At 36.3% G+C, this 60,948-nt stretch overlaps 7 protein-coding genes and 2 pseudogenes across 17 annotated transcripts; 6 read left to right on the top strand and 3 right to left on the bottom strand.

The window, feature by feature from the left end:
* Nucleotides 1-8,587: 8,587 nt before the first annotated feature.
* LOC147486289 (uncharacterized) lies at nucleotides 8,588-10,246 on the bottom strand. Its single transcript, XM_086572723.1, has 3 exons — nucleotides 10,117-10,246; nucleotides 9,754-10,038; nucleotides 8,588-9,669 (listed from the first exon to the last, which is right to left on the bottom strand). The coding sequence occupies exons 1-3, from the start codon at nucleotides 10,197-10,199 to the stop codon at nucleotides 8,964-8,966; spliced, it is 1,074 nt and encodes a 357-aa protein (XP_086428849.1). The 5' UTR covers nucleotides 10,200-10,246; the 3' UTR covers nucleotides 8,588-8,963.
* A 7,352-nt stretch (nucleotides 10,247-17,598) lies between these two features.
* On the top strand, nucleotides 17,599-19,067 carry LOC147486290 (prohibitin-2, mitochondrial pseudogene; annotated as a pseudogene).
* A 5,443-nt stretch (nucleotides 19,068-24,510) lies between these two features.
* Nucleotides 24,511-28,469, top strand: LOC147486291 (protein NRT1/ PTR FAMILY 8.1-like). 3 transcript variants are annotated; one of them, XM_086573298.1, is made up of 4 exons: nucleotides 24,511-24,740; nucleotides 25,850-26,223; nucleotides 26,411-26,955; nucleotides 27,085-28,184. In XM_086573298.1, exons 2-4 carry the CDS (start codon nucleotides 25,900-25,902, stop codon nucleotides 27,914-27,916), a joined length of 1,701 nt encoding a protein of 566 aa, XP_086429424.1. In that variant the 5' UTR covers nucleotides 24,511-24,740; nucleotides 25,850-25,899; the 3' UTR covers nucleotides 27,917-28,184. The 3 variants fall into 3 exon arrangements, 2 of the variants coding, with proteins under 2 accessions (XP_086429424.1, XP_086429423.1); XR_015202539.1 differs by lacking the exon at nucleotides 24,511-24,740 and adding an exon at nucleotides 28,348-28,469 and having other exon boundaries at nucleotides 25,692-26,223; nucleotides 27,085-27,994; XM_086573297.1 differs by lacking the exon at nucleotides 24,511-24,740 and having other exon boundaries at nucleotides 25,692-26,223.
* Nucleotides 28,470-29,516: 1,047 nt separating this feature from the next.
* Nucleotides 29,517-29,945, top strand: LOC147486292 (uncharacterized). The gene has a single exon (XM_086573702.1). It carries the CDS (start codon nucleotides 29,517-29,519, stop codon nucleotides 29,943-29,945), a length of 429 nt encoding a protein of 142 aa, XP_086429828.1.
* Nucleotides 29,946-31,472: 1,527 nt separating this feature from the next.
* LOC147486293 (small nucleolar RNA U3) lies at nucleotides 31,473-31,665 on the top strand (annotated as a pseudogene).
* Nucleotides 31,666-34,368: 2,703 nt separating this feature from the next.
* On the bottom strand, nucleotides 34,369-40,026 carry LOC147486294 (uncharacterized). The gene is made up of 4 exons (XM_086571009.1): nucleotides 37,818-40,026; nucleotides 37,678-37,729; nucleotides 35,183-35,532; nucleotides 34,369-34,865 (listed from the first exon to the last, which is right to left on the bottom strand). Exons 3-4 carry the CDS (start codon nucleotides 35,303-35,305, stop codon nucleotides 34,419-34,421), a joined length of 570 nt encoding a protein of 189 aa, XP_086427135.1. The 5' UTR covers nucleotides 35,306-35,532; nucleotides 37,678-37,729; nucleotides 37,818-40,026; the 3' UTR covers nucleotides 34,369-34,418.
* A 315-nt stretch (nucleotides 40,027-40,341) lies between these two features.
* On the bottom strand, nucleotides 40,342-44,735 carry LOC147486295 (Pentatricopeptide repeat (PPR) superfamily protein). Of its 3 annotated transcripts, XM_086571006.1 has the most exons (5): nucleotides 42,579-44,735; nucleotides 42,246-42,472; nucleotides 41,986-42,030; nucleotides 41,056-41,171; nucleotides 40,477-40,963 (listed from the first exon to the last, which is right to left on the bottom strand). In XM_086571006.1, exon 1 carries the CDS (start codon nucleotides 44,674-44,676, stop codon nucleotides 42,607-42,609), a length of 2,070 nt encoding a protein of 689 aa, XP_086427132.1. In that variant the 5' UTR covers nucleotides 44,677-44,735; the 3' UTR covers nucleotides 40,477-40,963; nucleotides 41,056-41,171; nucleotides 41,986-42,030; nucleotides 42,246-42,472; nucleotides 42,579-42,606. The 3 variants fall into 3 exon arrangements, with proteins under 3 accessions (XP_086427131.1, XP_086427132.1, XP_086427133.1); XM_086571005.1 differs by having other exon boundaries at nucleotides 40,342-40,963; nucleotides 42,246-44,735; XM_086571007.1 differs by lacking the exon at nucleotides 42,246-42,472.
* On the top strand, nucleotides 40,368-41,540 carry LOC147486296 (8-amino-7-oxononanoate synthase). The gene is made up of 2 exons (XM_086571008.1): nucleotides 40,368-40,691; nucleotides 40,801-41,540. The coding sequence occupies exons 1-2, from the start codon at nucleotides 40,368-40,370 to the stop codon at nucleotides 41,221-41,223; spliced, it is 747 nt and encodes a 248-aa protein (XP_086427134.1). The 3' UTR covers nucleotides 41,224-41,540.
* A 5,196-nt stretch (nucleotides 44,736-49,931) lies between the features above and the next one.
* On the top strand, nucleotides 49,932-60,097 carry LOC147486297 (AT-rich interactive domain-containing protein 2-like). 7 transcript variants are annotated; one of them, XM_086571177.1, is made up of 4 exons: nucleotides 49,932-50,145; nucleotides 53,498-53,616; nucleotides 54,304-54,640; nucleotides 58,635-60,097. In XM_086571177.1, exon 4 carries the CDS (start codon nucleotides 58,774-58,776, stop codon nucleotides 59,788-59,790), a length of 1,017 nt encoding a protein of 338 aa, XP_086427303.1. In that variant the 5' UTR covers nucleotides 49,932-50,145; nucleotides 53,498-53,616; nucleotides 54,304-54,640; nucleotides 58,635-58,773; the 3' UTR covers nucleotides 59,791-60,097. The 7 variants fall into 7 exon arrangements, with proteins under 7 accessions (XP_086427303.1, XP_086427308.1, XP_086427305.1 ...); XM_086571182.1 differs by having other exon boundaries at nucleotides 54,304-54,379; XM_086571179.1 differs by having other exon boundaries at nucleotides 54,321-54,640.
* The last annotated feature ends 851 nt before the right edge of the window (nucleotides 60,098-60,948 follow it).

The following is a 60,948-nucleotide window of genomic DNA, read 5'->3' on the forward strand; positions in this document are numbered from 1 at the left end:
TTTAAAGCTCTTAGTGTGCCCAACAAGCAGAATTTTTTGCTGCCGAAGTATCCTGCAAATTGGCTCACTATGTCTCTCCTGATGTTGCAGTTATTTATGAGACAATAGAAATGGTTTACATGCTTTGTCTGATACAGTGGAGTAAGAAGATGTGGACCGGTCCTGTCAGCCCATCCTTAGAAGCATTAAGCATCTTTTAAATTCTGTTAAGAACTAATAGTTTATTTCCATATCAGTTCGGAACTTCTGATATGAATCAGAGAAAACATATGGCTGACAGTGAAGTGATCTATTATTGTGTGGAGTGATCTATTATTGTGTGGAGAGACTAGTAGAAAGATCCTAATAAAAACCAATCATAAGAGTACTACAATCCTAAGAGGGATGGTCCAGTGCTTTCAGTGTGTAACACTAACTAACCGGTGTAACACTAACTAACCCTTCTCTTAATCTTATGTTCTCAGTTCCTTTCAAGATCTCTACAACTCTTTCTCAGTTTCTCGGTACTAACACACCATCTCGTGAATATTTCTGGTCTGCATAGAGGAGGATAATTTATAGTTAAAGCAACCTATGCTTTCTTTTAACCCTAAAAGATCCCTTATAGATGCAGTCCTCACTTCCTTCGAAAATCTGGTTTTTGTATTTGGAAATCAAACGCTCAAAATGGAGTTAAATTGTTGCTATGGTAACTCATGAATTGCATCCTTCCCAACAAACTTCTTTTATTCTCCGAAAACATTGTAGATAACATCTGTCCCAGACTCCTAGGTATGGCATTGAGATAGAAGGCTGGGAATATGCCATTAGTTCTTATGTCTATGGTTCAGGTTGGCCTCTCAACTATGTTGGAGAGTGGAGACATCTTAATTGGCGCAGACATTTTACCGTAAAAGATGTTGTGTTATACATCTACTCATGATATACCAGGAAAGATGATCTCACTCAGTTCTTGCACAAGCAAAAGATTCATCCCTTCTCGCATGTTTAAAAAAAACCACAACCCAGATTGTACCTTATACTGCAGTAATATTTAGAAGATTTGTACTTGGAAATATTTGATGGCTCCTACTCATTTGACCCCATTACATAATCTAGTGACATTGGATTTAGTTTATCTAAATGGCTCCGCTACCGCATTTTTCAGGAAGTGGATTAATCCCTTGTTCAGGATCAGAGGAAGTAGACATTGAAACTTTGAAAGTAGCGGTAGTTACAGAAACAGATTTGAGTGTTAGAAATCTTGCACTATGCTGCGATTGTCTAGTGGTTACTAACGCAGTCAATGAAGATGATGGTGGAGTGTCTTGGTCGAGTTCTGTGCTTCTATAAGATATTAAGGAGCTGGCTAAATCTTTTGTTTCTGGTAAAGTAGTCTATGTACCTTGTACCTAGGGACTTTTGTAAGTCAACCCATTTATTGGCAAACTCTGATAGATAATCTAATTGCTGATGGCAGTCCCAGTGTCAGTTGAGTGTCTTTTTTTTTCGATAACCGGTTGAGTGTCTGTTTAAAGAAGTCACGAAGTCGATGTGCGAACTATCTGTGGTTTCTTAATGAGCTGTTTAGAGCCTGAATAAACTGTTGGAAATGTGAATGAATTTGTGTCCTCATGGGTTTGAACCCATGACCTTTTGTATCTACTACACTCTAATGTGGGGGGCTTTAGTCCCACATTGGTTACTAAACTTAAGACTCTTAAGTTTATATTGGTTGTGTCCTTATGGAGGGATAGTGTAGAGATATAAGGAGGTGTTTCTTGCCGCCACAAGGCCTCCTTGGTTTGGGGGCTCGGGAGGTGGGAGCTCCAGAGAAAACCTTAGTGCACGTCCGCTGGGCAGGGGGCCACCACCGGGCTTGTTTTTGGTCTTCTTTCCAAACCGATTCTTTCCTTGATTCGTAAAGGCAATAGCCTGAAGTTGCGTTTTTTTCAGATCTATAAAACTAAGGTCTCTCCTGTTTTAGAAAATACGAAAACACAACATTATTTTCCTCTAATTAAAAATGGTCTCGAGTATGCTGAGAGTTCCTGCAGAGCTGGTCATTGGTCGTGACACGCTCATCCATCGTTGTATCCCGAGGAGACGCTTTGATCTTCGGCGGCTACCACCGGGCGGCGTTTTTAGATCTTAAGGAAATTGTGCCGAAAGCACAATCCTCGATGATAAGTTTTACTTCCTTTCTTATTCTTGTTTTTCGATACTAGATTCATACAATCTTAAGGCGAAAAACGATTGTCTAATAACGATCTGTTATTATCTAGTATTGTGCTCGTTGTTGTTAATACTGCTAAGATGGAAAAAACCTAGTGGTAAAGTCCGTCAAACCCGAGATTTTTGATGGCAGAAATTTTAAGTACCGCGGATGAAAATGCGGTTTTATCGACTACTCACGAAATTGGTTGAATGGATTTCGATTGTGAAACCCGTTTACAATGAAAATGAAGATGAACCCGGTCGTTGGTGGTGGAGAGATGGGAAAAGAAAGACTATTTATGTAGAAATTATATACTTGATTGTCTTTCCCTTGATTTGTATGATGTTTATCTTGTGTAATCGCTACTCTTGAATTGTGGAGTTTACTTGATAAGAAGTATGCTATCTTGACGAAGATGCGAGGGTTCTAAGAAGTTTCTTGTAGGAAAGTTTCGGAATTCAAGATGGAAGATGGGAAATCTGTTGTTTCTCCAAGTGGAGGAGCTGCAAATAATTATTCATGAGATTTTGCGGGAAGGTTATAAAATCTGCAAAGGCTTCCGGGTTGCTTCCATCATTGAGAAACTCCCTTCCTCGTGGAAGGAGTACAAAAACAGATCTCAAACATAAGAAGAAAGAGATGACACTAGAAGATCGATCGTCCAACCTTCGGATCGAGGAGGATAACTTGAGGAAGGTTGAACTCAATGTGGAGACTTGAGGAAATGAAGGCTAAGGCTAACACGGTGGAAGAGAAAATGCTTAAAAGATTTAATCAATTATTTGTGTACCGCGAGAACACCATATGATCCTAGTATACATTTGACAAAAATCTTTGGATTAGGTGTATCTCCTTTAGAGTTTTCTAGGGTTATAGGTAGTCTCATGTATCTTATGAACTAGACTAGACCCGACATAGCTACGCCAAGTAAGCAAACTTAGTAGATACACCATAAATCCCGCAATGAGCATTGGGATGCTCTTATCAGGGTATTGAGATATTTGAAATATACTTCAAATTATGGTGTTCATTATGGCGATATCCAAACCGCGGCTTGAGGGTACGATGATGCCAATTGGATTCTTGATTCTCGGGAATCTAAATCCACTAGTGGTTATGTGTTCACTATGGCGGGGGGTGCGGTGTCTTGGAAATCATCTAAGCAAACTTGCATTGCCCGTTCCACTATGGAATCGAGTTTATAGCTTTAGACAAAGCTAGTGAGGAAGCAGAGTGGATCGGGGAATTTTTGATGGATATCCCGCTTTGGCCTAAACCTGTTCCACTGTCTCTATTCATCGTGGATAGCCAAGCCGCTATCTTGAGGGCCAAAAATACTTCCTATAATGGGAAATCTCGACATATTCGTCGAAGACATAAACTTGTCGCAGGCGACTTGGTTGTTAAGAGATGGGATCATAGCTATTGACTTTGTGAGGTGAAAAGAAAATTTAGCTGATCCTTTAACTAAAGGCCTAGCTAGAGAGCTGGTTTTTAGTACATCGATGGGGATGGGGATAAAGTCTATTAAAGACTAATTGCCTATTTAATTAAATCACCGATAACTGACACCCAACCTTGGTGAATGGAGATCCCAGGATCAAGGTTCAATGGGGAAACAAGTTATCTGCGTGATTTGTGGGGGTACTACACCTAGAGTGAAAACTCTGTACCCATCCCTATGATGTAGTAGTACCTTCTGTATCATTTAAAGGATGAGTGAATACTCTTAATGCTTTCTATATTTGGTTTTTCCATTGGGGTGTAAAGATTTCCTCGATAGAGGCACCTATATGAGTGAGGAAGTAAAAAAGCCGCTTCCTATGAGAACTTATAGGCTTGTTCTCTAGAGCACTCATGAAACACAGGAAGCTCATGGCTATCTGAGCACAACCGAGGGAACTCTATGATGATTTTTGAAGTTATGTGTGTTACCTGTTGACTAGGCTTACATATAGGTTGAGCGGTTCAAGACTAAGGTCACCGGGTCAACTAGTAATCCCGACAGACAAAACAAGCGAAGGTTCAAGTCATTATGACACCTTGACCCATTCATAACTTCTTCATACTCGGACATTCTTGTTTTGTTTTTTTCTTTTCTTACGTTTCTTAATAATTCCATTCATGTGGGGGATTGTTGGAAATGTGAATGAATTTGTGTCCTCATGGGTTTGAACCCATGACCTTTTGTATCTACTACACTCTAATATGGGGGGCTTTAGTCCCACATTGGTTACTAAACTTAAGACTCTTAAGTTTATATTGGTTGTGTCCTTATGGAGGGATAGTGTAGAGATATAAGGAGGTGCTCGCTGGCACACAAGGCCTCCTTGGTTTGGGGGCTCGGGAGGTGGGAGCTCGAGAAAACCTTAGTGCTTGGCGTGTGTGCCCACACACGTCGAGGGGTGCAAATCCACCCAATTGGGCTTCAGCGTGGGCAGTCTTGGGCTTGTTTTTGCGCGTTTTTGGTCTTCTTTCCAAAACTGATTCTTTCCTTGATTCGAGTCAAACAATAAAGGCAATAGCCTGAAGTTGCGTTTTTTCAGATCTATAAAACTAAGGTCTCTCCTGTTTTAGAAAATACGAAAACACAACATTATTTTCCTCTAATTAAAAATGGTCTGGAGTATGCTGAGAGTTCCTGCAGAGCTGGTCATTGGCTGGTGACACGCTCATCCATCATTTGTATCACGGGGGAGACGTACGCTTGAGGCTGGCAGCTACCATACCGGCGGCGTTTTTCGTCTTAAGGAAATTGTGCCGAGCACAATCCTCAGTGATAAGTTTTACTTCCTTTCTTATTACTGTTTTTCGATACTAGATTCATACATAAACATCTTGCAGGTCTTCCCCCATCGCAGTTGTTTGAAGTCGGTTAGTTTTAGGATTTTTACCAAGCTACAGAACTACAAGAAAAGAGAAGTGCTATAGACCTTTTATCTAAATTATTACGAGATGCATTTCCAAGCCCGAAAGATTGTCGCTAAGGTCTGCAACTTCATCCTCAAGTATCTTCGCGAGCCTTGTCTGCTTCATCAAGTCTCGCCATGATCGCCTCATAACCTGACTCACTGTTTTCACGCGCTCTCTTCTCTCTTTGAGCAATCTCCTTATAAGGAGATGAAGCATGGTAAACAGTCTTAGTGACACCACTACCTAGACCACGAACACGCCCTCTTCCTTCACGACCAATAACCTACTAAGCAAACAAAAGTTTAGGTAGAGCTTTGAAGAAAACCCACTAGAAAAAATAAAACAAGATGGGAAGAAGCATCACACCAAAGCAACGGGATCATTGTCTAGATCCCTTTCCACTATATCAGGCTCATTGCTAACAAGTCTGTCAATTTCCTCCTACAAAAGATATCAAAGTCACCATTTCTTAAAATGCGTAATACCGGTCATACAAACATAAGCAATTACTAAATAAATGTCTCGTTGTCTCTTACAAGAGATTGCTTCGTTCAAAATTGATGCAACTCCCATCTCTCCTCGTATGGATGGCCACATATCCTTCGTCCTTGAAACCTCACCGGTTGGGCTTTTTTTTTTCGTAACATATTAAACAAATATGTAGATAAAGACTAATAATAGTTGAGTGCATACGATAATTTTATGGCATTAAATAGATGTTTACCCAACCTGCCAATAACTGGAACTGCTCCCATTCTACCAGTTGTATGTGGGTTCTTCATTTGTTCCCTTGCTAACTTTCCATTGAATCGCTTGGTTTTATCTTCTTCTGTTGAGCACATGTCAACGAATACCTCCCATTCTTCCTTTTTCACCTTGCTAGGAACATTTCTTTTTCGCTCTGCATCTGTCGGAAATTTATCATACACCTGACGAAGTTCATATTTTTTCTGCTTCCAAGCTGTATTAAGCTTACGAAGAGTGCATTCTTTTCGGATGAGTGGAAGATCAATTTCAACCTGTAAATTAGACATGTCAAACTCATTAGTAAACAAATTTGGATACAATACAAATTAAAATGTTTACTGAAATAAAATCAGGTGGAGTGACTTGCACTTACCAATACTTTCTTCCACAAAGCATCCTTTGTTAAATCACGGAACCTGCCTTGATCCTTGTACATAGGTGGGTAGTGTGTCCTAGCCACCTGCCCGACTATAGTGGCATACTTTGCTCGATATTTTCCAGTAGCTTGTCCATCATCAGTAAACTCCACTTGGAATCTTGGACCTAAGTGGATTAATTAGCAACCGATTAAGTACAAATAAGACGCAGAAAAGCTTCACTACTAGAAAAATGACAATAGACAAAATCAATTTATTGTGATCTATTTTTCAAATGATCTGTGGATAAAAGATCAAATGACCTAATTAACAAGAATATGAAAAAGAATAAGATCTAATTAACTTGAACTACTGAAAAAATATTAGTACCTATCAACGCGCCTCCCTTAAGACTCTTGCTTAATATATTAACAAGTTTCTAAAATCTGGTGCCATGTTTCACGTATCTAACCTGCACTCCAGTCCATATTTAACCATTGATCACCAAGAACAAAACAGTGAATGAGGCAGCTACAGCTCTCGTGAAAACAACAAAATTTCTAGAAAAGTCCTAAGTCGATTATACTAATCAAAGGAATCTAAAATACTTGAGTAAAAAAATCCTCAGGAACCATCTTAAAACTGAAGTTACATAGACAACACCATATCACTTTTCATTAGCTAGATCTGTTCTTGCTTTGGCTTGGCAAAAAATAGTTCCTAGTTCCCACCGTAAAATATAAATCATGAATATAAGGGTACCCACATTCCCCCAGCCTTCTAGTTAAACCATTTTCTTGTCTCCACAAGTCCTCAAAAGAAAGTAGTCTTCCCATGATATACCAAAAGGTATAAAAGAAAAGGAGAAAAATAAAATTTGACTTTTCTTTTATGCTCAAAGACTCTAAGTTGCGTTCGCAGATCAATAAATACAAAAATCATATACCATTTCATTTCGCACTCACATGACCACAAGCAGATTAGGTACATATAGGTCAAAATTAAACTCTCTAGGTAAGTTATACTTGCATGTTAACAGTCCAAATATCACAGGTATAGGTACCTAAGATAACTCATCCTATTGTATCTTTCTTTAGATATATTAATAAAATTATGCTTTACCGATCCAAAAAAATAAATAGCATAACATCTAAAATAGAACTCTTGTCTAGTAAGGCTGACATCATGATGATGTCAGAAGCTATGCTTCAGCATTACTATCACTGATTAACAATCTTGTAAAATTGTCTTCTCTTTTTAGTTTATACTTCTAAAGTAATAGTGAATGTTGACTCAATAACAAAGGGGCCAGATTGTACAGAAAGAGTTGAATAAAGGATCAGAATCAGCAGCATGGTTTGGTCAAGTGGCAAGCAATTTGAAAATCAATACATAACATATAAGAAAAGAACCGTGTATGAGTTCCATGGAAGTGGGGAAAGCGATTAGCAACAAGCCAATACAAGGAACAAGCACCCCTAATGTCTCTGCTTTCGATCAACAATGCATTTTACTGATTTTTTTTTTAAAAAAAAAAAAAAGGAAAGTACAGACCTAAGACATCCCAAATAGGTTGGCACCCCTCGGTCACTCATTAATTTATTTTTAGGTTAGTATCCTTTACCTTGGGCTTTGCTTATAAAGCATGATGGCACATGATGAGTAATATCCTATACGAGAATGAACCTCAAGACCCAGGACTCCAATATATCCTTCACAGAGCGGGGAACAGCCCAAACCACCCGTGATTGTGGAAGGAAATGACACACCTCCCAAGAGTAAGAACAATGGATGAGGGTATGGCTAACCAACTCACTCATCAAACAAACACAAGGGACAAGTTTACAATGATTTTCTTTCTTTTGATAAGGTTGTCTATGGTTAGGATTTTATTTTGTGTAGCACACCACATAAATAAAGACACTCGGCAAGGAATCTTTGACTTCCAAATCAAAGTGCTAGGGAAATTAGTTAAGAAATTAGCATAGGAAGACAGGAGTAGAGAGTGAAATAGAAAGATTTTGAACTGAATTTTTCATCCTTTCCAATATTCCAAAGTCAGTAATCTCTGCATGGTCTCCCATCTGGGATAGTGTACAAACTGTGTAAAAGGGCTGCAAGACTCACAATATCCCTATATGCCATGGCATTGTGGATACCAAAGTCCCAACCAAGATGACCACTATCAAACCGTATGAAATCACTAAGGGGGTGACTACATGGGTCATTTTTATAGGTTTAACACTTTCCCAGCCAACTTACGTTATTAAATAAAAATTAATAATCAAATAAAAATGTTACTTTACCTTTTGGTTTTGTCGACGCTCTCACTTGCTTCTTGATTCATTTGCTTCAAATCCACTTGCCGGATGCTTCCGACATGACTTATTTTTACCTAAATATAAAGTTCAACAAAATGGTTAAAATCTAAGGCAATGAAATTAAACAAAATATGGAATAGATGTAGCATGTATCATATGTTGCACCATTCGAAGAAAAAACTAAAAACAGAAAAACCCACTAGACAGAGAACACCCAAGATGTTCAAGCCATACTGTTTAACTCACATGTACCATGTTGAGAATTGGAAAAGATGAACAGAAACAAAAGATACCCAATTCAAAAAAGCTTTCCCAGAAATATCAACCATACAAAAAAAAGATTATTCATTGATAAGTTTCCTAAGAATGTCCTTAATTAAGATTATTCATCAACATAAAAAAAAAAAAAAAAAAGATTATTCATTAAGATTAAATCCAGTCTTCTGCAACTTCTAGAACGTCCTCAAATAGAGTTGAAGAATCATTAGCACTTGTTCTGGCCTCGAAGACCAATGGGTCTTCATAAGCATCTATCTCTTGACTCAACCTCTTTGGAGCATCCAAGACAACATGCCAATTATCTCTACTCAAATCCCGGCAATAAAAGACTTGTTTAGCTTCAGAAGCGAGAATAAAGGGCTTGTCAACCTCACTTGTATTCCTCATGAACCTCCCAAGATTTACAAATACCAAGTTCGTATCAGGATCAACTGTGCAACCATTTGTTTTATCCTCAATGCGCACCCAATCACAGTAGAACATAGTTTGTTTAAATTCTACATAATCAAGTTCAAGAATTCTTTTGACAACTCCATAGTAACTGACTTCGTCATCAACAAGGTTCCTATCCTTGGCGCTTGCCCTAAAACTAGTCACAGCTTTCATGGAAACCCCACTATTCTGTGTTGTGGTCGTTGATTCGGAATCCGATGTATAAAAAGCATACCCATTCGCTGTGTATCTATTATATGACACCGCTGTAAAAGATGGACCATCAACAATCCTCTTGAAAGGAGATACTTTTTCATTTTGTAGTTGTAGTCTTAACCAAGGAATGTAGTCCAACTCTTTTGCTTGACTGCCCCTACGATTTTTACCCCTTGATTTCTGACTTTGGAGGTATACTTGGTACTTCCTGTGAAAATAATAAAAATTCAGGGCAGTTGACACACATAACTCAAGTATTGACTACCAAAACAATGGTAAATGCACGACTTACTCTTCCCACTCGGCATTTTCCGAAGAATGCATCAAAACCCACTTGCGAACTTGTTGATACTCTATATTTGGAAGAACATATTGCTTTCCCTTTTTATCCATAGGGTGTGCACTTTCAATATCCTCATTCATGATCACCCTTCTCCCATTCTTATGGCTTCCCAAGTTGCCATCATGAATGTACTCCATACAGTACATAATCGCCTCTTCCACGAGGTATTGCTCTTGGATGCAACCCTCGACAAAATTCTGATTGGTCACATACTTTTTATAAGTTTTCATCATCCTGTGCATGTGCCATTAATTAATACAAAATGACTACATACTAATCACAAGAAAGATATGTAGAAAGAACTTTACTCACCTCTCAAAAGGATACATCCACCTATATCTAACAGGTCCGCAAATTTGTGCCTCTTCCGCTAAGTGCACAACAAGGTGTATCATTGAAACAAAAAATGAAGGCGGGAAGTATTTTTCAAAGACACACAAAGTTTCCACAAACGTTTTTTCTCATGTTCGAAAGGTTATACGACAAATGACTTTGGAGCATAGGACGTTAAAGAATAAAGACAACTGGCGAATAGCTTCACGCAATGGCTTGTGTTTTTTGAATAGATGCATCAATAACACGGGTAATAAATGTTGTAAAAGGATGTGATAGTCATGGGATTTTAGGTTCTTGAGCTGAAAATCCTCCAAGTCCACATTATGTTTTCAATTTCCACTATATCCAACAGGAACCTTCAATTGGTGCAAAGTTCTACAAAGAAAAACTCTCTCTGCACGTGAAAGAGAAAAAGCACCTATTGGATAAGACCACTTGTCATTCTTCATTACCGGCCACAAGTGTTTCTTTATCTTCCTAGCTTTAAGGTCCAGGCGGGTTTCGATTCCATCCTTACTCTTACCTGTACCCATGATTGTTGCAAACAGATTCTCCGCAACATTTTTTTCCACGTGCATGACATCTAGATTGTGGGCAAATAGGCAGATGCTATAGGAATTAAACATATAAGTGAATATATGGATATGTATACATAAAATTACATGATATACTACTACACAAATGTTAAAAATACCTCCCAATATGGCAATGTAAAGAAGATATAATCCTTTGAAAATGCTGAATTTTCTAGTTCTTTAGTCCTTTTTCTCTTCTTCTTCCTTCCTTCTGGTGTATCCGACACCTTGCCAAACTTGTTCTGAATTTGGCTCATTTTAATTTTTACTTGAGAACCCTTTAAACGAATAGGACGCTTACCATGTTCTTCTTTTCCATTAAATTGTGACTTCTGGACTCTAAAGCGATGATTCGGGTCTGCTAGGAACTTTCGATGACCCATATAAGCAAACTTTTTTCCATGCTTCAGCCAAGTAGAATCTGTATCTTCACTACAAATAGGACATGCATACCTTCCCGCCGTTTTACGTCCAGAAAGATGGTGAAACGCAGGAAAATCGTGTATCGCTCACAAGCAAATTGCCTTCATAATGAATGTCTCTTTAGCATGGGAGTCATATGATTCAACTCCTTAGCTCTTCGATTAAAGGCTGCAAGAAGACGTCGATGCTATCCCCTGGGCTACTTGGACCAGGAATTAGAAGTGTCAACATAGTAAACTCTTTCTGCATGCACAATGATGGAGGCAGATTGTATGGAGTAATCATAACAGGCCAACAACTATAAATGCTGTTTTTGTTCCCAAATGGATTAAATCTATTTGTTGCAATCCCTAATCTAACATTACGTGGTTCCGCAGCTGTAACGCCCCAAAATCTTAAATAAATATTACGAAGCGTTAAAAGACCACATTCAATATACTAATTTAAAATCAACGATAAACCATCATATATTTTTTTCTACAAAAAAACCGGCAGAGTTTCCTCTGTATTTTCAACATTTCATATACCTAAAACCTGTCATAACCTGAAAATCAAATAAAACACTTTCATATATCATATTAAAACCTCAACCGTAAACCCAACTACTAAAGATATTGATTCGTGGCACCGGCTACTTAACCATCTCGACAAATGCCAGTTAAATCAAGTAGCTGCAGCGCCCCGAAACCAATCTCATACCCCAGATCGGTCTTTCACATATATGCACAACCCTCCATGACATCATATATAAATTAAAGTCATGCAAAACAAGCTGCAATAATTTATGTACAACGAAAAGGAATCAATATAATATACAGAAATAGGAAGCCACTACTTGTAACAAATATTAAGGTCACTTAACAACCCATATGATTCCAAAACGCTCCTTTTAAGGTTTCGCCTTGATTCTTTAGTATGTATTCAGCTTATAGATCTCGATATGGAGGGACCTGTTCGTCCCTGTCCGTTTACACTCCGACGATCAACATTAGATACGAAGTCAATATATAATAATCAACTTGAAATGAAATTGAATACAAAAGACAAGGTTGACACGTACCTTTAGCTGCTTACTAAAACTTACCGTTTGCTTATAAAATCATCGTAAGTGCCTCGATTAACATAAACTCAAGAAAAGCATTAGCCTTCAAGATAAATCAATCTTTCGATGCATAACACGCACACTTATATATTTTTCATGCCCAAACTAAACAACGGTAAAAGAATATAAAAACATCCGGTTCTTCAAAGGGGTAGGGGTTTTCCTATGAAAGCGGCTGAGCCGGGTGGTTGCCTACGTACCCGCTTAGGGATCAAGCCAATCGTAGTTCTCCACTATATTGAGATGTAAAGATCTATAGGAATGGATTAAGTCATTCCGATAAGGAAAGCGACATGGGTTCTCTACCCTTTGTTCTATTCTTGCCTCTATACTGACATCTATCAACGGTTCTACCGTAACCAAATCACCAATTGAAACCGCTATAACTATTTATGGTTTCTGCATCATAAACTAAAACGAACATGCCAATAACGTTTTCTTATAAAAACGTTACAATAGTACCGAACAGCCGGGTTTAATGCTAACTCAGAATCAACACAGCACGTTATACGTTGTTAATATAAAATTAATTAACACTATCATTATAACAACCCACTGTACATAATGAAAACATTTAATCAATATAATTGTACATAACTAATTAATTGTATATAAATAAATCGCATTAAATCAAGAATAAAAACTGTAATTAAAGGTATACATGCAATTTAATGTATACAATATACAATATTAAAGTTTACTTACCTGACGCCTTTTAAACCACCAAAGCTTCCATCTGAGCTGAGCCTCGAAAACTGTCGCGTGTTCGCATCAAGACCAAAGCCTCCAGATCGGAAGTCACAAACCAAGTCCCGCGTTCACAAACACCACGCGCCACCATCCCTACTCAAAATCCGAAACCGAAACCCCGCGACGCGTCTGTAAATCCTTGGCCTCCATCTCTTTCTTCTCCCTTTCTTATTCTTTTCTCTTCTCTCTCTCTCTCTTTCTTTTTCTCTCCTGGACGTCTCCTTCTCTCCCCCCCTCTTTTTCCTGCCGACCTCTCCAACTCTCTTCTCTGCCGACCTCCTTTTTCTTTTCTATATCAAAGATTGTAAGATCAGCCCACGAAAATAATGGAGGGATCTCCACAGCACTCAGCTAGGAGACAGCAGCAGCACAAAGCTGCAGGGCAACCCTCAAGAAACCCCGGTTGTCTTCTTGGTGGTGGAGCTGCATATTGAGGAGGTACCATCACAGGAGGTCCTTGATAATAACCTTGAGCAGGGTAAGGGTAAGCATACTTGGGGTCGTTCATCTTGGAAGAGAAAACAAGATGAAAGCTCAACAACCAAATTAAACTTTGGAGAAACAGCCACCTGGTGTTGATGGTTCCGGGCTTTATAATGGACCACAAGGTGTTTTAAGGTATGGAGTGAATAATGTAAAGAAGAAGGTTCAAAAACCGACTACAGCATACATCCGAAGGGATCTCCCTCCATGTGATTCCCCTCCCCCTTTTTTTTAGAAGGTTAAACCCCTTTTTCTTTCTCTTTTCGCCGACCTCCTCCTCCTGGACTTTCCCCCCTCTTTTCTTGTGGCCAAGCCCATATACATCAAGCCCAAAAAACACAATACAATAAAAATGGCCCAGAAGACAAAAGCAAGCCCAATAACATAATTTCATAAAGGGCCCAATATAAATAACGGGCCCAAAAGACCAAAACAATAGAAAAGGCCCAATACAGTTGAATAGGCCCACTAACGTAACAGGTGGTACATAAAACGAACAGTAATACAGCCTAAAATATTTGTGTAACTAACCAAATAAATTAAACAAGTAAATACTAATAATTACACCATATAAATTACCTGCCATGGCGATATTACCGAAATGTCCTTGAGAAAGTTCCATATTATTACAGCAGCAAACTCAAGCCATTTAAGATTAATTGAGTTCCACATGGAAGAATCAACAGGATGACGCATATAGCGTTGGTCAGAAACTGCATTTGCATGCCATTTCATATTCTCTGCAATCCATGGTATGCTATACATCTTTTGCAATCTCTCAGCCAAAGGAAAATACCTAAGCTTCTTCCATGATTTAATCTTAGCATTCGGTTTTAACGGGTTCACCGGTTGCCATCTGTTTTCACCACAAGTGGGACAACTAATCAAATCCTTATATTTGTCACCCCAATATATAATACAATCATTTGGGCATGCATCAATAATTTCGCACTTCATGCGAAGAGGTTTGATCAAGTTCTTAGCAGCATAGGTCTTCTCAGGTAGTGTACTCTCTTCTGGTAAAGTTTTTTAAGGAATTGCAACAACTTTGTGAAGCTACTATTAGACCACTTGTGTCTAGCCTTCATGCTCAACAACTCAATCGTCGTCGATAATTTCGAATCTTCACCCCGACATGATGGATATATTGCTTTTAAAGCATCCTCCATCAACTTGTTGTATTGAACATCCTGCGGTATGGCATTGGGTGAATCTCCATCATCATCTCCATCATCAACTTCGTTAAGACATGCATCTAAGTCAACGGGATGACTTAGATCCAAATGTGTCATTGACCATCTCTTCCATCCTTGGCAACATATTTTCAAGACCCCTAGTAGAAGAACTAGTGGGAACTTCAACATAGTTACTACTTCTGGAAGATGACTCTCCATGATGTATATGTCTCGTCTATACCATCACAGATAAGATGCTCAACAATATCTTTTACTGTTGACTTCCCCCCTAAATTACGACACTTAGCACAAGGACAACAATACCAGTCAAGTTCCTTTCCTAATTTCTCTTGTGTAAACTGGATGAATGATTTAACACCTCGAAGGTATTCAGTAGACGAAGTCGGTGCTTTCATCCAGTTCTTGCTTGGAAGCATTGAAGACATTTTCTAGATAAATACATCAACATATATAATATTAGTATAATTGCCTAGAAAAGGTATATATATCATGGAAAGTGGTACTCAAATTCCTTTCTGCCTCCTAACATACTTAGCACCCCAACAACCCACCTACCAAGTCTAAATGGTTTGCTCAAGATTGGAACAATTACAGTAACAATGGAAAAAAAAAAAAAATATATATATATATATATATATATATATATATATATATAGGACACTTGATGATTTCATGTTAATAGTAACTTCCTTATTCTCTATGGTCAAGACCAATTAATGCCAAAGAAGTCATATTATTTACAAACAAGAAATCAGGTTATTTGAAAATATAAAGTTTGAAATAAACTAGTCCAACTCAAACTGAAATCTGTAGATATATATTGTAAATCAGTAGAGGCTGAATATCCAAACAATGAAAAATAGCTAACTCAATCGACCTTGCACTTGATGTTCTTAAAGACCGACAAAAAAAATACAACTCATAACTATACTTATACTTATACCATCGGATAAAAATAACAATACCAACGACATAATAACATAAAATAACAAGAGAAACACAACAAATGACAAACAAATGATAAAGAAAGTTAAACCATTTTATACCCTGTCTTGGAGAAGCAGTGAGAAAAATTCAACCTTTCCTTGAAGAAAATTCCAACTGAAGAAGAACCTATTAAATCAAAACAACACAAACTTGTTAAACTGAAAACTAAAAATAAAAGTTTCAATCTTTGAAAACTCAAATAAGAAAAACAAGCAAACCCCATAACAAAAATAAAAGTTTCAAGCTTTGAAATTTCAAATAAAAAAAACAAGCAAAACCCCATATATCTGAGATAACATAAACGAAAAAACGGATAACAAAAGTAGGTTTACAACTTCACGAATCATTGGACATACACTTTTCTTAAAGATTTCCCCTCATGGATAACATGTCTATTGCGGAGTAGGAGAACAAATTTCTTTAGGAACAAATATATTTGTTTCTACGGAAACTAGAATGTATAGTTCATTTTTCGTATAGAATATTAAGTTCTAGCCTCCAATCTTTTATTATTTTTTTTTGTTTTTTGTTTTGTTTTCCCTGCAGGGTACATGACATTCAGTTCTGGTTGTATTAAATAAAACCAGAATAGTAACACATGATCACTATAATAATATCAATCATGCATAAAAACTAATCTTGCAAGTTAGAACAGAAACTAGATAAATATGGATTGCAGGAAGATGATTAAAATTATACGAACCACGCAAGTATGTTAGCTAAATTTACCTCTTCACAATCAAACACTACTTATCACACAAAAAAATATGATAGAGAGAACAACCTAATTAAAGCTAGAATATTGTAAGCAGCTTCATGATGCTCAGTAAGCTAGAATTTTCAAGCCAAATTCACTTTGTGCAAAAGCTACGAGATACACAATTTCGCTATCATCAAGCCCCAAATACTACTTGATCATGCATGAAACAACAACAGCCCGGCACTAGCATTGCAGGCATGCAGTCATCTTAATATTAATTGTGGATGTACTTCAATATTAATTTTCTATGTTTGCAAGGAATGCCAAGCTTCTTAAGCCCAAGTGTACGAGTAACAATCAATTTTTGAAAGTCCCTAATCTCAATTTCAAGTTTCTTAACATGGGTTTCAACTCCTTTCCCTATTCCACTTAAAATTCTGGTATGCCCATCTTCACAACGTATGGGGAAGAGGTAGAGAACAATTATTTGTTAAATCTTTTGAAACAGGATTGTTCCAAAATGTTAAGTCAGAGCCACTTAAAAGCTAGTCAGTAAAAATGGCTCTGACATAAGCTTGACAGGATTGTTTCAAATCTTCACAACGTTGGACTTCCTACGTTTCCACTTAAAAGCTTCACAATGATTGTTCCAGACTTAACATGGATGTCAGAGCCATTTTCGATAGGCTCAACACTTCCTAGTTTTAAAGTTAAATCTTAGAAACAAAGAATAAATATAGTTAAACTATTTTATACCTTGTCTTGGAGAAGCAGTGAGAAAAATTCAGCCTTTACTTGAAAAAAAAATCCAACAGGAGAAGAACCTATTAAATAAAAACATCACAAACTTGTTAGTGAAGAACAAGCAAAAAGTGAATAACACGTAAACCCCCGAAGCGGCAAAACAGAAGAAAGATACTAATCCCCCGGGTATCGGCAAAACAGAAGAAAGACACTAATCCCCCGGGTATGTTTTCTCACTCAAGACTTCTTCCTCCTTTTCGAAAGGATCGTTGTTGGGCCTTTTTGCATAGCGTGATGCCAGTGGCTACCGAGTGAAGGAATACCTATATGAGGATTCTTTGTTGGCAAGTCGTAGTACGGCTGGGAAAAGAAAAGAATGGATTCTCCCTTTATTTTTTGTTTGCTGGATATCGAGTGTAGCTTAATTTCGTGAATGTTGTGATGTTGAATTTGGGGATTTAAGTGCGAAATCATATGAATCCCCGGTGTATCCATATGATGGTAGGTCTGGTCTCATCCCGAGTTGTGCAAAAAGCATATTCTATTATTGTATTACCGGCTTACAGCAAGAAAGCAAACGAAAGATGTCATGTATGGCGCTTCACCCTCTATCTAATATGGCCCTAGCCTAGCAACCAACTAATAGCCTTTGAAAGAGCCTTTTCGCACCCTGTTCGACAGTCAAGGTTTCATTCGGGAAGTTGACTCCACGATACCCGGTGTAAGAGGAAAGCCTTTTGTTCGAGCCTTTTTCACTAGTTTAGTTACAAGGGAAGGCGAGCTCATTCAAGCAAGCTAAAGCCAAGCTATGGTTAATCCCCTAACGCGAGAACCAAAGAAAGGGGATGCTTGCGGTAGTTGTTTCAGGTTGAAGCGGGATGCCCCAATTACGCTTTGCTTTGCTTCCGCTGCACTATAGGGGAAAGCCCGGGATCAAAACCGAAACTTCATTTAGATAGGCATAATCGCATGTTTCACCCCCATTGTGCTATCTTTACCCATGAAGCGAGGACTAAAGCGGGCTTTTAATGCATCTCAAATGCTAGCTAGGTGGGGTGGGGGAGCTTGTTTAGAATCGGAGTGAACCAGCGCTTTAGCTGCCATAGCGGCAGACTTAGAAACCTCGCAACACTAGTCCTAGTCGAATATGAAGGAAATAAGGGATCATAAACTCATTTAGTATAGGCATAATCGCATGTTTCACCCCTATGAATCTATCGTTAGAGTCCGAAAACTACATCTTTTCGTTGGAGAAATGGGCTTCTAGCTCGTTTCTTTCTAAATAACATCCTTTCCTAGTTATGACTTACGCTATTTGATAGACATACTCGGCGTTGAGTCTATCGAACATTGAACATTGAAAAAAAAAAAAAAGCTACTCGATTTGAAATTAGTATTTGCTTAACACACCTATATTGACTATCGAGCCGCTTCCAGTTGCCTACCATTTACAAGACTTTAGGAGAGAATTACAACGAGAGAGTCTTACCCTCGATAATCCATGAAACATTGAAATTTGTGGTAGCACAATACAATACCGATCAACTTATTACTCAAAGAGAAGCCATCAAGAGGGAAATAAGAAAAATACTGACCGAGAGAGCCGCAAACTTCAATATAGCATTGGATGATGTGTCCATTACAAATTTAACATTTGGAAAGGAATTTACTGCTGCAATTGAAGCCAAGCAGATTGGTGCACAAGAAGCGAAAAGAGCCAAGTTTGTTTGGAGAAAAGAGCAAAACAAGAAGGGTGCGGTTATCGAGCGAGAGGGAGAGGTCAAGAGTGCTCGGCTTATAGGTCAAGCTATCGCAAAAAAAATGCAGCATTTATTACTCTAAGGAAGATTGAAGCTGCCGGGAAATAGCCCACACCATAGCAAATTCGCCAACCGTGTGTACTTGAACTCAAATGACTTGCTCTTAAATCTTGGGACATGACTTTGGAGCCGGTTGGAAAGAAATGATTGGGAGAGGGAAGGGTTAATGTTTTGTCGAGAGAGTTTATTCTAGGCAAGTGCCTGTTTCAATAGATTTGGTAGACTTCAAAATAAGGTTACATGGCGGCGTAAGAATTACTTTGTTTAAAACTATAGGAGCCAAATCCTATTGTCTCGGTTGTTATCTATGGACTGCTACTTCAAGTTTTTACGCTCTCTCGAATATTAATGAAGGTAACGTTCTATTTATATAGTAACAAGCTCAAAAGTTATCATTATAGTTTGTAATGCTTAAAGCTAAAAGGCGTTACAAACTTTAGTTATCTTTTTCTTGTTTTAACATACAAACTAATTATTAATTAATTAATGAAATAATGAGGATATAATACAACGTAATCAGGCCATTGAAAACATACGAATACTTTGCACAAAATGGAAACTGAAAAAGTAAAGAACAAACTAGTAAAACACATAAGAAAATCACCTCGATTTAATTGAGAGTGTATTAAATTTCGTATACCCCTTCAACCCTAAACCTTCAATTCCTGGATTAAGTGACCCAATTTACAAAACGAATTTTCAGTATCAATTTTAGTGAACAGAAATAAATAAAAACCTAAGAGAGAAAGTACGAACCTTTGCAAAAACGTGAGAAAAAAATCGTGTGATGAGATAATATATAGTATTTGGGTAAGCTATGAAATTTGAGGGGGAAACACAAAATTCGTCAATTTTTTTGGTGGGAAATGGGTTCTCAATTTTTTTGGTGGGAAATGGTTTCAGGGCTCAAAGCAGAAGTCTCGACAATGGGAATTAAAAGGAAGAAGTAGGCAGACAAAGACCGACGAATATGACCCGACTGGTAACAGCTGTCTAATACAAGAAATTAGTCGTGGTTTATGTTTAAACAGTTAGGAGCCGTCCTATTGTGGGGCATCATGCCTGTCATAAATTCTCTATTTTGATATATATATATATGAGTCATGATAAGGAGAGATCTAGCCAAATAGTCGTTATATAGGAAACTACATATCCCTAAAAGAGTCCCACTAAGTTGGAACTGTTTCGTGGCCCACAGACAAGATAGAAAGCAAAATGAACTTCGAATACCCTCATCTTCTTCCTCATTCTTTCTTTTAATATTTTCTTTCATAAAAATCTAATGCTGAATTGGTTCTTATTCATTTAGCAACCAAGACCCAAAACATAAATTAAATGGGAGTTTGCAAAAAGCTCGAATTGAAAAGCTTATATACAATATACAATGAGAATATTTTTGGGGGGATTGCTTATTTATTACTACTTAATTTCTTGCACTTCTTAATGATGGACGGATAGTTGAAGCACTCTTAAAAGCTTCACACCAAAAGAACTTGACAAGTGCAAATTTCAAAAGTAATTAGTAAGGTGGAGTTAATTAAACATTTTTATTAGGGTATATATGTAACAAGAAATATGGAGGGAAGTGGTTGTCATTTTGATTGTTCAAATGAAAAAGGAAATATAGAGGGAAGAGTGGAGTAAGACTGTAAGAGATTGAAAAACATAGAGAAGAAGATGACGGAATCTTTTGTTGAAATCTTTTTTTTTTTTGTGTTTTATTTTCCTGCCTTTGCTGACTTAGCATTCTTGAGATGTGCACACTCTATCTAACGGCCCTTAGAGCAAGTCCAATGGAGAGCTGTTAAATTGGGCTGCTAAAAGTGTCACATAGGCCTTTTAGCTTGCCCAGCCAAATTTGGCTCCCCAAAATCAAAAAACCAATCCAATCGCATTTTCTATTTTGAAGTGCTAAATGATACGGACGGCATAGTTTCTGTCGTCGTCCGTCCATTATTTTTTGAAATTTTTTTGGACGGACGGCACATTTTCTGCCGTCCAACGAAATTTAACACACGGATGGCAGAAACTATGTCATCTATCTCCCGAACTTATTATAGCAGCTGCTAGCAAAGGTCTTAACTTTGGCTGGGTTTTTGACTCCTTCCAAATTTAAGACCCTTTTAGCAGCCCCATTGGAATGACATTTTTGTGGTTGGGGTGTTATATTTGCTTTTAGCAGCCCATATAGCCCTCCATTGGACTTGCTCTTACTAAAATGCGCTCCATTTGAAAGAGAGATTGATCTCTCCTTATCACTTGGTATATATATATATCTTGTGTGTTTACAAACCAAAAAAAAAAGTTAGGCAATAACAACCAGATATCTTAGTAGATTTTAGGTTTAATCTCCCTGGTTCATACACATCCTGCATAAAAAAACCCCTCACTACGTACTAATCCATAAAAACCCCCTCTTTTTCTAAAACACCCGAACTGACTAAAATACCCCCACACATAAAAACCTAGATCTCAAATTTCTCTTCTCTCTTTCTTCTCGCTGCATCCTCTCTTCTTGCAAAATTGAAACTCAAATCTGAAACTCTTTCAAATCTGAAACTCAAAATTAATAATCATTCCAACCATTCCAACCCAGGTTTTCAGATCTAAAACTCGAAATTAACAAAACCCAAAAAAATGAAGAAAAAATCTAAAACTATTTCAAGCTTCGCTTGACAACGTTGATGAAATGGTCGAAGGAGAGAAACAAGCTAAAAGGATGCAATGTTCGAATTCTAAGAAAGAAAGAAAGAAGAAGGTTAGTAGTGAGGCATCAGGAGTAAAGTCACTAGAAGTCACATATCTGGCAATAATTGTTATCCGCATATGTAAATTGGTATTAACATAGCCTAGCAGATGTAACAAGTCAGAACAAGAATGCTATCAAAATTCATATTTGCATATGTATGTATTCATCAGTACTGTTTTGGTTTCTATTTTCGTATGTAAAAGTTTACTTGCATAGCTTTATTTGTTGTGTAAATTTGTATTTTCATATGTGAAAGTAAATTTTGAAATGTTAGTTTAATAGATCGAGTTATTTATTACAACCCCTTATTGCAACAGGAGGTAAAACCTACTAGTTCTACCAAGGTGTTTCGTTCTTCTGCTTTGTCTATGCTAGCACTTTTCTAAGAGTTCAAAGGAAGAATTAGAGATGTTCATATTGCCAAGATGAAAGAAACTCCTTTTGGCAACTTTTTTTTTTTTATAGTTTTTGTTGAAGGAAAGGTGGATAAAAAAAAAGTTAGAAAATTGTTAGGCAGTTGGTGCAAGGAGAAGCATAAGTTCAAGATTAGAAATAAGCCCTTAGCTCCATCTGACGTAGCTGTAACATACCAAAGAAAGAAGATCATGAAATGATGTGTTACATTTTATTGGTGGATCACTTTGGGATACTAATTTTGTTTGAATTATGGACGTAAATCTTTGATCTTTCATGTAATGTCAGTTTGTCTTTGAATTCCGGATGAAACTTTTGGATACTATCTTTAAATTTTGGATGTAATGCAAGAAATGAGCCTGATTAGTTTGTCAAATTTTCATAGCTATGCCAGAAAACAGTTTATTAGAATTCATATTTGCATATGTAAATTTACATTTCATAGCATGTGTCACCAGTCAGATGATAGGAAAAAAACGTATGTGAAAATCAATGTGTACATGTAAATTCATATTTACATATAGAAATTAATATTTTCATATTTGTATTCATATTTACATAACCTGTGTCACCTGTCAGATGTCAGAAAAAATCTATGAAATTTTATATTTGCATATGTAAATTTGTATTCACATATGTAACTTTATATTTGCATATGCCAATTCATATTTTCATAACCCGCGTTACCTGGTTAGAACTCAAATGTCAAAAACGTCTATAAAAATTCAGTGACTGTAAATATAGTTTTACCAAATGTGTCTATATAACATCAAAATGTAAAATCCAAACAAGAAAAAAAAAATGAAAGTTCATCGACATCCAACATAAGAAGAAAAAATAAAAAAGAAAAATATTCAATAAATTGAATTGTTGAATCAATGAATCGGTGCAAAACATGTCGTAGGAGTGGAGCCCACTCTTGGATTGCGGTGGTCATAACAAAGGTGCTTGTTCTTCTTCCTACCTCTTGCAGCATCCGCGGTGTGCTTCCGTTTCTTGTCTGGTCACACACTAGCATATTTTATATATTCAGTTCCACAAGTATTAGTATGTTGACACTGAAAGTTTACAATAATTTAGAAGTTATAACATAGGAATTATGGATATTTCAACAAACTAGCTAGTAAAACTCTTCATTTTCTCTGTATAGCGATTTACAGCCAGTATCAACATAATGTATACTTTATGAATTTGGCATTGTGAATTTGTGACACATCAATCATCATTGAAAACAAAATATTACAGAGATATTACTCAACTAAACATTACAATTTAGTTTGTTTCTTACTCAAGAACATGTCAAAACTCAACCATTAATGACAAATAGGGCACTGTACTAGCCCATTTTCGTTCCACTGAGCACATTTTTCCTTCTTATCCACGATCAACACCTTACAACTTCATCCACATTCCAAACATGGAACAAACCTAGATCCTCCACAGCCCTCACAGACACCACTCCCATATTCCCTACTCCTACCAACCGCGTTGAGTAGTTTATTGAGTCTACCCAATTCATTCAGCTCAATCACCTCATCCATACCTGATATGTACCTCCCTTTAATAAACAGCTTAGGGATACTTACCCTTTCACCCAACATCTCCCTCAACTCATTCAAGAACTGACTATGCAGTTGAAATTTGAATGATGGGGGAGAGAGAAAGAGAAGGAGGAGGGAAAGTGTTAACACTAATTGAGAAGGCAACAAATTCAATATCACCATAAGTTGACCCACGTCTTTTAAAAGCAATCAAATTTGTGGTTTGTTATTCTCATGACTCAGAAACTCAACTCGCTTTTGATTCGTTAATGCAACAAATGGACAGGAGCATCGAAAAATTTAAGGTTGAAATCGGTGTGTTTTTGCCATTGTTGCCGGTAAAAAATATTGAGAACAAACCCAAAAACGAACGAGTGGTCTGGCTGAAAAGAGAAAGGATAAAAAAAGAAATAAATTTTGTTTCGAAATAAAAAATAGATCGAAATTCATTAGTTTCACAAAAATAGAGAGTTTATTTAATGGGGGGTTAAAAATAGGGGAGTTAAGTGGGTTGGGCCGCCATGAGAGAGGTTTAGCATAACAGGCTAGGAAGCAGCGGTGTGAGCCCCATTTCTTGGATATCTTAGTCTTCTATTTTTGGCTAGCCCAGATGGAACTTGATAGGTCCATAAAAGAGTCGAACCTAACTTAGGCCTAACTATGAACTTATAAACTACCAAGACCCACTCCTATAAAGATGAATCTACCAAGCTTTCTGCATCAAATTCATAGCAGAACCATATACACAAACAATCATCAAACCCAAAACTCACCATCCGATAGCCCAACAACTTACAAATCAAGTCCTGTGAATAGTACCACGGCTCTCGTATGAATATTCACAGTTGTACGTGTACTCATTGACCTTTTTCTGATTCGAAGTACGAAGTTGATGTGACAAAGGAAAATATTCTCATGGTCCTACTTTGTTTGCCACCTATTAGTCAGTCCCCGTATATAGCCACATACAACGGGATTCTGTTCATTGTGTTCCGAGTATAGCTCAAGTATTTTCCTTTCAAGTCTTTACGTGAACGTGAAACTTTTATAGTGAATCTCTTTCTTGGGACTTGGTCACTTGGGATTCTTTCGTTCAACAAAAAAAAAGTTGCTAAGGTTAGATTCACGTTCTTCTTTCTACTTCCATAGTCCTTTTTTTTTTTTTTACCTTTTTTATATTGTTACGTTGATGGAGTTTATAGAACTTTTTATACAGTTGATACAAGACATTGTTATTGTGCATCCATCAGCTTGTGTTACGATTTTGTTTCTCTGTGTTTCTTGATGTGGCCTTTTTTACTTTTTTGTGTTAGTTGGTTTATTTTTTTGCTTTTGAACTATATACAATCAACAACACTAGTGTGTTTATATCTGCTAGTATTGGCTTACTTGTTAACATTAAAAAAATAAAATAAAGTTTTCTTTTTAGTATGGCATTTTATTAGGCTTTCATTATTTATTTTATTTGTTTCTGTTCAGGTTGTATTGCTTCCCAAGACTCCTCATGCATATTGGCTTCTGTTTATAGTTTCATTGTCAATCATCTTCTTAGAATTGGAATAAAAAGATCAATACATTATAGTATGTTTAAAATTAATTTAAACAATTTGGATTTTATTGTACCGGCTGTTGATCTATTGAGACTAATTGGAAACTAAATTGTAGTCAAGACGTTAACACATTGTTCCAGTAGGCGATATAGACCATCAAGATTGCGATAGTCAACGAGTCCTTGACTCCTTAATCAAACCTTGGGAGAGATCCACGATTCCCACCTTCAACAGGGGATAAGGGGTTTAGAACTTAGTATGGATACAAGATGTTATGCTAATAGAGTTTTATGTTTTGTTATTATTATCTTTAGAAATTTTGTTTGTTGTTGTACACATTGGTTCCTACATCACTTGTTATGGTGGGAAGTTTGACAATGCGTCGATGCAGATTACTTGTACTGCTAAATCTGAACTCTCTGTATTAGGACGTGCCATACGCCTCATACATTGAACGTAATCTATATATTGTGACATATTTGTCTCTTGTGGATAATTTTCCACACAAGAACTATGATTGTTTTTAGGGATCTCTTGTTTTTTATCCGTGCTTTGAATTGTTTGAGTCTGAACGACTTAACATAGTTGCATTATACACAGCATTGCTCTTCTCTGATGCGCATCATATACTAAAATTTTCTTCCGACTGATGTTCTTTTTTTATCCTACTTTCAGTGAAGTATACAAAAGAATACGGTTAATAGATTCTGCTCTGTGAGAATATCATGGCAGATATCGATGTGTACACAAAAGATGGGACAATGACCATTTGTAAGAAACCTTGTGACAAGGAGAAAACTGGAACCTGGAAAGCTTGCCCTTTCATTCTTGGTAATGAGTTCTGTGAAAGACTGGCATACTATGGAATGAGTACCAACCTGGTGAACTACCTTCAGAAACAGTTCAACCAAGGAAATGCAACCGCTGCGAAGAATGTCTCAAATTGGTCTGGAACCTGTTATGTCACACCATTGCTTGGAGCCTTTCTTGCAGATTCTTACTTAGGAAGATATGCGGTCATTGCCATTTTCTCTGTCATATATTTTATTGTGAGTTACACTCAACTATGGTTCTTGATCATGATTTTAGTACTATATAGCTTCACCTGTGGTTCCATGTATCACATCGTTTCGTTAATATTGGTTGAGTTTTGTAAATATTCAAACCATTGTCGTGTCCGCATATATTCTGTTTTGACATCAAAAGAACTGAGATAGTTTAAATTGTTGATTGTAGGGGATGACACTTCTAACATTCTCAGCACTTCTACCTGGACTAAAGCCATCCTGTGATAAGGGCGTTTGCCACCCTTCAAGTTATCAAACCAGTATTTGCTTTCTTGCACTTTACCTTATTGCTTTGGGTACTGGCGGTATTAAGCCTTGTGTCTCATCCTTTGGTGCGGACCAGTTCGATGATACTGATGAGTCTGAAAAGAAAAGGAAGGGTTCCTATTTTAATTGGTTCTACTTTTCAATAAATGTTGGAGCTCTTATTGCTTCCTCAGTTTTGGTTTGGGTACAAATGAATGTTGGCTGGGGGGTAGGTTTTGGTATTCCTGCTATAGCAATGGGCATTGCAGTAGTTACCTTTTTCTCGGGTACTGCGTTGTTCCGACTCCAAAGGCCTGGTGGCAATTTCCTGTCTAGAATATTGCAGGTTTTCACAGCTTCTTTCAAAAAATTGAAGGTTAAAGCTCCGTCTGATCCAACCCACCTTTATGAGACCACTGAGACTGTTATACAAGGAAGCCGCAAGCTTGAGCACACAAAAGGCTTAAGGTAAGTGATGTGGTTATGACTGAACTAGTCTAGTAACTGATTGATTAATAATTTGAGCATGTATTTTTCTGGACTTGTTGTATGGATTTAATAACTAATCACAATTTTATTATCTTTTATTTGCTCCAGTTTTTTTGACAAGGCTGCTGTCAACACTCAGTTAGAGGGTGACAAGGGTCCAGTGAGTGCATGGAGACTCTGCACGATCACTCAAGTTGAGGAGGTCAAGGCCATAGTTAGGATGCTCCCTATATGGGCAACCGGTATTATTTTTTCTGCGGTGTATGGCCAGATGAGCACAATGTATGTTCTACAAGGGAACACCATGGATCCACATTTAGGAAAAGGGTTCAAGATTCCATCGGCCTCTCTTTCCATTTTCGACACCATAAGCGTTATCATCTGGGTCCCCCTATACGACAGAATCATTGTTCCAGTTGCTCGTAAGTACACGAAAAATGATGTAGGCTTCACCACGCTCCAAAGAATGGGCATCGGATTATTTATCTCCATCTTTGCAATGTTGGCTGCTGGAATCCTGGAAGTTGTACGTCTTCGGATGGTGAGAACACATAACTACTATGCCCTCGAGTATGTGCCCATGTCAATCCTATGGCAAATCCCACAGTACTTCCTCATTGGGTGCGCAGAGGTGTTCACATTCATTGGTCAAAATGAGTTCTTCTATCAGGAAGCACCTGATGCCATGCGGAGTTTCTGTTCTGCTCTCAACCTCACAACTGTTGCACTGGGGAACTATCTCAGCGCTTTACTTGTCACCATCGTCACAAATATCAGCACTAAGAAAGGTCAGCTTGGATGGATACCTGATAATTTGAACAGAGGCCACATTGATTACTTCTACTGGGTGCTGGTCGTGCTAAGTGTTGTTAACTTTATAGGGTACCTCTTCATCTCCAAAACATACACTTACAAAAAGGCAAGAGGCACCGTCAACTGATAGTTTGTTCTGTCTCTAACATCTGGATAGTTTACTGTGAAGAGACGACCATGTGTGTGGGTGTTAATGCAGTTCTAGGTAGGTTTTTACTTTTCATTTTCAGATTAGTTGTTCAACTAGATTAGTTGTTCAACTAGGATATTAGTTCCTTGTAAATTTGTTGTGGAGACGCAAATGTTAAGCCTTCTTTCGCAAAATTAGATTCTTTTTTATGCGGGCCAGTATGTGCTTTATTTATAAGAGGTGGTGTTTATTCTCAAGTTTTTAACAATGTTTATTCTGAAGAACTACATTATATCCAAATTTTACTAAGGAACACAAGCATGGCAATGTTTCGACTTTGAGTAACTTAAATAATTAAATTCATGCTAATTTCTAATCATGATCTCTACTGCAAAAGATTAATTCTTTTCCTTGTTCTGATTTGCAAGTAACGACATTGTTTCCTCCCTCCAAGTGGTGTTTGTTGGAATCTATTGGATGGGGACAATGTTTGACAGTCATACAACAGTACAAAGCTCTGGCCAAGGCATCAATCATGTTGTCTCCTGATGGCTTGTGTATGCTATCTTTGATGCTAACACACTAGCTGTAATAGAGCAATTGTGTTTTGTCCTGCTTCATTTGTGTTTTTTTGGTAAAGCCTGCTTCATTTGTTACTGATGGGCAACGTTGAACTCATGAACAATTGTAAAGAAACATTAGATTCAAACTGCCGATGTAAGAGGGTCTCCAGCAGCAAATCCAATATAAAAGTGTAGGATGGTTACTACTTTTCTTGATTATATCTGCAAAAAAGATTGAATATGATCAAAATATCTAGGTCCTAATATGATTTGGTCTATCTCGTCTATAACGTATGAAGTGGAATAAAGAGGTATGTATGTCCCCATTAATTTGAATATATTTCAAACCATTGTCCACACAAATTCTTACTTACCACTTACCAGAGTGGATAAATTCTTACTTACCAAGAAGTTAGGACAAGTTCAATCTTTAACAAGTCAAGTCAATGATCATGGAGTTAAGATGTTCTAGTTTAAAAGGTCAAGAGCCAGTATTCAGTAACCTACAAGATAAACCCGGCTTTATTGTATGATACATTTCTTTTGTTCCCATAGGTAAGGAAAGCTGAAACGTTAGTCTTTAGTCCCACATCCGTAAGAGACAGCATGTATGAAGTATTTAAACTCTTCTGTGGAAGTGATCATCCCGACCTTATTTGAACAGGATCTGTTCTATAGGGAAGTACTTCTGGATGAATCAAAATCTTTTTGCTTTTTATGCCATAAACGCTTATCTTGTAACTGTGATTACATGTACTTTAATGACCATGAATGATAATAATCAATGTTCTAATTGGAAACTCACTAAAATACGACGTGTTTTAGCTGAGTTTCAGTGTTGCTGAAATACACTGCAGATTTTACATAAAATAACAACACGTACGGATGAGAGGAGACTATTTACTTCAGGTTATTGAGGTGGTTGTGTAATTGTGCGACAGGCTCAAAGAGTCAGTATTCTGTGTGTGTAGATGGTAAAAACAAGAAATGCTCCACGCATTATGCCATGTAGATGGGATTTGCCTAATGCAAATATGACTAAGGTCAATATAGATGGAGCTGCAAAGAACAATCCTGGAGAAACTGGTGTTGGTGCTGGTGCTGTTGGTAGAAACTCAAATAGTGAGTTTGTCTTTGTCTACAGTAGAAACATTGGCATTGCAACAAACTATATGGCCGAGTGTACTGCTATACTTGAAGGCATGGAGGTTGCAGTCATTAAAGGTAGAGCATCCATTTGGGTCGAATCCGACTCAAGGGCAGCGGTAACCGCATTCAATTCTGGCAAAATTCCATGGCAGTTGAAACAAAGATGGAGAGAATTGCATACCAAATTGACCCTTTGTACTATCACTAGTACCTGGCGAGAGGTGAATTTTACTGCTAATAAAGCCGCAAATTTTGGAGTAGAATTAGGTACCGAGATTCTGAGGATGTGGTGGGAGACCCCCATGGGTCTATAAATGGGACGTACCAGACGAAATCTACTATAGGTTTGCTTGAGTGTGCACTGGTGATGTAGGAGGCTAGCACTCCTTACTCTCCAACACTGTACAATTTTTTTCTTTTTTGTTTTTCTCATTAATGAATTTCAATCCTACTTAGCAAAAAAAAAGAAAAAGTGTGTGTGTTATCAGGCAAGTGATTAAGGGTTACTATCATGTTGGTTACAATGATTGTAATGTTATCAGGCACAGTAGTACTGACCATAGTACAAAATATCAGGATATGGATATTTATCGATATTCAATTTTTGGATATGTATCGTGGATATATCCCCCTTTTTGAAGATATTTGATATTGTTTCACATGCAAATGTCGTGAATATATCTAAAATATCGACAAATATCGTGGATATTGTGAATATTTCTTGATATATAATGATACATTATTTATATTTATTTGAAATATAATGGTAAATATTAAATAAAATTGTTATATACACAAAATATTGCTAAATATCTCTAAATACCCCTAAATATCACAAATATCACAATTATCGTCGAAATATCACTGATATTTGCAGTCGTATATATCTCTAAATATATCGTGATATTTATATATCTGAAATATGAAATCTGGATAGATATCTCCAAATATCCCGATATATGGATATTTTGTACTATGGTGCTGACCATGAGCAATCATCATAATCAAATTTCTATTCGAACAAGATTAGGCTGGGTAAAACTAAACATTGATGCCAGTTTTAAAAGTAATATACCCTATCCAATTGGCATGGGTTATGTAATTAGAGATTCTAATGGATGTTTCATTGCAGTGAGGAACAAAAGAGGCAGAATGAAGAGGGCAGAATGTAGAGGGGCACTTAAAGCAATACAATGGTGTCAGACTTTCAGCTCATCAGTTGAAGTAGAATTGGATGTTTGCAACTTTTTGGGAAATAAACCAACAAGCATTTCCTGGTCTTCAAAGACTATACTTGAAGATGTAATAGAAGAGCTTGTTACTTTTGATAATGTAAATATTAAGTGGATCAATAGATCTGCCGACTCTGTAGCCCACAAGTTAGCATCTGTTGGGCATAATTTACTTCCTAGTTCTGAGTGGTTGACAATCCCACCAAGTTGGTTGAAGCACTTTTTGGAAGATGATACTCTGTCTGTAACCTCATCACTTTTAGTATCTTAATATATATTCATATATCTGTTGATTATCAAAAAATATATATATATATTCTGTGAAGGTCAGTCAATAAAAGTACAACAATTAAACTTTTGAAGTATTCTTCAGATGCATCTGTTACACAAAAAAGAAGTAATGGTGATAAAGCCAACTGATTAGGTGTATTATAGTACTCCTTCATACTTCATACTTCATCATTCATCGATAGCGTTTACTTAACCTCTTAGATGGAAGTGATTGTACAAAATAGCTTTAGTAAGCACAGAAACGTTAGTCTTTAGTCCCACACCAGTAAGAGAAGCCCATGTACAAAGTATTTAAAGTCTTCTGTGGAAGTGATAGTCACGACCTTACTTGAACAGGATCTGTTCTATAGGGAAGTACCTCTGTTTCCTTGAGTAATCAAGAGACGTGATTAATGGCTGGTGATGGTAGATGAAACAGGACCGGGCGACCAGAGCGTGATTAATGGCTATAGAGGATCGTTCTGGGCAGCCTTTGGGCTATAGAGGATCGATCTCAGCAGCCTGACAAGCCTTCAACCCTTTTTTTTAAACACATGTGTTTGGAAAGGAGACACTCCAATTAATGGTATTGAATTACCATTTACCACTGACCTTCGGTTTGTTTTTTCTTCTGAGTAATGAGTAATATAGGAACCATAAGCTGTACCAACAAATCTGAGTCTCGAAGTAGCAATACTTGGTTGCTGTTCATGAAACCTTCGTATTGCTTGGCTATTGTGTGAATACATTTAGTAAACGGTTTAAGAAAAAAACAACTTAAAAGCCGAACCAATAATTTTTTTGGGTTTTAATACTCCCTAATTTGTTTTCATTGGCATAAGTATCTTTTTTATAGAAAATCATTAGAATTTGAGCTTTTGACTCGAAACCAGCCCGCCACCTATGATTTTTTTGAGATCATTTCTTCTCTTTTTCGCCTAAGCAAAATAACTACTTAGGAGATAAATAACCGCCCCTATTTTATTTTTTGTTCTTCTTCTTTACATATTTTTTTTAGTTTATGCAATCATCATTCTTTTCATCTCTTCTTAAAAACGCATGATGCTAACCCATAAGCCAAAACAATTCCTAATCGTCTAATCCAAAAATTGTCTCGTGTTCTAGTTACAATTTAAAATGCATAGTTAGTTTTCTTATTTCAGTAAATCCTGATTCTCGACCGATGTTGATCTTTAGATATTGTATCTATATAAAATGTGTACTATATTGTAATTTGTAATTGCATTTTACCAACTTTCAATTTTATTTTGACATTTTAAAGTGTGTATTGTGTGGTATGTGTGTACTATGTTTCTACCTGCCAAATATTTTGCTTTTATTAATTTTTGTTCAACATTGTAGCTTTATTTCATTTTTGTATTAAATTTGCAACATTGACTAGATAACTAATATTTTTAAACATATTTTTTCATTTGTGGTGCAGTTCAATAGGATAATCGGGTTCTATTAGTGGTTTTGAATTGTATGGATACACTTGCAGATTCTATGAAAAACGTTTTACTGAATGCAAACATTTTAAAATGCAGATGCACCACGTTATAAACTTATACATTTTAAAATGCATACACACCACACATTTTAAAATGCAGATACAAAATGCATTTGATTATTTATTTTGTGGGGTTCAATTAACTACTATTAAATATAACGGGTTGGTTTAGGGTTTAATGTTTAGAAATTTAGGATATAGGGGTTAGGGTTTAGTGTCTTAAAGTTTAGGATTTAGTCTTAGGGTCTAGTTTATAGGGGTTAGGGTTTAGTATCTTAAGGTTTAGGCTTAGGGTCTAGTTTATAAAGATTTTGGGTTTAGTGTCTAGTGGTTTGGGGTTTAGACTTAAAGACTAGTGTCAAATGCCTCCACAAAATATTGGATGCATAATATTTTTAGTTTTTTCATTATATGCATTTATATATATAAAGGCGGGTGGTTATAAGTGAAATAGTGACATAGAATATATGTTTTAAAATGTTGAATTCAAAATAATTTAAATGCATTTTAATGCGCAACATTTAAATAAATGTATACTTTTAAATTCATTTAGGCTATGTTTGGTTCAAAGAATTTAAAATTCCTGGAAAGTTGTTTCTCTAAGAAATTCTTTTCCTTGATTTCAAATTCCATAAAATCTTTTTTTTTGGTGTTTGGTTCAACTGGAAAAAAAAAATGTTTTCCAGAAATTTATTTTCCACCTATTTGGTATATGCAAGAATTCTCCATCGCATGATTAACTCTCAATAATTTTTGCATAGAGTTCAACTTTTTGGGATTACGAGTTCTACCCCTTCCTCTCCGGCTACCAACACAAAGCTTGTCTTTGGATTTGGTCAATGGGGATGTCACATTCTCACCAGCTAGAAGCTCATGTTTTATATAATCACTAGAGACAACCATTAGTCTACCTCGAAATCTCCTCAGTATATAATTAGAAATGGTATAGAGAGAAGCCAATGTACTATAAAATAGATTATCTCTGATTCTCTGTCATAGCCACTATGCTAAAATTCAAATATCATGGCACAAATATCCTGAAGAACTACAAAGATCACTTCAGTAATTAGAGGAATGGTATTTAATAGAGTTTTAGTAAATGAAGAATGGTGAAGCATCTGAGAAATCTAGTAGACTTAAATGTGTGACTAGGTGGTTAGTGGTTACAAACTCTTCAGGAGGCATCTGGGCGTCATGCACTCATGCTTATTATCTATTTGAGCTGGCAAATGCAATTCTTGTTGAATAGCATCTCTCAAGGTTGTTGGTACTGAGTTTTAAAGTTTTTAACTAAATACCATGACTTGGTGAAGAACTAAAGAGAAAGGTTTTCGCAAGGACAGTCTAGGATTCTTTCTATACCATGTTTCTTCCAGATTATGTTGTGAATGCACTTTCAACGCTAGGAGTTTATAAGCTCGATCTACAACGAACACCCAAGGTCAAAAGCACATGACTTTCTCTCTAAAGTTTCTTCATGATCAAAGCCATGTGACAATGAATAGAAAATGAATTAAACAAGCGTCCACTGTGAAGAAATTCTAAGCATGAATAAGAACAAGGTGGTGGACCAAATGATTCAGAAAACCAATTAAGAGAGACCAACATCCCTATAGACTAAACATGCCTAATTCAAAATGACTCCAAACATTAACACAATCCATAACACTATCATTGTTATACGACTGAATACCAAATAAGCTACAAAAGAGTAAAAAACCAACAGGGTCACCCCTCCTCTTAAACCATATATTCCTATTTTCTTAAAGCACACGTCACTCTTTTGCCGCAAAACTCATCAACCAATTCATACGAAGTTCATGAGTCTTTGAAATAAACTGCTTCCCGGCAAGAGGGTTTTCAGTTAGATACTCAAAAGCTGAGTTTAACATTAGAGTCTCAAACCCTTCCATGTTCATCACTTCATAGAAGACTCGGTCACAAAAGCTTTGATCGACGTTACTCACTGCATTTGCTAGGCGGGAAACTTGCTGCGACAACCCATCAAGCTTCGAAAATGCTTCCTCCCACTGTCTACTCCTCTTTGCCTTTTGTGGTACCCCTCGAGTCTCGCTTACATCTTCAATATCAACAGTTTCAGATTGTATATCTGCAATTGCCTTTCCAGAACTCCCTGTAGCTTGGTCATCCCCACAAGCAAGAGACAACTCATCATATTGCTCTATCGAGACATTCAACAAGCCTTTTGCATATGGATTTTCCTACATCAAATGAAAAGCTATTAACAAAAAATAAATAAATAAATAAAAATGCAACACCTTTGAAATATCAACATAAGCTTTGTATCTACTATAATTATTCTAAGGTTATTGGTTATATATAAATCTTACCATGCAATGAAAGAAAAAACCAAATAAAAGGGTGTGACTGAAATAAACATACTTTGGTATCAAGGCAACATATCAATACTTCTTCTCTACCTCAGTGTCATATCAATTAGTTCAAATACAAAGGTAGCATAGCTATTCATCCATGTTAAAGAAGAAGTCTAAAGTAAGTCTAAAGAAGAAGCAAATACCTCAATAAAATCTTCAGCATCTTCTTTGCCAACTTTGATCATCTTAAGCTCATCATCCCACGCCCAATCGCTCCTTTCCTTAAGGCTCTTAATCATCGCATATTTTGCCTTAGTAGTTTTCATACGACCAACAACATTTTCCACAATGCAAGTGTCGTTAAAGGCATTGGAAACAGTTTTAGCCGCCTATGTAAAAGTGGACTTGCTGAATGTTTTTCCCTTCTTTTATCCTTTTCTCGCACACTCTGCTAAAAATGAGATCAAAACTTTCTCTTTCTTATTAGTCCACCTATAATTCTTTTTCTCTTGCTTGGACTTTCCTTTCACAGATTGTTGAGTTTCTTCCATTCCTGAATATTATGTTAGTCACATGACACAATTAACTTCCATGTAGATTCTTAATTAACAAATCAACATAGTTATCCCATGTATGGGACAAGCAGGTGCAAGTAACCATCGCACATATCTAAACTACCTTAAGCATAACAAAAATTACATCAAACGTTACACAATCAAAGCATAGTATCATATTAATCACCATTGAAATCTTATACAAGCATAGAACTAGGAAAACAAAAACCATAATAGTCTATGTACAAAGCTTGCATCACAAATTCTTTTACAGTACAAACACCACTTGTTATCCCACTCCTAATTTTTCTAAAGTTGCTCTTTTTGTGTTACCTTTTTTTTTTTTCTTACTAAGTTGTTATCCCACATAACCTGTGCCATATTCAGCCTAAATGCAGCCTACTCTTTCTTTTGCTCAGGTTGCTCCTTCTGAGTAAGTTTTGTTTTTTTCTTTGGAGGCTTTCCACTCTCAGGTTCAGGATCTAGCTCTGAAAGGAACAAATCATTAGGAGTGACACCGATGATATAGTTATGTAGGATACAACAAGCTAGGACCACATCTACTTGTGTATCAAAAGAGAAAAAAGATTAGGAATCATCCAATATCTTCCAGCATTTCTTTAGGATTCCAAAAGCTCATTCAACGGAGTTCCTTAATGATGAATGATGAACATTAAATAACTCCTCATTTTCTGGTTCATGCTTACTCCATTCTTTTAAGTGGTATCTAGCACCGCGAAATGGAGCAAGGAATCCCATGCGATTAGGATAACCAGCATCTACCAAGTAATATTTTCCTACAAGGAAAATAACATTATTTATAGGGATCATTATCTACCATATTATATAAGTAAACAACACGTTCATATATACATTTATATATATACCTTCAGGGATTTTAAGTCCATTAGGTCTTGTTAAAGCATCTTCAAGTACCGTGCGTCATGAGCCGACCCTTTCCAACCAACTAACACATAAGTAAACCTAAGATCAAAGGAAACGGCAGCTAAAACATTTTGCGTAGGTTTTTCTTTCCTCCCACGAAATCTATTGTGTATACCTTCAGGTACCTTCGCACGAATATGAGTCCCATCTATTGCTCCAATAGCAATCCTTATTTACAATCAATAAAAAAACTAATTACTTAAAATATAAGAAAACTTTTAACAATTTTGACTAAAGAATATACTTATATTTTACCTTAAACCAAGGCCAGAATCTCACTTCTTTACATCGTATAATTGGAGGTGTTTCCATATCAGTGGTTGGTTCCACCACTAGATCCTTGTAAAGACTAAGAACCACCTTTAGAACAATATGAGAATACCGATTAGTTGTTTCCCCCGAACGTAAAAAATTATGTTTGATGACTCGGGTTTTAACGTTATGCCCTATAGTATGAAGGAACTCAGCAACTTGCACTTCAACTTTCGTATTCCTTGAATCTCTTAACAAATTCTTTTCTCTAAATAAAACAACCAACTTTCGGAACGACTCTTTACTCATCCTCAAAAGATCGTAACACTCACTATCATCATTGATTATACCATCCAAGTACAATTTTCTGTTGATGCCACGATTCACATATGGCTTCCTTGGTATGCTATTGGCTAGTGTGAATTAAAACGGTAGTTACTGCACTTGTAACCATTGCCATAGCTCCAACGACGTGTCCTTTCAAAATCGTTGTCACTACTCATCTAAGTAAAAAGAAAGATCATAGCTAATGTTCATAATACAAACAAAGTACAAAGGATATTCAAAAACGCAATGCTAGATCAAACTATAGAAGAAGAAGCTTCAACATAAACTTTCAATTTCACAGTAAAAAGGGAAGTTTGCATACTAGTTTTCTGGTCTTACAAACCAAAGAAAAAGCCCAAAAACACACACAAAACTCAAAACCAATATGAAACAGTAACAAAGTTTTACAAAATGAACAACTCATCACTATATAAACATCAATAAACACAAATTAACTACCATCAACAATCTCGAAACACCAGATCTACAACATCCAAACCACATAAACAACAAAACATAAAAGTCATAAAAATGAACAAATTGGTACAAAGAAATCACAACAACAACCCCAAATCGATATTTTAATCGATGATTTGAATCAAATAACAAAAAATTCGTACCTTATTATGCTCAAACAAACGCTGATTTGATCGGTGGAGATGTGTTTGAAACCTTTGAGATATGAACACAGAAGTGAGGGAGATTAGGGTTCACTACTACCACCATTAATCAATGAGGGAAGAGAGAGGGGGAAACTTACCTTCTCGAGCTTGATCAATTTTTTTTTCCAGTTTCGCTAGCCGTGAGTTGTTGTCGGGATGGAAAATAGAAAACGACTTCCATTTTTATTTTAAGTTAGTTGTTTTCTTTCCTTTTTATGTTTTAGAGAAACCATTTTCTATTTTTTTGGTTTTCCGCATGTTACCAAACACGTGACACATTTCAAATTCCTGAAAAACGTTTTATTTTCTACCCTTTTCCGTGAACCAGACAAACCCTTAAAATTTATGAAATTTTGTTAAAAAAACACTTACTTTCAAATGCATTTAAAATTTATGAATTTTTTAAGAGATTATAGGAGAGGAAATCTCGTTGTTTCACATACTGTAGAAGTAGTTGCAAATAATTAAGACTTAGTCTTCAGTGCGCGAGATGTATGGTGCGCAGGTAATGTGGGCCTTTGGATCAGTACTTTTGTCATGCAATACACACGCACCCCTTGGTATGAGTGGCCCAGATTTGATAGCATACCATACGACCTGCGCACCATAGATTTAGCCAATAATTAAATAGGATAATTTTGTCTATTGCTTCCAAAAGTGGTTAAACATGTGTCAAATTCTGGTTTTGGTAAACTTTGGTGTAAAAACTAAAAGGGCTATTTAGTTTTTGGGCCAGTTTTTAATTGGATAATTTGCAGTTGGTCACCAATTGATCGTTTATTTGCATGTGGGTCAAAATTGACGGTTGACTGCGTTGACTTTGAGTTGACCATCTTGTTATATCTATAATTTTCTAGAAATGGCTAAAATGCCCTACACATGCTATATGTGATTTACTTGTGGACCAAACACAAATATTACTATTAACAATATGACCAAATGCTAAAAGTTTCAAATAATAGTCAAACACTTGACAAGATCTAAGATTTGATTCAATGGTCATATAAGAATCTTTTTACGACCACAACTTAACCAACTTACATCCTAAGTTAATTAACATATACACCCAAATACGCAAATACGATCGAAAAATAATGGGTGGAAGCAAAACAAAATGCATATTATTAATTTTTGCATAATTGCACAAATTAAATAGTTTCAATCATTACACATATTTTTTTGTGGTAGTAGCAAAACGAAACTTCACGAATATTATTATTAACACATTTGGGGTTGTGATAATTTAATTGTTATACTTAGAGGTTAGAAGTACATGGTGTTTGCTTTTCATTAGCTTTTATATATACTAAAATAATTGTGAGATATTGTTCAAATTAGACTATCTCAAGCCTAAATTTGAATAAGATTCTTACATCTATATAAATATGACCGATTGCAGAATGCTTCGTATGATTTATTACCAGTGTTAGTCATGGGGTTGAACAGTCTATTATTGATTCAATCGCTATCATTAGGTAGAAACTTGAATATAATAAAGGTTGGTAAAAGAGAGTGAATATTTGAGTGGCCAGTTTATCCAATTAGAGAGTTTTAACTTTCAAGGAGGTAGTGAGCTTATGCTAATGGGGGAGGTGGAAGAATAGAGTGGTATAATAGATAATATAATTTTTTAAGGGTGAGTTTATAGACGTAACAAGGAGAGAATATTAACACTCTAAAATTATTGTTTAATAGTACCAATAACATAAAATTGTACACCCCAGTTAGCGGCTAATTTTATGTCAATTTAGAGTTGGTTATTGATTTTATGTCAATTTAGAGTTGGTTATTGTATTTAGGGTCAACTACCAATTACATGAAAGATGTATCATAATTAAAGCATACAATCGGAATTAGAACAAATTTAGGCCCTTTACTAAATGCCCAAGTCATATCTCAAAATTAGGGTTTGGCCCCAAAACTTTAACTGTAAGTTAGGATTTGATCCTAAGGATAAATGTGTTAATATATAAAATATGGATGGGCAACCGTCAATTTTGGCCCAAATGCAAATAAACAATCAATTGGTGACCAACTGCAAATTATCCAATTAAAAAAAGACCCAAAAACTAAATAGCCCAAACTAAAAATATTATGTCTCTGTCTATGGAGTCCAAAAAATTCTTAAGTGACTCTCTTAAACTAATTTTCTAATTTAGTAAAGCAATCTTTGGTTGGTTGATGTTGGCCAGCAAATTAAGTACATCTGTACATGTCAACCCAGCTTTTGACGCGCCTAGAGACAAAGCTTACCTAGCCTTAGTAGCTTGTAATTTAGTCCCATAGCTTTAGTAAGAGTTGAAACGTTAGTTTTTAGCCCCATATATATAAGAGAAACCCTTGTGGGAAGTATTTAAACGCTTCTGTTGAAATGATGGGCACGAACTATACTTGGACAGGATCTGTTCTAAAAGCAAGTACCTCTGTTTGCCTCGACAATTGAATACTTCCCGGCCTTTCCCGCCTATAAAAGAAGAAAAACTTGTCCCGTTTTTTCAATAACCTCTTTTACTAAAAGAGATAAGATATACACGCTTCTGAAAAATGAGAGGTTCAAAATACAGAGATATTGAAAATGTTTGACAGCTTCTATCCTTTCTTTCCTCTCATTCTCTGTACACAGTACACCCACGTACAAAAAGAAAAGGATGAACACGCTCAAGGCTATTCAAAACTGCTTCCCTCCCTCCAAACATGTCTTTCTCAAAAGTCAAAAACTGCCTAGCAGGAATTCAATCCAACTTCTCTGCAAGTCTAGTGACCAGGAATCCGAGTCTCCCCAACCTGAAGGAGATATCAAAAAACAGGATCTACTTGTTAAAATCGCTATGCTTCAAGCTCAGAAGGTTCGGCTTACAGACTACTTGGATGAGCGTGGTAAATATCTAACTCAATTCGCTGAAGAAGCAAATGCTGAGTTCGATGAAATTGGCGAAGACACACTCAAGGGACTTGATGAAGCAGAGGCCCGGGTCTGTTTCAATTTCATATTGTACCATCTAATGCTTAGAGAGAGAGACATGGTTCCTTACAGAATTCTCTGTTCCAATGATAACCGAATTTTTCATTTGTGATTAGCAGATTATGGAAAAGTTGGAGAGCCGGATGCAAGCCTTCGAGGAAACTGCCGAGTCAAACAGGCAGGAGATTGAGGAGGATGAGAAGATATTGGGAGACTTTGAAGGTCAAATGGATAAAGACCGGAATGAAGGTTTGTTCTTTAAAAACCTGAGTACAAGGGCACCTGAAGATAAAACCAAAACAAAGGAGGAAACAGACAAGCTCAAAGAAATTGATAGAGAAATTGCGGGATCAAAAATAAGGAAGAACATTTACCTTGGACTGACAGTGTTGTTGAGTGTTGGGTTAGCTGATGCCGTGATCTCTGCATCCGATTGGCCAAAAATTGCAGCTTTGGGGGTGATTCTAGTGGCTTTGTTATCTCAGTTCAGCTACGAACAAGCCATGTCATCAAAAATGGAAAAAACCAATAAGAAAGAATGATAATGAGGCGGTATATGCAATGGATAACAGTGGAGCAGTGAGCAAAACACATGATCCATGTTTCATCTATATAAATGCGATCCATACTGGTAAAGACGACTGTATCAATATAGCATGATTAATAGACCCAAGTATGAAGCTTGCTTCTTGGGTTTGATATGTCAAGCTAACTTTGTTATTGCATCATGGTGATCTGATCTTGGCAATATTTCTGCCATTATCACATACAATGTAACTGAGTTACCATTTCAAATGCCATGTGGGGAATAATAATGAGGCAGTATATGCAAAGGATAACAGTAATGCAGTGAGAAAAACACATGATCCATGTTTCATCTATACAAATGCGATCCATACCGGTAAAGACGACTGTATGAATATAGCATGATTAATAGACCCAAGCATGAAGCTTGCTTCTTGGGTTTGATATGTCAAGCTAACTTTGTTATTGCATCATGAAGATCTGATCTTGGCAATATTTCTGCCATTATCATATACAATGTAACTGAGTTACCACTTCCAATGCCATGTGGGGAATATATGTTTTTATGTCAAAAAAGAACTACCTTAGCTTACATTCTCTTCATAATTAACATTCAGACAGCTGAAGACACAAATTAACCAACATCACAACCAACATAACAATCTCAAATGGATACAACTAACCAAATGCTGCATAGTAGGAGAATGTGGAGACACTCCTTATATATACTTCTTAAATGGCATAGTCAATGTATCTTTTGCTCAGATTATGGGTCTTACCTTTCAAATCCAATCAAATGTGGAATCTTCGAAAAAAGGCACAACCTGCAAAACATTATACACTCATCAAGAGGCCATGCTTTTTCAAGACAGACCAAAAAGATATGGGTTAACCCCCCCCCCAAATACAGACAAAAAAACAGTCCCCAATTTGACTTTTTTTGTGTGTATTTGGGTGGGTGGGGGGTAATACTAGTTAACCCAAAAAATAACATAATAAAAAAACCTAGAGATAAACAGAGCAAGATATGAACAGTTACCTTGATATTTATTCCTTTGAATACACAAAGAATGTTGTTCACACCCTCGAAATTCCCATGTGCAAATCAGCATTTAATAAGGGCGCTTTGTCCTTTGCATAAATCCACATGAGAATAAACAAGGCATGAAAACAATGACAAAACACCAGTCTAGTTCCTTATAAACGAAAACTGATGCTCCTCACATTCCCATGGCATTATACAGCAATTCTACAGAATTACTCTGCCTATGAGATTATACAGCCAAAAAAAATTCTCATTAGAGTTTCTTTTCTTCCCCATAGAACAGAAACAGTAACTCCAGAAGCTGATAAATAAGTGCTAAAAACTCACAATGAAACATGTTTCATTTCGAAAATGATCATGTAAAAGGGCTTCCACTATTGAGTATGGCTCTGACAACAATGTTCCAAGTAATGGAAGTTGGAAGAAGTCCTTCAACCAAGGCAATGTCAAATAACCGCATAGCATGGGAGAAATGATTACACGCACAAAGCCCATAGATGGCTATGTTATAAGAGATAATATCTGGCTGTAAGCCATTTTTTAGAATCTGGGCCCATATCCCTGATGCCTTCTCACAATCTCTTGTTTTATAAAGTCCGTCCATGAGAGTATTATAGGTCACCAGATTCGGGGTTATATTCCGGTTCTTCATTTCTGCAAGAATCTCCACAGCTTCTTTCATTTTCCCTGCTGAGCAAAGCCCGTGAATTAGAGTGTTGTACATAATGACATCTGGCTTGAATGCCTTTAGCATATGGTTCCACATGTCCAGGGCTTTGTCAATCTTTTCATCTCTACATAAAGAATCCAACAGCGATCCATACATGACCAAGTCTGGCTTTAACCCTTTCCCCATCATCTCTTTAACAAGGTCGTAGGCCTCAACAAAATTTTCTCCAGCACAAAGACCACTTATTAGAGTATTGTATGTCACTACAGTAGGAGAGCAAAGACAGCCTTTCATTTCCTCTAAAACCCTTACTGCACCTAAAAGTTTGTTTGCCCTAATGAATCCTTTTATCAATGTATTGTACATCACAGAATTTGGCTTACAACCACGTTTACGCATATGACCGAATACACTGACTGCTTCATCTAATTTCCTATTTTGACATAATCCATTTACCAACGAAGAATAGACAATAACATCCAACTCAGCCCCTTGATCTTCTGCCTCTTTGAGAAACGACAAAGCTTTGCTCATATACTTGTTCTGACACAATCCATGAATCAATATCCCATAAGTTCTGGAATCTGGGCTACACCCAACGTTTGACAACTGTTCCCAGATCGAAATTGCTTCTTCCACCTTACCCATATCAAAGAAACCCTTAAGTAATATGTTATAACTAACAACATTAACACGGCCCTCCTTTCCCATGGAATCCAAAAACTTAAGACAATCATCAACCTTCCCTACTTGACAAAAACCATTAAGCAAAGCATTACACGTTGCCGCATCAGGAGAAAACCCACTCTCAACCATCGCTCTATAAATCTTCAACGCTCCCTCAACATTTCCCGATTGACACAACCCATGTATCATACTACAATAACTAAAACAATCAGGTCTCCTCTCATTCTTCATCATCCTATCCCATATCACAAGACTCTCATCAAACTTCCCACATTTACACAACCCATTAATCATAACATTATAAGTAACAACATTAGGATAAACCGACGACTCCCTACCCAACCTTTCCCAAATCTCTACCGCCTTGACAAAATCCCCGGCCTTAAAAAACCCATCAATCAAAATATTATAACAAACGACATCCGGCAAAATCCCTCTAATAAACATTTCATCAAACATTTCCAAACCATCAAACAACTTCCCATTTTTCACTAAACCATTTATAACCGTACCATAACTAAACAAATCAGGCTCAATCCCATTCCCTCTCATCCAATCAAACAACTCCTTAGCTTTCTCAAACTCATTTTTCTTAACATAAATCTTAACCAATACATTATATGTTTCCAAATTTGGTACCATACCCATTGTTTCAAAATACATAAAAAACGACTCCGCTTTATCGTATTCATTACACTTAACAAAACTATTAAGTAAACAGTTATATGACCTTATACCAGGCTTACATCCAAAAACATCATACATATTACGAAATATATCTAATGCATGGCCTGACATATAGTTAACAGAATAAGTTTTTATAACAGTTAAAGCAATGTCTTCAGTACATTTACATTCTTGTGTTTGGATTAGTTTTACAATGCGGGGTATATGAGTTTTGAGTTTTGAGTCAGTGAGTCTGCGTAGTATGTGATGGAATGTGAATGGTGTGTGTTTGAAGTTTGGGTTTTGGTGAGTTACTGAGTCGAATAGGGTGAGGGCAGAATGGGAATCTTTTGTTGATTTTAGGAGTTTTAAGAGGTGTTTTGGGAGGATGATGGTTGTCATTGTTTTTCAGGTTGGGTCTCATTTTTTTTTTTTTTGTGTTGGGGTTTTAGCCTTTTAGGAGGGTTTTTGTTTTTAATATTTTTTTATTTTTAGGTGTGGGTGTTGGGTTAGTTTTTGAGTTTAGTCCTTTGTGGATGGTTCGAGTTCTTTTGGGTCCTTGAACAATGGATAGACCGAAACTAGTCCATGGAGATGGAATTATTTGTGTTAGAACGGTCAGGACTCCAAAAGTTCGAATTGTCTAAGGCACATATTACATGGTGTTAGTCCTTTATCGTATGAACAAGCGGCGTCATACAAATGAGACTGTTGCAATCGTAACCGTAAATGCTAATTTGTAAAGTTGGTAAAATTTTTGAGTGATGATATCAGAGGTTAATGCTGGTCAATAAAAAATAAAAAAACATATATTCCGTAACGTCTTGGTTTTGTGGCATTTTTCGTTTGATGGGTGCGACTAACATGGATCACATCTACATGAAACTTGGTGTCTTGTGTGCAAAACAAGGGTGAGATACTGAAGTAAATAAGGATTCTTAAAACCAGAAAAAACAGAACACTTTGTCTGCACTTTTGTTGAAAAGGGAAATGAGGTGGTAGCACACTTGCTCTAGCACAGTGGGTGTTTAAAAAAGCTTACTCTATTTGGTGTGTTGTGAAATTAATGAGACATGAAACATGGTTGAACCACTATAGCATGTTTGAGTAAATGAAGAGCATAGAGGAGGGCATGAGGGCACTTGAGAAAGAAAAGAACATTTGTTGGGTTCACAACTTCACATTTAGCACGGATACGTGAGGTGATTTTTTTTTTTTTGATGGTCTTAGAGGTGATTGAAGTAAGAGGGGAGTTATATGAGAAAAACCATTATGCATGTTCATGTGGTTTAGGGGATAATCAAATAACATTTTTTAAACATGAAAATTGAAGTGGTTTTATTTTCTATTTCCTCAAATTTGTTTTTAGACTTTTGAAACTCTTTCAAAATTGATTTTCAATAATCTGATTGAAAGTGTTTCAAAACTTAGACTGAAACCTTTTGAAATCCTCACAATTCTTTTCCACTTTTGAAACTCAATCTTTATATTTATGTTTCATAATCAACTAGTTAATTATGTTGTAGCTGTTATTGATCTGTCTAATTTAGTTGTCATTGACTCGTGTCTATGGTAGTGATTGTTGTTTTTAATGGATCATAATGAAGGAGATTGTGATTTCAGTGGAATCAATAGAAACACAGCTACTGGACAATTAATATATAGTGATCATTGATCAAGGGATAGTGTACCTTGTGTACAATTCTAATGTTTTGATTTGTCCTTTAAGGGGGGTTTTCCTCATAAAATTATAGATTTATAGTGTTACAAATTAAGCAGGCTTTCTCTTAATCGTGGAGCAACTTATATGGTGTCTTTAATAATTTATATAGTGTCTTGAATAACTTGTTAATATACGTTTATTAACTTGTTCGTGGGTAGCTTACATACGACACTATATATAAATTGTGCAAGACACTTGATAAGTACTAAAAACTGTAATATAAAACCTCGTAGAAACATAGCATTTTGATTAATTATGTATTTAATAATCATGAATTAATTGTATTTTTGTGCTTTTATATATTTGAGCAATCAACGTAAAAATGAAGATAAAAGTCAGTATTTAAACACGGAATAGAGTGTCTACATGAAGTTTCCCAATTTAGTCCACGTGAAGCCCAACTAAAGCCCAGGAAAGCAAAAAAGGACAATTTCAAGTCAGACCAGGATGAACGTGCCGAAAAACATCAAACTCCAGAAACCCATATCTTCTGAACATGGACTCTAATGGCGAAAAATGAACCATCAGAACGATCAGTGCGACGAGCTCTACACATAGGCGGGACTTTGTAAAAAGTAAATTTTTAGACCCGCCACTGGTCGAAGCATGAAGAACCCACTATGCGGACCTACATAATTTGGTAACCAAGCTCAAACGTCAAACTTTCGCACAAGGCAAACTGCATTGAAATGAATCAAAGACTTTTGTGCATAACTTTGGCACAAAGTCATCAAATGTGATTAGGTGGCACACGATTAATTAAGTACATAAAAGTCCTAATAGGTGGCTTGATTAGGTGGAAACAAAGTCCAAATTAGTGGCATGATTAGGTGAAAAAATTAGGTGGCACACAAAGTTTTGTTTGATTAGGTGAAAATAAAGTCTTGATTAGAAAAAATCAAAGTTTCTCACTTAATAATGCAGTTGAGTGTTGGAAATTCACGCGGAGCAAAGGAAAATGAGAACAATCTCTTGCTTTAAAAAAGAGGCTTTAATAGCAAAAAACAACTTTTGCTCCATTAGCTAGTTTTAGTCCAGAGTATATATAGTAGAAAGTTTCAATGTAAGGTTTTTAGTCTTGTAATATGTTTTATGTTTAAGTTGTTAATTAAAATCTTTCCTAAGTTGAGTCTTGCATATTAAAGTATATCTAGTAGAATTTTATTTTCTTGTAATATATTTCTTCTCATTTTAAAGTACATCTCCTGATAAGCCCTTTTGGTTTGGAACGAAACTCTTACTCGAAATAAATTACAACGTGCACGTGAGAGAGGTGTTTAAACAAATATTCTCAAGTGTGTGTGGGAACAAGTTTTTTAACATATGCAAAAGAATATCTATCAACACTATATAAGCTACTCAAGACACTATATAACATGTCCGTAAACAAACAATTCGTTTAAGAAAAAGACCGACAAATTAAGTATCATTGAAATTACTTGCTTGTTTGATTAGTTGTTGGATAATTACATCATAATATTGATAAAATGACTTGAATAAATATAAATTTAAAGTACCCACAAATATTTATATTCTACAATGTATGTGGCCTAAGTTCAATGAATCTCATATTTTGTCAATCCCAAGTAACTTGTCAAGTAAAGTTTTTCAGTTGATATAGAAAATCTTAAATGGAAATTTTATTATACCATTTCTTTATCTAACTTCTTTAAAGGGAATAGCTCGGTGAATAGTGGATCTTTCCGGTTATACCTCTATATGGGTTCAATTATTACGATTAAGGTAAAAAATGTATTATGTAATAGTATAGGTGAGAGAGGGGTAAAATTGTCAATATCTACAGTGAAATTCAGACGTTTCTCTCTTATTTTAGCACGTTGTCATCAGTTTTTCAAAAAACTACGAGATTGTCATTGACCGAAAATTGGATTTTTGTGGTTGCCCGGCCCAAACCAGCTGACCGCACATGTGATTTAGCACCTTGCCATCAGTTTGGTAAACAACTATGATAATGCCACTGACCAAAAAAAAGCTGACGCACACATGGCGTAGACACGTGCCAGTGTACTAGTTGGTTTCTAAAATATAGAGACCGAGATATCGGATATGGTTATTCTCTTTCACTCATTCAACAATCAATGTTGAATTACCATGACTTCAATACCTTTACTCAAATTGATTTTTTATGTTTTAGTTCAATGTTGTAGTTTTATAAATAATACGAAAACATATTTGGTTAGATTTTATATTTGAATCAAAATGGTATATATATGGCACAGAGAGAAACTTGTTGTTTTTGGTATGGATATCATGGTAGCAAATACTACATTTATGCAAAACTAAAAGCATAGAGTGAAAATATATGGATTTAAGTAGTTCAGCAAAATGGCTACGTCCACGAGGCGATATTGATCTTTATCCTTATTTGAAAAACAATCACAATTGAGAATTACAATAGTAAAAAAGCATGTATTTTCTCGATCACTCATCAAAGTCTTTGAAATTATTCTCATAAACCTTCATAAATGAAACCCTTATACTAGAAGATGAGGTTATGAGATTTCATCATGTATCGAGTACTAAAGCCTCAAATAATTATATATAAATTATTGGGCCTCTCCACTGATTGCAAATTGGTTATGGGTTGGATGTCTAAATTTGAAATGATATTAGAGCAGTGACCTATTTCTCTGGCCCAAGGAGCACATGCATGTACTCCATCTATGGGCGGAATTCAATAGTAGGGGTTGTACTAACACTAATTCTCACTATTTTTTATTTTTATTGTTTTGATTTTTTTTTTTTTAGTGAACAGTTACCACTGTATTTTTGGTTTTTAAACAAAGTTAGGGGGGGGGGTCTTATTGTCCAGGGCAGCCAACTCATAGATCAACCCCTAACTCCATCACATACATAGAAAACTCCAAAATTATCTTAATCTAGTCAATTCCAAGGTAAGGCAAGTTATATGGTCAAGCACCCATCTTTATACTAGTGGCCTTCTTTAGACTAAGGTAGTTTTTGGTCACACCCAAGTCTAATGGCCTTCTTTAAACAATTGGCTTTAGTTCACACCTCTTAACCCATTTAATCCTAGATTTAAGATTAACATAAATCGAGTTATGCACACACCAATCCATTAACAATTGAGGAAGTTGGGGTTGGAAAGGTAAGAAATAAGATTGAAATATGGCACATCTTCTCATTATTAAGGCCAATGGGTGCTAAGGCACCGGTGGCATATACTATTTTGGTGCACCTTTGATGCGCCAATGAAAACAATGCAGTCATGTCATGATCATCAGCGCAATATACTCTTCCTCTAAGACCATGTATGTGAAACGATATTGGTACCTTCAACAATAAATAATGCATTTGACGCAATTCATCTTGCATATTAAACCATAATACAATTTGCTTTAAGTTTTGGTATTGTCTTAGTCTCATTTGAACGATCTCTTTCGAGAGTGTTTCAATTATGCACAATTCTTGTCAAAAACGAATTTATTGATCAAAACTTATGACATTTTGAAAATAAACAACTACAATAACCCCATCTCTTCGCAATGAATGAGTAACAATGAATGAGCAGTTTCATTCATTCATGAAGAAGAATGAATGAATAAGAAATTGTTTTTTTTTACATATCTTTACATTTTTTTCTCAATATTTCTCTACCACTCAAGCCCAATACATTTACATTTGCACCACTGCAAAGACAAACAATCCCAACCACATGATGAAAGTGTCTACAAGACAAATCAATGGCTGCACTTTTTACTTTGAAAATGAAATTACACAATAGCCCCTACTACACAATTGCCCTAAAATTGGTTTCACTTTTTGCTAGTGAAATTACACATTCACCTTTCTCCATACCCATCATCTAGTAGTTTCATTCTCTTTGCACTCCTTCCAAACCATTCTCCAAGACCACTCTATAAATACCTCTCCACACAATCACCAAAAAATTTCAGAAAACTATACTTTCTGCTCATTTCTAAGTATACCCCCAACTTTCTTCTAAACTTCAACTTTTCTCCTCCCCTCTTTATAAACAAAAGCCCATCTGTCCCAAGGAGTTAAAAGAAAAATTAGAGAGAGACTGTCCTCTATAAGCATTCTTGATTAACTCCTGACCGTTTATTTCCCAATCCAACGGCTGTAAAGCTTCATAGCCATATAAGGTAACCTCTCTCATGTTTTGGTGTTTTTTTTTCTCTCTCTTCATTCTTCTACTTTCTTTTCGATTTAGGGTTCTCAATTTGATTCAATGCCTAGAACTACTAATCTTTTTTTTTTTGGTAACTCCTAGAACTACTAATCGTCTCAATTAACTTCTCGGTAATTACTTGAACTTCATCGTACCCAAACTGTGAAAATTTGATCTGGACCGTTAATTTGATTGCCCAAAGTAAACAAATCGTGAAATGACTTGGGGTTTGAAGTTCTCGAGAAGATTCAAGAATTTAAGATGTGTTTGATTCATGGACAATTAGGGGTAGTTTTGGAAATTTGGAAAATAAAAGTGAAATTGTGGGTAATTTTGTAAATAGTTTGATTGGTAAGGGTAAATTTGGAAGACACAAATGTGAGTAGTTTGTAACCATAAAGAGAGGAACACCAAATTGATAATCACATTCTTTGAAGGGTTTGAGTTTTAAGGAAAGCAACAATTAATTTAAACGAAGGTTTGTACCTTCTCTTACAAGGAATATTGTTTTTTGTTCTAATTTCTTTGAGTTTATTGTTTTTTTTTTTTTGGATTTTTAAGTTATGTTTCTTTAAGGGTTAACGAATATTACCCCCACTAGATGGGAAATTAGGGTCTCCCTCCCAAAATGCACACGAAAAAAACATGGTCTATTTAAGTTGACTAAAAAACACGGTCTATTCAAGTTGACTTTTTTTTTGGTGTGTACTTAGGAAAAGACCCTAATTTCCCCATCTAGTCAAGAGGAAATCCTAATTGGCTCATTTAGTTGGGGATAATACTAGTTAACCCATAACCCTTTCTTTAATTGCTTTTTAATTGTGTATAAGGTAAGTTACCAAAAAAATGTGTTTGTTAGTTGTTGTTTTATTAAAATAAAACTGAAATCGGGTGATTGTTCATGTGTTAGTCTTAAGTAAAGCCACATAGGGGAAATATTGAGATGTTTAGTATAACAATGTTATGTTTGGTTCAAGGAAAATAGAGGAAAAGAAAGCTCTTTCTTGGAATTTGTAATCTTTGGTTTGTTTGGTAGAAGAAGATGAGCATCCATCTTAAAACCAATTGGTGATAAGTGAAGAAGTTTAAAAACTTATCTATTGCAATACAAATCTTAACACATCCTATATGGGACTAAACATCCCAAGACGCCCTCTCATGTGGGGCATTCTTTAGCCTAACATGTGGACCAACTTATTTAGGTGACGTGGAGTAAACAATATGCCCTTTGGACTAACAACAATAGACTGCTCTGATATCAGGAAGAAAATGCACATTTTATTTAAAACCAATTAGTAATGCCTTTTGGACTAACAACAATAGCCCGCTCTGATATCAGGAAGAAAATGCACATTTTATTTAAAACCAATTAGTAATAAGTGGAGAGGCCCAGGAACTTATATATTTCAATACAAAGCTTCACATATCTCATGTAGGACTACACTCCGAAAAAACGAAAAACAGATTCTTCAAGTACTAGATACCAATGGAAAACAACTCATTGTATAAAAAAGAGGAAGTTGTTTTCTTCTCTCTGTTTCTGATACTCTTGATTTTTCTCATCCGCTACCAATGTTTGAATTTTTCATAACTCCATTGATCTTTTGCTGAAATAGCTATAACTAGAGATATTACACCATTAACATTGCAAGTAGAAGAGGAAGTTTAGGCTTTTGGAAGGTGCGAGCAAAATATTGGGGATTTTGTAGGATATAATCCATTGGAATGCTGGTATGATCAAACATACTTGTTTTTTTTTTTTTTTTTCTAGAAAATGTTTTCTTCTCTCAAACCAAACAAGTACGAAGTGAATCCTCGCTATATAAATTGTAGTCATATACTTTCCTGAAATATGCTTTCCACAAGAAATAAGAGTTTGTGAAGTTGTGAACCAAACACAATCGAGATGTTTAAGATATTGTTGTATTGCATTTATGTTCCTGGGCGTCTTTTCTTGTAACCAAAGTAGGATGCTTCACTTTCGAGCTAGATGTGAGTTGAAATGTCGTGAAGACATTTATAATTATGAGCGCATCTAGGCGTTAGGTGGATGGTTTGGCTTTTATGAGCAAGTGGCAGTTGAGCTAAATTATCCCAAAGGGATGGCCTTCATAGATGCTTTGATGGCACATTGAGGATTACTACAGAAAGCACATGTCACCTCTAGTTCTAATATACAGAGGATAAGACAAAGTAAACCTAGATGGTATAGGCATGTGCACCGTAGACCTACGGATGTACCCAGTGCCTCAGCGGAGAGAGGAAAACTAATTTGCTAAGAAGGTAAGACAAATAGGGTGACCAAAATTAAGGTGGGATGAAATTGTTGGAAACAATTTTACGAAATGAAGTATTACAGGGGAGGTCGCTTGTAGTAGAATAAAAAGGAAAATAGGGAATTCATCTAGCCCACCCCATTAATACGGAGTTATGGTGTGATGATGTTTGCATTGTTGTTTCTGACACATTTCCATTGTTCACCGACATGTCTGTAATATATAGCTGACATGTTTGCATTTCATGCTTAAATTCATGTACTTTTTTCAATCTGATGAAACTTCATCTTTTAGTGACATTGTTTGCAAATTTTTGAACAATGTATTTGATTTTAACCGACAAAGAAAAATATGTCCAGAACTTATTTTTTGAATGTAAATTGGCAATTACTTGAACAACCACATGGTTTTGGTAATAGGATTTATTCTTGTAACCTTCCCTTGTCAATAACCCATTCGATAATACCGACATCGGCATATAAGGAAGTATATAGAGATAAGGGATCCATATGGGGCCAGGGGAGTTTGGGTTTATTTTAAATATCTGCATATTTGTTGGGAAGTGGGAACCCCGTTGGGCAATATAAATGGTCGATATCTAATGTTCATGAAAGAAGGGAGCGTTGAACTGTTGCTTGAGTACAGGAGAGCAATATAAATTTTGTCACTCATGCAAGGGACGCTTTATTGCTATTAGCTATGCTGAGAATAGTGATACATATAGGGAAGGTTTGAGGAAAGAAATTAAAGAGAACTGTTGGAGCACGTTTATGTGCTTGCCTCTCTAGAGATGGAGGTAGAGAACCATAGCTGTTTCGTAAAACTGAGTACAAGTAGTGAACTTGGAGAAGTCTGAATTGATGAACGAAACTAGATTTTAATTTTTGTGAATAAAATATTTGATTAACACTAAGAAAGTGTCTTCAAGGTTGACTTGTTGCTGCTATTACTATGCTAATGAAGATATTAGTTTAACAACTTCAGTAGTCCACAATGTCAATGAGGTTGGCTCTAATTTTCTACTTATTGTCATTTTTTGTACACAAACAGCTCTAGATGGAGCAGACGACCCTGTTCTAGCAGATACTTAGATGTGAAGCTATTATTGTTGCCCGGATTTTGTGAAGTTTGAACTGGAAAGGACATTTTTCAGTGAAGTCACTCTAAAGGTGAGGTTTGTACATCCTTCAAAGTTTCTTAGATTTTGATTGTAAATAAGAGGTTGAAAGTGCATATTTATAATGTAAAAGTTTGGAAAGCAGGAGGAAGTTCTTGAACTTTTTTAACTAGAGAAACAAGAACATCTCCTAGTCATTAAATGCCCTATGCGTTCCATGATATGTCTCCTTCAGATCTAATTATGCAATCTATTATCGGTTTTTCCATATCAGATAGGCAGAGAAGTTTTGATGTAATTTGTGTGTTTCTTCCTTAAAGTGGGACCTACTATATCCCAAACAAGCAGAGTGAATTTGTTTAAAGAAATAATGAATGTAGAGTTTAACTTAATTATTTAATATTGTAAATGCATGTTCTTGATTAAATGAGGAATGTTACAACTTCCTTAACACGTTTGTTACTTTGGTCCATTTTAGTATCTTTTAGTTTCAATGTGTTCAACTTTGGGCAAATGGTTTTTTAAATTTTCCACGTGTTCTATTTCTATATTTTAGTCCATGGACTTGGGTTAGTGTTGCTTCCAGAATTTAACACATTGGATGTTAGGTTAAGAGTTAATTTTCATGTACTTCTTGTTACCTAGCTTGGTTTTTAATACTTGAAAACAAATTGTCGTTTTTTCTCAATGATGAGGAAAGTGGAGGTTTGCCCATTTTTTCTCATCAGTGTTTGTCCAGCATGGTTTTTATTTCAGGTGAACTTCAAAGAGAATCCAAGAAAGTGCAAGTAATGGATCTTGAAATGAATTCAACGGTACGTGATCATGTTGTTAGCTACACATTAAATGGTGGTTCTTCCAAAACTAGAGATGAAAAACTCGAGATTGGCTTAAATGTTGGGTCGAGTTTGGTTAGACACAAGAATGAATCCTTGTATGACACGTTACTGTGGTTAAAAAGTGTTGCCACTGACCACTATAGTGCAAAAGATTCATCAAGGAAAAATAGAGAATCAAGGACTCAAATTCTTAATGTCCGGAAAGTTCTAACTCTGAGCCATGATGAAGCCCCTTGGGTAAACTTTCAAACTTTTTCTCATGATTCAACTGTCTTAAGAATGATATTTTTTACACTTAAAATAATGTGACGACCTCTCTAACTCTACATCTGATATTGACCCCAATTAGCCACCCCTTAGAGGTGTGGGGTTTTACTCAAGGCCCCGGTGCTAAGCAGAGATTGATCATCACATAAGAAACCCAGATGTGGGAATAAACTCTTGGCTCAAAATTCACTCCTGTTGGAATTGTTAAGTGGGGACAGTTTCAGCGGAAAGAGTGGGTCTTCTTAAATGATGAAATGATATTCATTGTACCTTTGTTAGGTTAAGCTGCTGGATAGTTTTGTTTTGTTCGGGAATATATTTTGAACTGATTTGTTAGAACTTGAAAATATTGATAGATGCTAATTGTGTTTGTTAAGATATTAATCTAAGTTTAAGCTGCTAATTTTCATGAAGTCTCATACAAATTATTTATGTTGTCTCCTGTTTCCATGGATCATATTGGTACAAGTGTACTTGTAATTTTACCTTTCATCATCTACAATATGCTGAAAATAATTAGAGGTTAATTATGTTTGTAGGAAACTAATTTAATTTGTGGTTCCTGATGTTTATGTCATCTGAAACAGTTGACATACATCTTTTTTCGTTTCCATGGGTTCATGTTGGTATTGGTGTTGATTAAAAAGAAAATTGTTTACGATTTCACTGTCTATAGTTATATGAAAGCTGTGTTGCATGGGTACGGGTACGAGTGTCCGGTTTGGACATGGGCGGCGATTTGGACACGGGTACGGCGATTTAGACACGGCGAGGTCTGAAAATCAAGACACGGGACACGGCTAATATTTTAATTTAATATTATATTTTATTAAAAGATAAATTATTTTAAATAGAAAAAAAATATATATATAGATTTTGATAAAGCCCATTTGCCATTTAAAACAAGTTTAGATCTTGAATATAACCATTCCAAAAAAGCCTAAGCCCACATTGCTTATTAAAAACCCCATTTAATCCTATTTATGGAAGAAAGAAAGAAAATAGCCCAAGCCCACGTCACTTATTAAAGCCCACATCACTTATTAAAAGCCCACTTCTTCTTAATTGTGTTAAACAAACCCTAGATTTGGGTTGCAGCCGCCGCCATGGAAGAAGATGGTGCACAGCCAACAACATCAAGTCAATCTACTCCATTTCTTGCTCTCTTCCTTCTTTCTTAATCTTCCTTCTTTCTTAATTTTTTTTATTTTTTTCTTTGAAAATGAGTATAGATTCGAATGGAATGGCGAATCTGTGTCGCGTCGGTGTCGACATGACACGACACGGGACACGCCGGAATAATAGGCGTACCCATGCAACACAGTATGAAAGTCTCGGACATTTATTAAAAAAAGTTTTTTTAATATGGGAAGTTAACACGTAAAAAAATTACTACATAGAATTATGTTTTCGAGTTGTTGGAGATTTGGGGAGGAAACAGATAGTTTGTGGAGCAGCATGATAGTTTCTCGCTTGGCCAAAGGTAGGTTGGGAGAGTGAATATGTTGTGACATTACATAGATGTGATGGTTCAAAAGCTGTGTTGCATGGGTACGCCTATTATTCCGGCGTGTCCCGTGTCGTGTCGACACCGACGCGACACAGATTCGCCATTCGAATCTATACTCAGTTTCAAAGAAAAAAATAAAAAAGATTAAGAAAGAAGGAAGAGAGCGAGAAATGGAGTAGACTGACCTGATGTTGTTGGTTGTGCACCATCTTCTTCCATGGCGGCGGCTGCAACCCAGATCTAGGGTTTGTTTAACACAATTAAGAAGAAGTGGGCTTTTAATAAGTGACGTGGGCTTTAATAAGTGACGTGGGCTTGGGCTATTTTCTTTCTTTCTTCCATAGATAGGATTAAATGGGGCTTTTAATAAGTAATGTGGGCTTGGGCATTTTTGGAATGGTTATATTCAAGATCTAAACTTGTTTTAAATGGCAAATGGGCTTTATCAAAATCTATATATATATATATATATATATATATATTTTCTATTTAAAATAATTTATCTTTTAATAAAATATAATATTAAATTAAAATATTAGCCGTGTCCCCGTGTCTTGATTTTCAGACCTCGCCGTGTCCAAATCGCCGCACCCGTGTCCAAACCGGACACTCGTACCCGTACCCATGCAACACAGTTCAAAAGTTATTTATTTTTATGTTCTTCCTATATTCATAAGGGGCATCAGGTATAGTTTGGGTGGCCACCTGTATGGTTAGATCTAGCCAATCCATATCTTGGAATCTGGGAATGTGCAGAGCTCTAGTTGCTTTGGAGATCAATGTGTTAGTATCCCTTATGGCTAGGCTTAAAGTGCTAGAAAATGTGTTTGCTCTACCCGTTTCTTCTATTTTGCCATTCTTGCTTCATCTTTAGTTCCCAGTAGTAGCTTGCTATACCTGATTTCCAATTTCTTTTGTATGAGGGACCAAAACAAGTAAGATTTACTTTGTTTGCACTTTGTGCTGTCTTACGTCTCCTTACTCGAGACCATTTTTGGTAGCGGAAAATGTTTATTATCAACTTTTGTCAGTTGGGTGGGAGGGATGGGGTTACGTGTGTTTTATGCTGCCTTATCTTAAAGTATTGGGTCTTTTTCATTCCGAGTCGGGTTTTGACGTGGCGTGTTTAGGACTTTAGGTAGGGTGATGAATTTGCTCAAGCAGTAGGGCCCATGTCTTTTCTCTTCATCAGGTAATTGGCTATGGGTTTACTCTCTCATGCGATCATGTGGAGTATCAGGATAGAACATAACCTGTGAAAGTTTGATGGGGTTTCGGCATCAGAGTGGGATATTATATTGAGCCTTATGGCTTTTTTTATTAGGTGGTCCAAAGCTTTTAGAAAGTTCAAAAAAATTTCCTTTGTCTGTTTTGTAGGGAGAGGTTGTATTTGGACACTGGGTTAGGGAGCATATACGGCAAATACAACTTTTCACCTAGTGTCCTATGACAAGTAATTTATTTCTGTGGAATTTGTGGAAATTTTATACATTTGATGCAAGTATGCAACAGACAAGTGCTGTAGCACTAAAAAAGGTGAAGAGTTTCAGTCAGTTGTACAGTACTTCGAAATTTGGCTTCTCTTCATTTGCTACTTGTTTTTCTTGAATTGGAAATTGTGAGCATATGATTCAACACAGAAGAATGTTGGACACACCAACAAGTTAGGAGCTTTAATCCATCGCAGTGAAGTACTCTGCGGTTTGGTTCCTATAGCTACTAGTTTACATAAAATGATAAAAGAGAACATGGGTGTTGCATTTACAACCATAATTTGTAGTTATGGTTTTTATATGAACTACCCCAATCCCCAATATATGAGAAAGTTGCAAGACTATATCAGTTAATGTAATTGAATAATGACATAAATGATATGTTCTAAAAAAATGAGTTACCACCAACCCTGTTAATCATTTGGTTTGTCGCCAATTTTTAAACAATTTATGCAGAAGCAAAAGTAAAATTTGGTGGACTACTTATGATTTATTCGGTAGAGATTATTGGTAAGTATCTCATTTATAAATCATGGAAAGTGTTTTGTGTCTTGAAATGCATAAAAAATGTTGTGCGATACCAACTTTGTACTGTTTTTTGTAGTAATGGATCGAATAAAAGAAAATCAGCTTATGAAGTTTATAGATACGTGTATCTGTGTCTAACAGAATTGAACTTGCTAAATTTCAAAATGCAGTAACTTTTGATTTACAAGTAGGTTTTTATTTTCTTTCCTATCTAAAGTTAGTATTTCTCAGTAAGCACTCACCTAAATCTTTAAAGTAACATATGATTGCTAAAGGAAGTTTCTCTGTTATTTGTGAATGCTATGCTTCTTCTTTGGTTCTTGCAGTACTTGTACCTGAACATTAGATAAGTATCCATTAAGTATATAACCTACTTCAAAGATATTTTTCACCATCTGATGATGTCCTTTTTCCCCTGGTGATTTGTTTTCAGAGAAAGCGGAAACTTAATCATCTATTACAAGAAACAGCCAGAACTGCTGATCAATTGTCTGAGAAACCGAATAAGAGAATTTCTACCAAGAGAGGGAACTGCTTTATTGACTCTTCAGTTGCATGCGTAATGAATTCTGATGACTCAGAACAAAGCAATTATCAGATGCTTCAGGACGCCCCAAAGTTCAGTTTGGTCAATAAAGAGTGTCGATAGTCGAACCAAGAAAGGGACCCCCACTAGTCTTTCTTTTCCACCTGAGGCATGGGAATGGAGTGGTGCACTGGGTAAGGAAGTTCTGCTGTCTGATGATACGATCAGTGATTCAAATCTATCAAGTCCAAGAAAACCATTTTTTCAAGCTCCAAAGCAGGGACCAATCAAGTTACTCAAGTCAGGTAACAATGATCCTAGAAAGCAAGTGCGTATTAGTCCCTGCAAGGAGTTTCCTCATGGTTCAAATTTGTTGAGTTCCAAGAAGTCAAAAAAATGCAAGAGACCCCAAAGGGTGGTCAAGTCATTTGACTTCATGAGTGATTATGTTCCCAGAATGGCAATTCCTGTTGGCCCCCGCTTTCAGGCAGACATCCCAGACTGTATTGGCATAGCAAGTAGGGCTAGCTCGTCAGATGGTAATGCTAATGTCAACAGTTCAGCTAAACGGTTGGGCACTCTTGTCTGGCCAATTGAAGATAGAGATGCAGAATTCAGTGGAGAATTAATTGGGAAAGGGAGACCTTCTACATGTTTGTGCCAGTCTCCTGGGTCTCCAGGTTGCGTCAAACTTCATGTAAGTGACGAAAGAGTTCGGCTAAAGTTTGACATTAGTTCTGCCTTTTACAGTTGGAAATTTGATGAGATGGGTGAAGAAGTTTCTAAATCATGGACACCTGCTGAAGAAAAACGCTTTCGGATTGTTGTGAAAATGAATCCTGTATCGAGTGATATGAGTTTCTTGAACCCTTCCCTGAAATGCTTGCCATCCAAATCAAGAGAGAGCATACTGAGTTATTACTACAATGTGTTCGTTCTAAACCGTATGAGCCGGCAGACCAGGTTGACATCTACAGATGTGGATAGCGACGATGACGAGACCAATGAAGGTGTAGGTCAGTCTAAAGATGTAAAACACCATTACTTAATTGGGCTTCGTTGATGTTTTGTGCAGTCCAAGTTAGCATAGGAACACATTCCAACTCTTCTATGACCAGAAACACATGCTAAGTACATGATACACAATCCTTTTAAGGGCCAAGCTCATGTTGACGAAGACAGCAGCAACATAGCCTCACTGTATCAGGAAACAAAATCTGTAAACAAGTGTACGAAGTAGTCTTGATTTCTCAGGGGTTGAGTTGTATATCTTCTACTCAGAACACAATGTATATTTCCAGTTGTCTTCAACAATTTGTGTAACAGTTCCTAAGCTCGGCTTATATTAGAAACAGAGGATATTTAGTGTTGATTGAATTGTTAAATACATTTTCTGTTTCATATTAATTATAGCAAAAGAACCGACTTATTAAAGATCTTGGTATATAGATGGCTTAGGTGACAGGACTCTGGAGGGGAGTCCATCAGGCTCTTTTTGAATGGGACTGCTCATCTCCTGGTTACAACGCAATTGTACCAGATTGAGTGCAAAATCGGACTGGGGTTGATCAGGGCAGTTACAAGCTTATGTTAGTGTAATCAGCTTTCTGGTTGAAATAGCGAACGAACGGCCCCTAAGGCTAGCTTGCAGCTGAACTCCAGCAACATTCTCAAGGCCTATGAACAATCACATATACTGATCTCAGAGAAACACACTTTCACCTCCACCCCTCCCAACAGTATGTTGCGTTGGCTGTACCAGTTTCTTTCTGCGATCGCCTTTTGCCAGAGGGGCCACTCCATTTTATTCATTCTTTCCCACACTTTATATGACCTCTTACGTGCCAAAATAGGTGGACGTTCCGAAACAAGATGAACGTGAGGAAGTTGTGGAGGCATATCCATCGTCTCAACCATTTTATGAGTCTTTTTAATAATGGGCTAGAACAACAGGAGCTAACTCAGCTAAGTTAAGGTCACAGATCTGAAATTACTGTGATGCAAAAGGACTGGCTACAAAGATTTTGGATCCAGGTAGTGGATCAAGGTTAGGAACGAGTGATATTAAGATGACCAGAGAATCAGCTCCTCCTTTGCATGCAAGGAAGAGACTACGAGGTGGCAGCAAAATGGAACTCAGGAGTCATGAACTCATAATACCTCCTTGCTAATTAACCTTATCCAATGAGAACTAGTTAATTAACTACAGCTAGATCAACCC

Source organism: Coptis chinensis, chromosome 7 (assembly GCF_015680905.1).
Source record: "Coptis chinensis isolate HL-2020 chromosome 7, ASM1568090v1, whole genome shotgun sequence".
Taxonomy (NCBI): Eukaryota; Viridiplantae; Streptophyta; class Magnoliopsida; order Ranunculales; family Ranunculaceae; genus Coptis; species Coptis chinensis.

Bases quoted from the DNA above. Each gene is read 5' to 3' on its own strand.
- LOC147486291 (XM_086573298.1), top strand. From the start codon at position 25,900: ATGGCAGATATCGATGTGTACACAAAAGATGGGACAATGACCATTTGT. The intron at 26,224-26,410 runs GTGAGTTACACT...TGTTGATTGTAG, and splicing joins TCTCTGTCATATATTTTATT to GGGATGACACTTCTAACATT. The intron at 26,956-27,084 runs GTAAGTGATGTG...TATTTGCTCCAG, and splicing joins GAGCACACAAAAGGCTTAAG to TTTTTTTGACAAGGCTGCTG.
- LOC147486295 (XM_086571005.1), bottom strand. From the start codon at position 44,676: ATGACAACCATCATCCTCCCAAAACACCTCTTAAAACTCCTAAAATCA.
- LOC147486294 (XM_086571009.1), bottom strand. From the start codon at position 35,305: ATGAAAACTACTAAGGCAAAATATGCGATGATTAAGAGCCTTAAGGAA. The intron at 34,866-35,182 runs GTATTTGCTTCT...CATTTGATGTAG, and splicing joins ATGCTGAAGATTTTATTGAG to GAAAATCCATATGCAAAAGG.
- LOC147486289 (XM_086572723.1), bottom strand. From the start codon at position 10,199: ATGATACACCTTGTTGTGCACTTAGCGGAAGAGGCACAAATTTGCGGA. The intron at 10,039-10,116 runs GTGAGTAAAGTT...GCACATGCACAG, and splicing joins TGGATGTATCCTTTTGAGAG to GATGATGAAAACTTATAAAA. The intron at 9,670-9,753 runs GTAAGTCGTGCA...TTATTTTCACAG, and splicing joins GAAAATGCCGAGTGGGAAGA to GAAGTACCAAGTATACCTCC.
- LOC147486296 (XM_086571008.1), top strand. From the start codon at position 40,368: ATGAACACGCTCAAGGCTATTCAAAACTGCTTCCCTCCCTCCAAACAT. The intron at 40,692-40,800 runs GTCTGTTTCAAT...TGTGATTAGCAG, and splicing joins TTGATGAAGCAGAGGCCCGG to ATTATGGAAAAGTTGGAGAG.
- LOC147486292 (XM_086573702.1), top strand. From the start codon at position 29,517: ATGACTAAGGTCAATATAGATGGAGCTGCAAAGAACAATCCTGGAGAA.
- LOC147486297 (XM_086571177.1), top strand. From the start codon at position 58,774: ATGACTCAGAACAAAGCAATTATCAGATGCTTCAGGACGCCCCAAAGT.